The sequence below is a fragment of the Hipposideros armiger genome, unplaced genomic scaffold (assembly GCF_001890085.2).
Source record: "Hipposideros armiger isolate ML-2016 unplaced genomic scaffold, ASM189008v1 scaffold_577, whole genome shotgun sequence".
Lineage (NCBI taxonomy): Eukaryota > Metazoa > Chordata > Mammalia > Chiroptera > Hipposideridae > Hipposideros > Hipposideros armiger.
In genome coordinates, this window is record NW_017731927.1 from 440,284 (window position 1) to 512,372 (window position 72,089).

At 40.7% G+C, this 72,089-nt stretch overlaps 1 pseudogene; it reads right to left on the reverse strand.

Annotated features, from left to right (window-relative positions):
- Nucleotides 1–15,795: 15,795 nt before the first annotated feature.
- LOC109371519 (60S ribosomal protein L31 pseudogene) lies at nt 15,796–43,069 on the reverse strand (annotated as a pseudogene).
- Between the last annotated feature and the right edge of the window lie 29,020 nt (nt 43,070–72,089).

Sequence of the window (72,089 nt, forward strand, 5' to 3'; positions counted from 1 at the left end):
GAATGAGATGAAAAGTGGGCTTGATGTGACAATGCCTTTGGAAGTAGGACAGGATTTCTAAGACAAAAGAGGTCAGAGGATCGGGGAGGAGAAAAAGGAGAATAAGGGAGGGGGTGCCTAGGAGAATGGGGCTGATCTGAGAGAAGTTGCCCAAGGGATAAGGATTCTCACCCTGGGAAGATGTGCATAGAATATACACTTAGCCAAAGATCATCATGAATGATGGAGTATATTGTCACTTGTGACCCTCAATGAACCACACATGCCTGCCAGTATTCACACACTTGTACTGTTACCTCCTCTTGAATCCGATCCGTGCCTGTGAGTTGCTTTAATCAGTAGAATGATGCAGGGGTGCCACGGCGCCAGTTGTGGACTTTAGTTTTAAGGTCTGGTAGTTACAATTGTGTTCTTGGGAGTCTCAAGCCGCCATGTAATAAATCTGAATATCTTGCTGGAGAGACCACATGAAGAGGCCATGTGGAGAGGCTGTGTCTCCGGAGAGGGAGAAGCCCTGAGATTACATGGAGGAGACCAAAGAACCCAGCTGACAGTGAGAGTTGAGGCCACAAACTTATGACCGCAGTCCAGTGGCTCAGTCAACTTCCAGCTGCTTGAGCCATTCTAGTGGAGGCACCAAAGTGTGAGAGTAGAAATCCCAGCAGACATCACATGGGACAGAAAGAAGCCATTCTTCCACTCCTTCTCCACTCCCCTGCCAACCCTGTTCCCTGCCTGAATTCCTGACCACAGAATCATGAGAAATAGTACAAAGGCCAGCCACTGAATTTTGAGTAGTTAGGTTCACAGCAATTGATAACCCAAATAAGCCGTACTGCTTGCATGCCCAGGAGCTACAGAGAAACTGAGGTTTCCTCTGCTGTAAGCCTATCCCTCTTTACTTGATCCCAGCTCCGTGGATCCTGGTGACAACTTTACTTTATCTGCATCTAGCATCTCACCTAGCAGGAGTGTTGCTATGGAATTTGCGTAAATTCTTTCTGGTTACCCCATATGGACACCCCTCCCCCCGCTCCTCCTACAATGTTTTGGGGTCTTCGTAAGCCCAAACAAATGGAAGGGATGGAGATTTGGACATCTGGTTAGGATAGTGTGATGGTTAATGTCATGTGTCAACTTGGCTGGGGCCATAGTGCCCAGATATTTGGTCAAATAGCATTCTGGATGTTTCTGTACAGGTGTTCTTTGGATGAGATTCATGCTGAAATCAGTGGTGTTTGGGTAAAGCAAATTACCCTCCATAATGTGGGTGGGCTTCATCCCGTTAATTGAAGGACATAACAGAACAAAGACTGACCTCCACAGAGCAAGAAGAAATTCTGCCAGCAGATGGCTTTTAGACTCAAACAGCACCTCTTCCTTGAGTCTCCAGTCTGGTGGTCTCCCCCATTAGATTTGGGACTCACCAAATCTCCACAAATGTGTAAGCCAATTCTTTAAATTCTCTCTCTCTCTCTTCATATCTATCTATCTATCTATCTATCTATCTATCTATCTATCTATCTATCTAATTTGTGTTTATGAGCCTGTTGGTTCTGTTTCTCTGGAGAATCTAGACCATTACAGATGGTAAGTTTTGCTATATATTGGGTTGTCAGACAAGTCATGACGCATTTTTGCAATGAAAAGCATAGAAAAAATACGTCATGACTTTTCCGACAACCCCATGTATTCTTCATGTTGCTGAATAGAATAAGCTCAGAAACTTCTGAGCTGGAACAGTAGTGAATGACCCCTTGTTACGTGTATGAAAGCAATTATTGGATTGAGAATTTGGAGCCGTGTGTTAGGCTTCTGGCTTTGCCCCTCTGTGACCTTGGGAAAACCAATCAACCTTCCTGGGCCCCAGTTTCATTATGGCTACAGCTCTAAAAAATTTCTGTAATTTAAATATGGTTATTAGGATAAAAAAAGAAACAATGGAGCCATTGTTACTGCAATAATGAGTGCTTAATCATGGACCAGGTGGGGACCATATAATAAGCCTTTTTTAAAAAAGAGCTTTAAAAAGTGGGCATATTTTGCATTTCCTACTTTCTGCAGTTCAAATTGTATGAGCTGAATAGAGGCAACTTCTTGGGGGTTAACATACTTAATCAATTACCCAGAGACATTAACTGGCACACCTGTTCACATTTACCTTTTTATTACTTGGCCTCAGAGCCAATAAAATTATAGTTTGCCCAATCCGCTTTCATAACGCATTGATTGCTTTTAATCATACATATTCTCCCGAGTGTCTGAGGAGATTGGGGAGAATGCCATGTAAGCGTCAGGGTCCATTACTTAAAGCAAAACCCAAACAGATTCTCCTTGACTTCAGAGGCCTGATCTAGGAGGTGTGCCCACTGGGCCTGAGCCATTTGCTGTCTGGTTTTAGTGTGTGTTTGCTAGAATGATTGCAGGCCTATGTAACCAGCATAGCCCCAGACTCTGGCAGACTGTTAAGAAGGATTGGGATGGTTCTGTGCTTTCCCAGAGCAGTGTCTCATATCATTAAGTGCCCACTGACCAGGGTTGGCTCAGGCACTTTTATGATAAAATAACTGTGATCCAGGTCCTGCAAACAGAGCAATCCTTCGACATGCCATGGACACAGATCACGGAGGTGCAATGATTACAGTTAACTGCTCTTAAGTGCTTTCTGACGCCTGAGAAGACCCTCTTTGTCTCGCTGGCTGGGACCCAGTCTCTGGATGAATAGTGACTATGGGTTGGTTGCTGCTGGTCCATGTGGGGTTCTGGAACCACAGAGATTTACTAGAAGGGTGAGACCTTAGAAATGGTTGGTTTAGTGGTTTTCAAACTTAATTTTATCTATGGAGCCTTTTGTTTAAAGCAAATGTAGTGCAGAAGTGCAATATGAAAAGCTGGTGGGAGGGGGCATTTCAGGTTAAAGTGGTGAAGGTAGGGTGTGAAGGCTAATACCTCCCGGGGCTGCTTCCTCAGCCCTCACAAAGGCCCCAAGGGAGGGGCCTCTGAGAGCCAGCAAGGTGGTCCAACTTTTCCCTCTTACATAGGAGGAAAGTGAGGCCCAGGGGCATGAAGATCCTTCCAAGAGTATCTGCAAATGGGTGCAGCAGCCGGGGCAGCTTCTTCCAGAAGCTTCTCCCCCAAGTCATTCCCCACACCACCACCCTACTTTTACCCATGAATTACAACGATGAAGTATTTTGTTTTTCCTGTTATAAATCGTGGTGGGCTGCTTCCCATGATCTGCTGTCATATATATCCTCCTTGGAGATGCTTTGGTGAAGGGGCAGAGCCCCACCCTAGGAGCTGGCAGCCCCATTTTCCAGTCCTGACCCCCTTACCATCTAGCTTACTGATGATGGGGAAGTTGTGTTCTTACCCGGGGCCACAGTCTCCTCATCTGGAAAACGAAAACCATAACATGTGGGATCCTAATCGTATTAGCTTCCTGTGTCTGCGGCAACAAATCATCACAAACTTGGTGGCTTCATAGAGCAGACATCTATTCTCTCACAGATGTGGAGGCCAGAAGTCCAAAATTTGTGTCACTGGGCTAAAATCCAGGTGTTGGCAGGGCCATGCTCCCTCCGGAGGCTGCATAGGAGAATCCGTTCCTTGCCTGTTCCAGCTCCTGGAGACTGCCTCCATTCCTTGTCTTGTGACCCCATCACTCCAGTCTCTGCCTCCGTGGTCATATTACCTTCTTCCCTCCTGTGTGTGTCAAATCTTCCTCTGCTTCCCTCTTATAAGGATACTAGCGATGACATATAGGGCTCACCTAACAATCCAGGATAAACTCCCTATCTCAAGATCCTTAACTTACATTTGCGTTTTTTGCCATATAAGCTAATATTTACAGGCTCTGGAGATTAGGATTTGATTATCTTTTAGGGCCATTATTCAGCCTAGTCAACCCCAGGGACTCATTGTGGTGCCCAGGGGAGGTAATATATGCAAACATGCTTTCTTAATAAGCAAATCTATCAAGTATCACTTTCTTAAGTGATAGCAAATGTAGTAAATTATTTTTCTTGTAATAATGGTAATATCTTTCTCAAAAGAAGGAAGTATATTAAAGCAACATAACAGAGTGAGATGTTAACAGTAATAGAGATGTGGGGTAAATTGGGGACAGTCATTCATTGTACAATTATTGATTGAGCACCTACTGTGTGCCAGGACTCTTTTAAGCACTTGAGATCCATTAGTAAATAAAGTAGATAAAGACCCCTGGTTTCATGGAAATTATATTCTAGCAGTGGGGAATGGAAGAAGCAGAGAATAAACAAGAGATGGAATGCCTGATGTTTACTTAAATGGAATCAGGTCTTGGTTATATATTATTTTTAGGTCACAATTTCTTTCCTTAATTCTTTGAAGATTTTAGACTTTCTTCTATCAGTCAGTTCTGCTTATTTTCTTCCTGAAACCATAAAGAACCTTTTCTTTCTTTATTTAAATAAGATTACACATTTTTTTTTCTTTTTCAGCTGAGCCATCCTGCCACCTGTTGGCAGCTCTGCGGCAGCTCGGCTCAGGCTGGGCATCGAACCGCTGTTGCTCAGAGCTCGCACTCTTGAGTGAGCCACATGTATATGTTTTTAAAAAACCAAATAGTTGTGCTATGCTTCCGGTGAAGGCACAGTACCTCCTAATACAATTTTTAAAAATTGAGAGGTATGGGAGGGGAGGTGGGAGAATATATAAGTGTTAAATGTCATTTAGTGCCCCTCTAAAATTCAAATATGTTTCAGGAAATAAAAAACAATGACTCTAGGGCTGGCGAGTGGCGCGGTGGTTAGGAGCTGGCTTGGGATGCCAGAGGGCCCCTGTTCGGATCTTACATATGAGGGCCAGTGACACTGCCCTCTACAGCTAAGATGCTGAACAACAGCTCAACCTGGAGCTGGGCTGCCGGGAGTCGCCGGTGATGGTGAAGGCTGTAGCCCCTGCTGCAGTGGGTTGCCATGGGCTACCATGTGTAGATAGCAGCCAGTGTGAGCAGCCAGCAGCTGCCGTGAGTGGCTGTCCAGAAGCCGGTGACTGATCTGCCTCTCCAGGGAAGAGCACAATGATGGTGCCAACTTGGGCCAGTGAAGCAACGCCTCCACAACTAGACTGAAGAACAAAAGGACAGCAACTTGTCTGTTCCCATTCCCCAATTCCCCAATAAAAATATTTAAAAAAACAAAACAAAACAATGACTCTAAAACATAATTTTCATGGAAATTCATTTACTAAAATGGTGGGCCAAACTAAATCTACCCATGGACCAGATTCAGCTCAGACGCCATCTCTTTCCAACTTCTAGTTTATGGAATACATTTACCAAACTTCAGAACGTCTGCCAGCCAAGGGTGGGTGACAGTTTCCTCAGGGTCAGCACGAGGAGTGCAGAGTGGAGAAAACTGATGCCCATACTCTATCCTTGAGGTGACTGGGGGCTGCCCTGGCATCGAATTGCCCTCCTGTGAAATTCTCTGTGATGTTGGGCCCACACTGACCACTCTGCCCTTAAATCCTTTTATACTGAGATTCAGCACTTGGTCTAGCCCTTGCTGTTTATTTCATGGCATGCTGTGAGAATCTGAAGAAAAGGAACACTTGACAACTTTTTGGGAGGCTTCTTATATTCCTTGATAGAGCTAATGTATAGGAAAATGTGTATATTGTAAAGCACTCTATAAATGGTAGTTTTCATTGTGGTTGCCAGTAGATGTCTTGATATTATTGCCTGAATAAATGGTGGGTTAAGCCTAGAGGCCTAGAGACCAGTTGTAATCTTTTTTTTTTTTTCTGGTATTTTATTAATGAAAGACAAAGGGAGTAGAACTAGCAAGTTATCACCTCCCTTTTTGAGTCACTGTACTACCCTAGCTATTGTTGGTGAGCAATGCAGAGGTTGCTGCTCTTCATCAGGATCTGGTTTCCCTCTGCTTCCAGGCATGTCCTATGAAGTTAGACATGACATACTTCAACCAATGAAATATGAATAGAAGTGACATGTATCATTTTCTCCAGGGGAACTTGAATCGATGGTGCTCTTCTCCAACCTCTTTCCCTTCCGTCAACAAATGTGAAAGCAGTTATTGATATAGGGAGCTGATGCCAAGTCATCACTGGAGGACAGTTGCCCTACAGAGTGGCCCTGACCTCTAAGATATATTTCATGCCACCAAGATTTGGACACTTGTGTTTGTAGATTAATATTAGCTTATCCTGACTGATATACTGATATGTATTTTTATATACATATATTATATACATATATATTAGGTCATTATATATTTATTTAACAGGCCATTATATATTTAATAGGCTCTTTGATAAGCCATTAAACATTAGATATATAGAATCTTATATATACTGTTTACATGTGCATTATGCCATTGTTTAACAAAAAGTCACACTATGTTATGGAAGAGCACAAGCTTTAAAGTTAGACCTGGATTTCTTGCAATCATGGCTTCTTTGCTTGTTTGCTGAGTTACCTCCAAGACCCAGTTTCCGCATTTTTGCGATGGAGAACAGTGACTAGGACCAACTTCTTTTGACTGAAAATAAGAAACTGTGCAAGTTATGCATTTATCACCTTGAGTTTTTCAGTGTGTGTATAAAGTATAAAGTATGCATCCATTTAGTAAGGTGAGGCAAGCAAGGTGCCTAGGGTACAAAAGGTAAAGAGGTGCCTACCATCAGGCCCATGCCAGAGGGGACACATGCCTGTGTAATTATATGCCACTGCCCTGGAGGAGATCATCATCTTCTTGCTGGTCAGAGTTGTGTCAGCTTCATCTCCCTCCGGAGCCTCATCCCTCGAGTACAACACAACTTGATTTTCATTTATAGAAAGACAGGCTACCACTTTTTTTTTTTCTTCTTGTAATCAGAGTGAGAACGGATACTTCAATGGAAATTCCACTGTTAACCCTGGACCACCAGCTTCTTGGGACATGAATGGAGCTCTTGCCTTTCAGTTTGTGTTAGCTGTGATGCTTTGAAATAAAGGGGGTCTTGGGGGTCAGGGGTCAGGCTGTGTTATCTGGGGTGCTTGGTGATGTCCTTTCAGTTCAGATCCACTGTTGTTGGCAGGCTCCCAATCCCCTTGGGACTGTTGTCAATGAAAAAGCTGGAGGCAACCTTTACCCCAACCAGGCACAATTCCAAATTATTGGCTAAGCTAGACTAAACTGGGACTCATGGAAAAAACTTTCCAGTGCCTTTTAATAGCTGAGTCAGTTGAGAGGTTTGGATGCAAAACTATCAGTGTTCTAGACATGGCACTTAGAAATACTCCAAATTTATTAAGATAACTTGCAGCATAGAACACTGGTTTTGTTCTCTCTCTGTCCTTCCTCTCCTAGTTCTTTATCAATTCTCTCGGTAAAAAAAGGGAGAGAGAACATCCTATCTATTTGTTTTGCCTTCTTTCACCTGATCAAATGTGTACTATGGAATAAACTCGGGGAAAGGCACTAGTCTGGTTAGTTAAGGGAGAAGCTCTGTGTGTCGAGCTAAACAACCCAACCAATGTTATGGATTCTCTATACCAAGAATATTACCATCTGGATAAATGGGCAAATACCATTCCATTTCATAGGCACAGGTGTTTCTGCTGTCATGTGATACACGTGTTGCAAAGAATGCTGAGTTCCGCCAAACTGAGCAAATTAAAGAACAGAGCTTATTTCCATATTTGCACCTTTATAACTAGACAACACAAACAATCATCAGAAAAATACTTACACATTTTAAAAGACATTAAGGTTCTAAAACATAAATACTACTAAAATATAGGACTTTACCTTTAAGATAAAGATGAAGGTACTTTGATTGAAGGTGATCTAAGGGAAGGCGGGCCTGCAGAGCTCTGAAGACAAGGGACAATGCACAAAGTTTGGGGACAACTGAGTAATATGCCTTTGCTATATATAGCACATGGCTGAACTGAGCAAAGAAAAATGTGGAGTGAGCTGGCATCTCGTACAGTATTGTATTCCTTCGTGGTTTGCAGTTTTCAGCCCTGTTAGTGTACTTGGCATTCAGTTGTGTTCGACTTTAACACACTGGGACAAATCACGTATGAATCCATGTAACTCCTACTTACATTATTCCATTATTTATTAATCATGTATGAAATAGTTTATGTTCTAGAAATATGCATTATGGCAGAACTGACTGAATTGTGTTTATATTCAGGCATGAACTGTTATGATTGAGATCAAGGGAATTTTCAAGGAGCACAAGCAAGTTGAATATTGACCAAAGAGAATCATGTGGTCTCTATTCAACTTTTTCCACATAATTTTCTTGTCTCTTATCCAGAAAGGAAACTTATACCATCTTTTTGTGTTGACTTATATATAGCTTTATTTCATAAAATAAACTTCTCTCTTTCTTTTTTAAAGCATTAAATTTATAAACAAGTGAATTAAAATAGTTTAAATAAGGTTAGTGAAAAATTTCAGAGTAAATGAATCCAGATTTGGGTAAGGAGGGAGGTTTGGCTTCCCAGTTTCTCTTGTTTTAGTCACCATTGGTAGGAAAAACTGTTATCCTGAAGGCATCTAGATATTTTAGGAAAAATAAAATCTTAAGCTTTTTTTTTTTTAAAGTTCTTTTGATTCCTGGCAGAATACCATATATGTTTGCCATTTTGGTTTGTTTTTTGTTGAAAATTTTGTCTATTAACTTCAAAATCAAAGTGTAGGTCAAGAGAAATTTAATTGGCACAATATGTTTCTGATTATTTGTATATAACTCAGCAGAATGATGTTTGGTCAGAGTTATTTATTTATTTTTTTCATCTCTTTAATTTTCATTGAACCTCATGAATTTTTCCCCCCATTTCCTTTCTTTGGCTCTCATTTAACAAATGTCCTTTTCATGAACAATAAAATATTAGCATTTTGAGAGGCTCAAATTTTGTCAGAACATCAATATTCCCAAAGTGGGACAGGATGAATTTCCCATAAGGAATGTTGGGGTTGTTAACAAGCTGGAGGTGGGGCTTAGAAATGTTTTACTACTTCTTCTCTTATTGCTTGACTTGCTATTTTCCTGGTGGTTCTTAAAGCTAATAAGGTTGCTTTGGTATTACCCATAATGGCTTTAGTCACAAGGACAACAAAAAAAAGCAACGCTCCCATTCTTAGCCCCCTCTCCCATTCTTAACCCCCTCTCCCCTGTACAAACACGGAAACTAGTCATCACTTTTAAAAAAAGAGCAGCTCCAAAGTAACACATTTAAAGAATCTGAAGTATTTTTTATGGGCTAAAAAAATAAAAGGAGTATTTACGATCTGTCAAGTGTGAGATAGTATTAAGGTCTGTTGGGCAGTTTAACTTATTTTCGCCCCTTAATTCTTCCAAATGTCTTCTTTTATCTAGTTTTCCAGTCATCCTGTCTTCCTAAGTGAACTTACTCAGCTTTTCCAGATTTCACAACTTTGACAAGTGTCAGAGAGTGCTTCGTTCCCAGACTGCTGGATTGGAGTGGCCTCAGCAGGAACCCATGGGAGGACAGCTGGTATCCGAGAGACCGTGGAGTGTCCATGGCTCTTCAGTGGGTCCCAGGCCCCTTGTTAACGGCCTTCATCTGCAGAAGGCAGGACTCTGGAGCTTGCTTTTGGGCATCAGCTGTCTCCAAAATCTTTCCCAGGAGCGTACAGAGTGTTGGTGAATTCAGGTGGAAACTGGAATCTGAGAAGAGCAACAACAACAACAACAACAACAAACCAAGAGAGCAAAAGCAGGGGACGTAGTGGCATTTATTCTTTGCTTAAAATGATGCAGCCTTGCCCGTGAAAAGCAGGCCCATTTTTTCCCACCCATGAAACATGTTTTCTCTGGATACCACCTATACTCACTAGCTGAAATCTTGAGTCATCACTGGTTTTATTTACGTGTACTTTCTAGCTTTAATTTATGATATGGTTTGCTTGGGTTTAAACTGTATTTCCTTCATGCAGCCTTTAGCAATACAGATCACTTCAACTAAATAAAATTAGTAACTTGTTTGGTTTCAGGATTCACTGCCTGGGGTGGGTTGGAAGGTCAAAAAAACCAGAAGGAATGCAATTATATAAAACCAAATTTAAGAATAGGATTTAATATTTTTAAAATAATAGCTTTAGTGAGATATATTTCACATGCCTTAACAATACAGTAGTTTTTAGAATATTCACAAAATTGTGCAACAATTACCACTGTTTAATTTCAGAATATTTTCATTACCTCAAAAATAAACCTGGGACACTTTAACAGTCACTCCCCATTCATCTCTCCCCTTGGACTCTGTCAACCACTCACTCTATTCTTGTCCCTATGGATTTGCCTATTATAGACTTATTATATAAATGAAGTTATACAATACGTGGTCTTTTGTGACTGGGATTTTTCACTTAACATACTGTTTTCAAGTTTCATCCATGTTGTAGCATGAATCAATACTTACTCCTTTTTTAACTACTGAATCATGTTACATTGTGTGTGTGTGTGTGTGTGTGTGCACGCGTGCATGCGTGTGTGTATGTAACTTATATTTGTCAGTTGATGGATATTATTTGGGAACATTTTTGGATATTATGAATAATGCTGCTGTAAACATTTATGTACAATTTCTTGTGGGAACAAATGTTTTCAGTTTGTTTGGGTATATACCTAGGAGTAAAATTGCTGGGTACGAGATAACTCTATAAACTTTTGGGGAACTGTCTGATTGTTTTTCAAAGTAGCTGCACCAATTTATATTCCTACCAGCAGTTCCTGAGGGTTTTAATTTCTCTACATCTTCACTAACATTTGTTATTATCTTTTTTTTTTTAATTTTAGCCATTCTAATGGGTATGAACTTGTATCGCATTGTGATTTTGATGTGTGTTTCCCTAATGGCTAATGGTGATGAGCGTCTTTTCATGTACTTGTTAATTATTTGTATATCTTCTTTGGAGAACTGTCTATTCAAACCTCTTACACATTTTTAAATTGAGTCATCTATCTTTTTATTGTTGAGTTGTGAGAGTTCTTTATAATATATTCTGGATACGAGTCCCTTACATATGCTTTGCAAATATTTTCTCCCATCCTGTGGAATGTCTTTTTACTTTCTTAGTAGTTTCCTTTAAAGCACAAAAGTTTTAAATTCTGATTAAGTCCAATTTATCTATGTTTCCTTTTGTCACGTGTGCTTTTTGTGTCCTAAGAAACCATTGCCTAATCCAAGGTCATGAATATTTACCCTGTTTTCTTCTAAGGGTTTATAGTTTTAGCTTTCACATTTAAATCTTTGATCCATTTTGAGTTAATTTTTGTATATGGTGTGAAGTTGGGCTCTACCTTCTTTCTTTTGCAGCAAATATCCAGTTGTCCCAGCACCACTTGTTGAGTAGATTATTCTTTCCCATTAAACTGTCTTGGCAGCTTTATTGAAAATCAAGGTTATATCTGGCCTCTCAATTCTATCCCATTAACCTATGTGTCTATCATTATGTCAGCACCACACTGTCTTGATTATTATAATTTTGTTTTTAAGTTTTTAAGTTGAGAAGTATAAAGTCTTTCACCTTCTTTTCAATATAGTTTTGGTTATTCTGAATTTGTTGCATTTCCATATGAATTTCAGGTCAGCTTGTCAATTTTTGCAAAAACGACAGCTGAGATTTTGATAGTGAAATAGGATTTGTTTGAAAAAGAAGAAGAGGTCATGACTCAACTACTGCCATTATGTTTATCTTAAAATATAAGAAAACAAAATGATTGTGAAGTGTGTGTGTAGTGAGCTAGAGAGGAAGAATAGATTGTAGAGCATGTTTGTAATCAGGGAGGTCTGGGCTCCTGCTGGGTACACCAATTACTAATATGATTTTGCATAAGTTATTTAACTTTTCTGCTTCCTGAGAAAAATTATAAAGTTGGGGCAACAATGGGTACATTGTAGGGTGATTGTAAGGATCAAGTCAGGTAACTTGTTTTTTATGTTTCTGGCATAGTGCCCAGTATATAGTAGCAATGATTGTTATTGGACATTTCTCACTTCTGTTCTGGAGAGAATTAGAAGACATGAGACAAATTGTAGACCTAATTACACAGATTATAATATAAAGGAGAACTCTTGGCACTAACTTGTGAATAGCTTATTAAAATAAGACTTGGCTTCTTTACTTGATAGAATCTAAGTAAGTAGGACAGCCCACACTGTGGGGCATTTAAAAGTATACTGTTGCCTGAAAAAAGAAGAATATAATACACCCATGGTTTTCAAGGTATAACCTGAGACCTGTGCAGGTCAAAGCTATAAAACTAACTAAACTTGTTGTTTGCCTTTTCCACTGTCATTCTCTTAGAGTATACAGGGGAGTGTTCCAAAAGTGAAATGATATGTGATGATGTAATTGCTCTGATGGCTAATAGAATGTGGGCTTCTGTATTCTTGTGTTTTAGAATTTTGGGGTGGGTGGGCGTTAATATTAAGTACTGTAAATATCAAAAGACATAACTCTTATAAAACAAATTTATTTGGGGTACTTCATAATTTTTTAAAGTGTAAAGGGATTCTGACACCAAAAAGTTTGAGAACTGCTATAATAGACAAACCCTTGGATAACAATAACAACATATTTTTTGAGCACCTTCTATATGCCAAATATGGTGCTAAGTGGTTTCCTTGCATCATCTCATTGAAGCCTGATGTTGAGCCATTGTTGGATCTCATTTTAGTGATGAGGAAACTGACCCTGAGAGGGATTAAGTAAATTGTTGAGGGTCACATGGCTGGTAATCGGCAGAAGTAGGACCTGTATTCTTTGCATCATGTTTCCTGGGCTTTGACTTAAGATTTTATTGCCTTGGAGATTCAAAGGACATTTAACTTCACAGTGAACCCCTGCTCTGTGGTCTAAGGAGCTGAAAGTTTGAGGTATGCACTAAGCACACTTTTAGACTCCAATTTTGGATTATGAACCTTCAGCTAGTTGATTGGAACAAAAAGCTGAGGCCAGGATTGTGTTCATAATATTCCCAGAGATCTTGCCTCGACACTCCCTGCTCTTTCAAAGAGGGGTTTGTTGGCTGTCCTCTGTATTTACCTCATTAGATTGATGAGCTCTCGACTGCAGCAGAGGAGGACTGGTAAGCACTGCAAGCTCTGATGTAAGGGCTGATTAATCATGAGCTTCTAAGTGAAACTTGGGCGAGAGAGTAGGACAGCCAGGAAGGTTAGGTACAGGGATGCGACTAAGCATGTAGGCTGCTTTTAATGCCAATGTCTCTACTTTTGGCATTTAGGAAACAAAAGGGGACTAGGGTGGGGGGCTTTCACAATTACTGTTGAAAGAAAGAAAAAGAAAGAAAGAAAGAAAGAAAGAAAGAAAGAAAGAAAGAAAGAAAGAAAGAAAAAGAAAAAAATTCTAACATTTTTATGTTGTGCAAAATTCTTAATCTAGACTTATGCAATGTTATGGATATCTGAAATTTACCTAATTAATTTCCATCAGTAAATTAAAAAAAATTACTGTTTGTTATGTGTGTGATCCCCAGGAGACCCCAAGGCTTGACTTTGTCCACGCCACCAAGCCATGCACAAGCCCACTTTCGTCGGGTGCATTGGCCCCACTCTCCCCCAATTTCCTGATGAAGAAGCTAAAGACCAAAGAATCTGAGTGGGTTGCTTGAGATCCCACAGCTGGTTTACAGCACAGATGTCATGCCATTTTTCTTTTTTCAGATGTTCCACATTTCTGGAATTTAAGGGTCAACAAAAATTTTAAAAAAGAATGGTAAAAGGGGAAGAGGAATATAACACAGGATTGCCAAGCTTTTCTTTTAACAAGTAAAGACATTAAGAAGCCATTACCACTATCTAATGTCAGCACTTCTCATAAAGGACATTATGTGTATTTTAACATCCTTTGAAGAGACTAAATTTAGCTCTATGCACAACTCTGTATTTTCCTACCTTTCCTTATTTGAAGGCAGACTAGAGTGAACTTTGCCAAAGAGCACTCTTTGCTCTCAAGCTGATATCTGACCACTACTGAGCTATACTTTAATTCAAGACGAAGGGGAGCATAACACTCCCATGGTCTCTTCTTTGGGGATGAGAGTGAACCCTGATTTCTGATCATTTGAACAGCAGGTGGGAATGCTAATGTTTGTAAGCTGAGCCTCCAGGGCTGGACTGCAACCAGTTTTCTGAGAACCAGAAGCGATGCCTAAATTCCCATGGGGGCAGTGTCCACCTGGCCTGGGCTCCTGGCTACCTACTGAGGCCATTAAAGTGACTGATGAGAATCTGTGGGATAGCTTTCCAACTCATTTACTCTTGGATTCCAAACGTATACAATGGAACAGAAAGGTTAATGCAGACATTAAATGTCTCTAATTATCTAACCTTCCATGATTAGGGCTCTGCAAGGATCAAGGCTCTAGTTTTCATGTAAACTGAATTCAGCTGACCACAACAAGATTAAGAGACACAAGTGACCTTACTTGGATTTCTCCATAGCAATAATCTTTGGCTTTTTGCAATGATGACTTTATAAACATATTAAATTGGAATGAGTGAATTCAAATGTCTGCTATTATAGGTCAGAATATGAAAAAATGCCTTCCCCAAGCAGGTGCATTTACTTCCAAGTCTCAGCAAAAAGGGGACCCTGAATGTTAAGACATCCAGCACACTAGTAGGGTGACCATGGTGAGTGGCTGATCAATGGGATATTCAAGTTTCACTTCTAAATCCTTGGATAATTTTAGAAACTCTTAGGCCTTCTAGAAGGTTCTGAGAAGTCTGAATTAAAGTGGGTTATTGGGGATTTCCTAGAGCAGTGACTAACACCCAGTATGGTGCTAACCCTTATTCACGTGCCCAGGACATAATTACCAGACATTACTCCAGACCTGAAGAGTGGTTATCTTGCTGTACTGCCCTGTTCCTGACCCCTGTGCCCTAACTTCCCATCTCTGGATTAGTTTTGGAAGCTCTAGGATCAATCTGGTCTTTCAGGGGTTGGAGAGTCTGTTGTGCCTTGGAGTGATAATGGGAGTTTAATCAGGGTTGAGGATACAGTTAAATTAAACCAAGCTAATAAGTATTTCCTGAGCACCTACTGTGTACAAGACTATATGCAAGTCCCTGACCCTTGTTACCTTGTTGTAGGTAATGGCACAGGAAAAAGTGGTGAGAAATTTGGAGTTCTTGGAAATTTGAATGTTTGAAAAGGGTCAAATTGTCAACACAAGAGTATTGATTTATTTAGCACATGATTTGTTTACTGTATTTCCCCATGTATAAGACACACCCTTTTTTGAAAAATTCAGGGTCTAAAAACTGGGTGCGTCTTATATAGTGGTTGTAGATTTTTTTTTACTTGTATTTCCTGCTTTTTTCATGCTTGTTTTTTTTTTGCACTCGTACAACCACTGTATAAGATGCACCCAGTTTTTAGACCCCAAATTTTTGAAAAAGGGTGCGTCTAATACATGGGGAAAGGCAGTAGTACTTCCATTGTGATCTCATTGAACAATCTGGCAAGATAAGTGCTGCTATCTCCATTTTACTGAAGCTCAGGGAGGTGAGGTGTTTCACCTGAGGCCAAATGGCTAGTAAGTGGCAAAACTGAAGTATACACTGCTCTAACTCCAAAGCTGATGATGCCATGTTATAATGATTCTCAACCCTCCTGTCCAGATTCTTCTGTCCAGGAAATAAACTACAAGACTACACCCGAAACCACCAACTCATCTCACACCCAATCTTTTTTTGTTTTTTGCAGTTTTATAACTTTATTCCACAATCAGCAGTTAGTCCTTATTCACATTAACTGTTTGTAGATGTTTGAAAGTGGTGACAGGTACATAGATATCCAATGTGTAGAGCTTATTTGGTGATTCTTCGTCCTCACTATGTTTTCTGGACAACCGCACCCGGATGCGGTACGGGTCATTCCTTATTCGTTTGGCCCAGACAGCTTTGTTGAGTCTGGTGTCAGTGCACACATGTGGGGTTCCCATCTCCTTCATGGCAAATTTCCAGATCTCTTTGAGTGCCTGAGGGGCACGCTTCTTGAAACCCACTCCATGGATGCGCTTGTGAATGTTGATGGTGTGTTCTCTGGTCACTACCTCGTTGATGGCAGAATGGCCCTTCTTTTTCTCGCCACCCTTCTTTGTGAGAGCCTTTCTGCTGGGTCCAAGTTGGAAAACAAGAGTGCGAGGTATTGTGTGTCTCCATCATCTTTTTAATTTAGCCACTTTTTGTAGCCTTTCAACAGTCACGCTGATCACACCAGCCTTGTCCCATCTGCTTGATAGATAGCAGAGCTGGAGAAGAATGTTCTGGCATGCTTCTCTGTGGAGACTCAACTGACCAAAGCCCAGTGCCATGAACCTAAGGGTTGTAGGAGCCGTCTGTCTGACTCTGTCCAGTTTGCTCAGAAGACCGATCCGCCTTCGGCTGAGGGATGACTAATCATTTTCCCTCCTTGCTGCTAAAATTGTCCACTGGGCATGGGGCCTGACTTCCTGAACCATGAATTACAAATGCAGGTTCAAAAAGGCCTTCGGCTGAATTGGAGGTTCTCAGTCCAATTAGATCCTTGGAGTTGGCTGTACAACACTGACCATCACTAAATTTGAAAAATAGGCTTTGCCACTTTCCAGGCCTGGGCTACAGAAATGCCTGAACTTTAAATAATCTTCTATGTCCATTAAGAGATCTGATAGACATGAAGTTTTATAAAGCAGGGATCAGAAACGGATCAGGTTTTCAATGCCAAAATTCCATTAAGACTGCAATAAAGGGTGCAGTTGATCTATTTAGCAGATATATTTTGAGGTAGTGAAACCAAGTAAAATAATAAGACCTCTTAAATTTAATGTTTATTCTAGGGACTGATCATTTAAAAGAGAAATGTTCTTAGTGTGACTGGGTAATAAGTTTTTCTGCTCTATTTTTCTCCAGAGGTCTAGTTACTTTTCTCTTTTCCCTGGGGCGATAAGTGCACTTTTTCCTATTATAGTATGTTGGCTCAGGCGAATAGATACCAGGCCCTTGCCAGTTCTTTCTGTACATTGACTTCTCTTGGATTCTGTTACCAAAGGGCCACAGGGGATGAAGCAAACCCCCTGGCCAGCCCTCATTATCTGGTTCAGCCCTGCTACTTAGTATTTGTCCTATCCTCTTTAACGAAAATGAAAAAGCATTTGGTATTTTCTGTATGTGTCACTAACAATCACATGACTTAATAGGAGATTGGTTAAGAGAGTGAGTTGAATGTATCCATCTACCGCCTTTCTAGATCTTGAAGAGACAGGAAAAGGTGCTAAAAAGAACATGGCTTTGAAATGACAAAAGATTCCATCACCAGGGAGCCAGAAATTTTGTTCCTAGACTATGACAGGAACAAATATATGAACAAATATATGGTTATATTTTCAGAGACACTGGAGGGTAGAAACCATAGGTGCAAAGCAACCTTAGGAGAAAAATCACTGTAGAGGTAAAGACCATTTCAGCGATGCTCCAAGTCCTGAGTTTTGGTGCTTGAGTGCAGGTGAAGAATAAGCAGAGCTGGGTTCAACCGGGATTGGATTTGCCAAGTGCCTATGATGGTGAGAGATAGGAAAAGAAAGTAAGGCCATGTGTGCACAGAGAGTTGGGAATCTGAGTACAGAATGACAGGCTATGGAGCCTAGTTTGGGAAGGTGGGGAAGTGTAAGAGGGGTGTTCAACAGTCTGAGGGTCCTAGAGGGGGCGAGAAACTGTTGAAGATTGATACTAGGAGTGGTGGTGGTGGTCAGAGACAGAGAGTAAAATGCCTGAACATGGAGGTAGTGCAGCTACACGTCATGACAAGGTCCAGGATGGGGTCACGGGAGTTGCTATTTATATGGATCGGGTGGAGGAAGATGTCACTGTTAAGTGTGGAGGGCCAGGAACCCTGTCCTCCCAAACCAAACAAAAAGCCTCAGAGAAGCCAGACCAAACCCAAATCACAGCAAAAGCCCATCAGCACCGCTGCCACTAAAATACAGCCATATACTGTTGAACAGAAATGCGCCTAAAACAAAACAATCCAAGAACATGAAAAATAAAAAGAACAGGCAAATTCTGGCCAAAGGAAAGCCAAGCATAGAAATATGGATGGCTGATAATGTCTCAGGGAAAAGCATTAAATGAGAAAAAGAGTTATCATTTCTATTGGGTAAGATTAACAGTCCACAAAGGAAGTATAATCGTGATAAATCTTTATGTTCCTAACAATGTAAACCTGAAATATATAAAACATCAAATCATTAAGAGAAACAGAAAACATTGGCAAAATTGGTAAGTCAGATACTGTAATAGGCACAATTCATAAACAGCCATGCTACGCATACATTTTAATTTATACACAGACATTATGCACATGTGCATAATTTGTTCTTATTTTAGAATCTACAAACATTTCTTAAAAAGTAGCTACTGAGCATTTGATTGTACAAATGGCTAACAACATTCAAATCCCATTAGCTATTAGAAGGAAATTCAAAGTTTATTAACAGGCAGCTGACTGTTTCTATCACACCAAAGGTTAAGTCTTAAGACCTCAACGTGAAGGAATAAAATCTGCTCCAGTAATTTCATAGGATCCTGCCTCCAACTTTGCTTCAATTCCTGTTCATGTATAAGACATAAGCCTTCAGAGTCATTAAATTCCCATTTTAACTGGTTGCCGGCTGTAAGTTAATACGCAGGCTTATTTGGCTTCTCCCCCTCCATGATTATGCACAATGCTTTGAATGTTCTGTGTTTTCCTTGCCTTTGATTGCCATTCCATCCCATGACTCCCATTTCCTCCTCTCCTGAGTTTTGGCTGGTATAATTTTGGAGCTGAAACAATATATGCATCTTCTGTCTTTTTCTCATAGCTTTCATTTGCATTGTAGTCTATTTTGGATTTTTTTCCCCTGCGATGTCTTCAATGTGCTGTATTTCCTGTTTTCATAAGCTTTATGTAACTTAAGAAAAATGTGACCCAAGACATGTCTGGGTTAGAGGTTATTATTGTTTTTTACAGTAATACGGAATATATTGACCTGTAGAGTATATACTGGGCATGACTATTTACAGAGTTGTCTTTAGATGATATTGACTTGAAAGAGGTAATTTTCCAGGGCTCTGCATTTTGGTGACTTAGGAAGGCAGCTGGTGGGATGCTCATGCAGGCAATTAGCATATATGCACCACACACCCTGACATTTCCAAGACAAAAACCATGAAATAGTTTCTGCTCTCCTTCTATTAGCACCGTTTCCTTATTTTTCACATTAACAGTGTTTTGTTGTATTCAGTAAAATGCATAAGTCTTAAATGCTCAGCACAATGAATTTTGACAAATGTGTATATATGCCCTGATTAAAGTATAAAATAACTCCAACATCCTAGAAAATTACCTTATACTTTTTCCCAGTCAATTCCTATCCCACAGCCCCCACCTCCAGGTAACCACTGACCTGCTTTTTGTCATTATCAATTACTTTTCTATATTTAATAGCTTCACATAAATGGAATCATACATATGTGTAATTTTGTTTATGTGTCATTTCACTTAGCATATTTTTTAAGACTCATCTATGTTATGTAATCAGTAGTTCATTCTTTTTTTTTCTCATTGTATGGGCATACCACAATTTGTTTATCCTTTTTCCTATTGATGAACACCTGGACTGTTTCCAATTATTGCTTCTTATACATAAAGCTGCTACTTAAGGACAAGTCTTTTTATGAACATATGCATTTGTTTCTCTTGGTAAATATTTAGGAGTGTTATTGCTAGGTTATAGGGTAGGTGAATATTTAAGTTTATCAGATGGTGTAAATTTGTTTTCAAAGTTATTGTACAATTTCAAACTCCTACCAGCAATGTATGAAAGTTCTAGCTGTCCCACATCCTTGTCAACACTTAGTAGAGTTGGTTTTAATTTTAACCATTCTGGGAGTGTGTGAGGTATCTCATTGTGGTTTTGCTTTGCATTTCCCTGGTGACTAATGATGTTGAGCACCTTTTCATGGTCTTATTGGTTGTCTTAGTCCATTACAGTTGCTATAACAAGAATACCATAGACTGGGTGGCTTAACCACAAACATTTATTTCTCACAGTCCTGGAGGCTGAGAAGACAATGCTTGGTGAGGGCAAGTCCCTGGCTTACAGATATACATTTTCTTGCTCTATCCCTATGTCAGGGAGAGAGGGACGGAGGCAGAGGGGGAGAAAAAATAGGAAACTGAGTCTCAAAGAGAGATTGAAAACCTCCCTTAAAGTTGAAGCTTTCTTACTTGAAGTATAAGGCCTCTCATATTCAGTTTCACCAGATTTCACCTGAGAATAAGGTAAAAAGAAAGATATTACAGGAAAAAAATCACTATTCTTGAAATTGGTCATGGCTTTTTATGTTTTAATAGCTTAAAACCTCTTTATTTTAGAATACTTATGTATTTATGGAAAAATTACAAAGATAATACAGAGAATTCTTATATATCCAGCTGGTCCTTCTTTTTTTAAACAGCTTTATTGAAATATAATTAATACACTATACAAGTCACCTTTTACAATTAAATAGTTTTTAGTATATTCACATATATGTGATGTGCAACCATCACCACAGTCAATTCTGAAACATCTTCGTCATCTCAAAAAGAAACACTATACACTTTAGTTATCAACCCTCTACTCCCCTTTAGCCCCTCCCATCACGAATCTACTTCTGTTTTTATAGATCAGCCTGTCCTGGATACTTCATATGAATTGATTCATGTAATACGTGGTCTTTTGTTTCTGGCTTCTTTCTGTCCTGGCTATTTTAAGGCTGCTGTGGTCACCACCACTCCTGTCTTGTTGTCCTGGGCACTCTGAAAACTCATTTCCAGTCCCTTTGTAGTCAGGTGTGGTACATGGCTGAGTTCTGGCCAAAGGGGTACAAGCAGAAGTGATGCGTGAGCCATTTCTAGGCCTGGTTCTTTGAAAGCAAAACCAAACCAAACATCCTAGCTTCCAATCCTCACACTCACTTTCCACACTTAGGCTGAACGAGGAGAACGCTGAAGACCTGGAAGAAGGTGAAAGCGTGAGATAGGAGAAGCCTGGGACCCTGAATGAGGAGCAAAGCCCTCTCTGATCTCTACTGGACTGTGCCCGGGGCTCTAACCAAATGTTTATTGTGTAAAATTAGCTACTGCAATTTAGAAGTTGTCTACTACAACAGTGTCTTGTCTCCCTTTCCTACTAAAACACCCTTTGAAAGCCCATAATTGCATCTACTTCTAATGTAACACGAACTCTGATCAAGTGTTTTCTTTTGTAAAAAAAGGTTTTTTTATGTTGGCCACTCACCCAAAGAATAATGATTCCTTTAAGATGGTGCCCCTGCTTGGGGCACTGGCATACATTTTTGTCACTTCCCAGCAGTCTTAAAAACAGATCTTTCCTTAACTTATATATCTTATTTAGTTAGAAAGAGTCAGAGAAGGCAGTCTTATGGAATAAATCACATTTATCCAAAAACATTTACAACAAATTCTTCAAGCTCAGTATTTATTGCACTGTCTTTGCTCCATAACCTCCCAGTGCATAGGAGGCTGCATAGGAAACATGAGAAACAGAGCTCTGTGCATGGCAGGGCCTTACATGAAGTATAAAAATCTGTTCAGGTCTCAAGATCAAAACTTCCCCCCATATGGGGCATATAAATCCTGTGCACAGAATTTATGGAGGGGGGAGGGGGGTTATCTTGAATTATGTGTTGGGTGTTGGGTTTGACACATAATAAATATAAATGATCCTCACAGGACAGTAGATTAACATCCAGGGAGAAAAAAAAAACAGGCATCTGTGGAATTTCAATGGGAAGATACCCTGCTCTTCTCAGAGAGAAAGGGGCTTCTAATTTCCAGACGATGGAACTATGATCCTTGTTCTTAAGCCCCTTGCTAACTCCACCCTATGGGGGAAGGAGAGAGTTATCTGCTCAGTGATATTTGAAAAGGGCTATGCAAATTTGGTTTCCTCCTCAGGATCTTCTTATTTTCAGAAGGGTGCCCCTGGCCATTCTCTGGGTGGCTAAAGGACTTTGGATGGCCTGCTGCAGCAGTGATGATGGGTGTTCCAAGGGGAGGTGTCAGGAAGCCAACTGAGGCTGGTCATCTAAACCACACCCTCCAAAACAGCTTTGATTTGTGATAAAGCTCACATTTCCATCTTCATTTGTATGACCCTGTGTCTCTCAACTGGTTCTGAACTTGGAGTTGTGGGAGCATGGACAATGGAAATATTTATTGATTTCTTGGGTTCTGACAGATGCACAGCTAATATCTGCATGTGACACACAAATCAGTGAATGCCTATAGCATCACTGCTATGGGCAAAACTGCACTGAGGCTGTGTGTAACTTCAAAAGAACAAAACATTTTTGAGTCTTCTTAAATCAATTGAAACTTCTTGAAAGAAGGGACAAACTTGCAGGAAAGGCAAAACCAGTCAAAGACGGCATATAAGTAAGGCTTATATGATGTGGAAAAAGACTGAAATTTTAATGGGAGTTCAGCAATATGGGATGCTGTTGTAGATTGGAATATTCCTGAAGATCGGTGCTGGAGATGTCTGTAACACTTGGATGTGTGTAAATTTATACACAAAAAGACAAAAACATTTTAAATTTATCTCAGTTTCTGAGATTTCAGTGTTCCAGAAGTTATTTCCCGTCGCTTCTGCCTTTTTTCCCTTCTAGCTGTGGTTTTTCCATGGCATATAAGAAACAATATGGTCAAAGACACAAAGCAAACCTAAGGACTTCAAGTTGATGGCCATTTCTGCGTTTAGAAATAATGGTCTGTATGTTTTGAAATATTCATAGCACATCATTGTCAAGGACATGTGAACAGGAACAATGTAAGAGTTGATGTGATCTTCAGCCTACCTTGTCTTTACACTCTTCATTATATGGTTTTCTCTATATACTCTTCCACCTATTCTCGCTCTGTAATGTGTCACTCTTTAAAAGAGTGGACAAGTCAACACTTTCTAGGACATTGCCACAAATCAGGAAAGAATGAACATAGCCTGAAGAAAGCAAGGGGTAAGAATGGATGTGAACATTGGACAGGTGAGCACAAGGATGGAATTGTGAAATTTCTTGTTCCTGAGGTGGCCATTGCCCTTTGGTTCACTGACATCTGAGTGACTTTATGGGTGGACCACACCACTCCTGTTTCTAATTTCCATCGATCAACTGAGCGTTGGCCAACATCTGCTCAGCCAACCCTATGGCCTTAATACATCTTAAAGAAGCTCATTGAACTAACCCAATGCTACAACAGTGGAGCAGTATCTTTGAGAACAGCTCCCCAGGGATTGGAAGTGAGTCTCCTGTGGGAAGTCCGGGGAGTCAAACCCTGCTTTCTGCTGACTAGCCTGTTTCCATCATCCATATAGTCACTCTTTCTTTGTCTTCTTGTGCAGTCCATCATTCTACAGAGATAGAGTTGGGTTGGGAGGCACTGACCCTGAGCACCTTTTAGAGTGATTCTGACGTAGAGAGCCCAGGATTCCTGCAATCATGTGGGTGCTCAGTTCTAAAACATTCTTCCGGCAGAAGGTCATTCTCAGCAGCTCCCTGAGATGGGCCCTGGGGAAGGAGAAGGGGAATCTTTGGTTTTCCTGAGTGTCATAGTGTCTCCCTCTAGTTAGGCATCCTTTACCTTTCCTTAGCTGTAAGACCAGGTACATGTGACTCTAGGTTTCTTGGGGAATATGGAATGAAAATGCAAACCTCATAGATCAACACTTCAGAGACTTTGAAGCCAAGGGCATTTAATGGCTCAGTGATATCCTTGATAAGAATCATGCTTTCTTTTCATTTAGGTTGATTTTTTACATAAGCTGGATACTTCTTAACCTCTTTGTTATCCAACATTTGAGGTCATGGGTTATAATGTGGCTTTGTTATACCCCAAAGAAGGAAGGATTCAGCCTTTACCACTCAGTCCCTTTGAGTGTCCAGTTTCATGGAACCAAAAGACACTCACTAAGTGCCAGATGTTTAAATGATGTTTCAGGCATTTGTGTCATACATGGTTGTTGCTTATCTAATATTATCTTCATTTTGTTGCTAAGATAATCACATTTTGTTAGGTTGGTGGTGTACCTACCTTACATTTATACGTTTTCTAACTCCTGTTATATGTGATATAGTTCTAGCCAAAGAGATGTTAACACAAGTCATTGGATGGGGCTTCTGGGAAAGGCAGTTTAAAGGGGATTGTATCAACCGACATACCCCGTTTTGCTCTTGGCCCTTCCATCTACATTTTGCCTGCAATGGCTATTGTAATTGTTGGTGCTACAGCAGCCATCTGGGAACTATGAAGACACTATAAGATTGAAATCTGTGTGCTAAGGTTAGAAGGAGTCTGCATCCTAGTAACATTGTAGACATTTCATGCCAGCCATCAATTTCTCATCTGTACACTTAAGTTGCTGCTCCTTGTGTTTTCTGTTATAGTACAGCAAACTCAATCCCTAACTGAAAAAATACTCAATTTCAGACTGCATTACTTAGGGATGAAACAGAAAAATAAATGTTTGGCACGAAAACATTTCTTACACAAAATAGTTTTGGTGAAATTCTAACATTAAACATTGAGGATGGGGCATGTCCTACCTCTGTATAAATCTTATATAGCATCGAGGAGGCTTGGCTTAAAAAAAGCAACAGCATCCTTTCAAGTTTAATTTAGCCTGAGAAAAATCCCCTTTGCTTTGACTTAGTTGTCACTGCATGCATGTAAACCTATGTTAGTAGAAGCTTCATAGATGGGGACGTGTAGTGTAGTGGAAAGAGTAGGGGCTTCGGCAGCTGGAAGATTTGGGTTTGAATCTTGAAGCTGCTATAGACAAGCTGCGCAATTTAAAACCCAGTATTGTATCTTTCCCAGCCTTAGTTTTCTGATCTATCAAATGAGAAGGCCTCAGGTTAAAAAGGAAGAATCTGCAAAAGAGCATATCAAAGGGCCCCAGGGGAGTGCCTAGTACCACACATGATTGTTTCCCTTTGTTTGTGTCTTGTTTCCCTTTCTTTCACTCAAAAGATGTTTGTTGAACATCTACTATGTGTCAGGAGCATGTTGGGCATTGAGTTCTTTGATTCTCTGAGTTTGCGCCAGATGGAATTACAGCTTCGGGGCTGAACCTCTGAAGGACTAGTGTTTGATCCATTCAGCTCACTGGCACTGATCAGGGAAGAGTGGGTTTCATTGCTTCACCACAAGGTTTTAGTTAAGAAACCAAATTGAAATCTTAGTGACATGGCGAGGTTCGGTGATTACCATCCAAAACCAGATGTAAGGGCTAGAGATGGGTCTGGCAGACACATTCAGTATTTGGAAGCTGGAGCCAAATTTTGAAACTCCATCTGGAAAAAGTTGTGCCTCTCCAGGAAACAGAATGGATTTGGGTATGCAGACACCCTAAAAACTGAAGCAAAATGGGGCTCATTTCCTTGGGACTCCAGCCCCCATCACTAATTTCATATGTCCTACAGATGTGAGACCAAGTACTTGAAAATATTTAAAGTCAATAAATTATTTACAACAAGAAAGCATGTATTTCATCCAAGCCAAACCCTGAGCCTTTTCAGTATATCTTTCCTTAGTTACCTCTTGATGAACTTGGTCAACTGTGTGAACTCTCAAATGGTCAGCATATTTGAGGTTGTTCAATATATATTATTTGTGGATCATGACATGAAATAAATATTTAGAAGAAAGACTGGGTAGAGAGAGGTGATAAAGTACAGAAAATTAATCTTGTGAGAAATTAAGTTATGATTCAGGTTTCTTCCTTTATTCGTTAAGACCCTAGGCTCAAGGGACTTGCAATTATAAATCGCAACTATAATATAATAGTGGTTCCTATTTGCTGCATATTTTTGAAGTGCCAGGGCTTTATGTAGCTTATTATTACCTGTAGTCCTGATTACTAATAGCTGTCTTTCATGAATACAAAACTTGATGTTGTTTCATTGGAAAGCAATGTGCCATAGTGGAAAGAATAGGGTCATTGTGATCAGTCAGACTTGAGCCTGTATCCTGACTTTATAGCTTTGAGCACATTATTGGACATCTCTTAGCCAGAGTTAATTATTCTCCATCGCTTCCCCCATTTTTCAAATAAGTAAACTGGATCTGAATAGAGTTGGGCCACCTGCCCAAGGTCACACAGCTAGTTGATAGAAGAGCCATAGATATAGTTATCTTCCGTCACTGAAAACATGTGCTTTCCCACACGCTCTTATGCTGTCCAGATGGTAGGGACCTCATGGATCATGGAGGGACAGGACACACCCTCTCTTCACACTTGAGAAAGTGGGACCCAAAGGGGTGAACTGGCTGCTCCAGTTACAGCAGGCATCAGAACCACAGCCCAACCGTCTGCCTCCACAGAGGGCACAAGAGGGTCATATTTGGAAGAAAATGGACAGTTCACCAATATTTCACCTTCATTTTTTCATTTTCTGGCTGTGGAACAGAACGTAAAGTCAGGATAAGGTCTGGATTAGATCCATTCTCTGGGTTTCCAATATATCACATTTCTACGAGATTTATGGATGTTTTCTCCTGGGCTGGAACAAATGCTGGTGGATTATTCGGTCGTGTTTACATTTTTCTCTTATCTCAGCAGCATCTTTTGGGTCTCTAGCTAGCTCCCTGGCCTGCTCTCCTGGATAAGCTTTTGCCATTTGACTCTTTTCATTGTCAGCAACTTTCCCCTCACCTTCTCTATGCCTTTATCATTTTCTTTGTTATCAGTTACCTGGTTTCTGCAGAACAGCTATTTGTGTAATTTTCCACCTTTTGTTTCTGCTTAGCATAGAGATTATCTCCTAAATAGTTGTGCACACTGGGGATCAGCATTTGTGATTCTTATCTCTCCCTTGAGGGAAATACTTCTTTCTCCAGGCTCTCAATCTGTATCTCAGTTAGTCTTTTCTCTCCCATTGGCAAATGTTTTCCTGGAGTTTTGAATTTTCAGCAGTTTTGAGGAACATTTCCGGTAGATCATCTATAACGCAGAAAACATTTTTGCCCTGAGCCCCAGAACTGTATTTTGTGGAATTTTCTTTTTAAAAACAGAACAAAGAGCAGTTGCAACTGCCAGTTCCTTGGCTCTAGTTGTTTCCTTTTAGGCCCTAAATGGTAACCAGACACTGACTCAAATTCCGTGGCCCCCATGGCCACCCTCCCCTTTTCCCTTTTCCTCTTGAGGTTCATTATTTTCTCCAAATTAAAACGTTCTGGTTGGAATGAGTGAGAATAAAAAGACAGGGCAGCAGCGAGCTCCAGTTGTGCAGAGAGATTATGTCTTGGGAAGGCCTTTCTCACTGGTCTCTGATATGATTAATTGGTCGAAAGCAACATGGCTTGGAGCTGGAGGAGATCAGTTTTGAAAGAAAGTCTGCTGTTGTTACCCATGACAGTTAGGTTTTAAAAACAATTTTTTAGACTATTTAAGACAATACAGAGGTTTTGGCTTTATCCAAGTACGAAGCTGTTAGTCATTTGTTGGTTCATGTGCTCATTCTTTCATTCATTCTGCAGATGTTGATTGCATGGCTCCTATGCATCAGGCACTGTACCAGGCTTTAAGGATGCCAAAGTAAGTGAAAGCAGATGGGCCCTGCTTTCTCAGGTCTTCAACGGAGTGAGGGTGACAGATATTAAGTAAATAGTCACATGTATAAGTGAACATCTACAAACTGAGATAGGTGTGCTGAAGGAAAGGAGGGTCTTTCCAAGGCAGATAACAGATGGGTCCCACCTAGGCTAGGCCCAGGTGTGTACAAGATCTGACAATTAAGTTCGGTAACTCATCCTACAAAGAGTGCTACATACCCCATTGCTGAATATCACTAGGGTCACCTTCGAAGTACTCCCTTTGGAAAGGAAGCTATGCACAGATGCCAGCACCTAGTCTACCCTTCAAAGCAATTTTGGAATTTTTTCTGGAATGGCCATCAGAGCTGTCGTCATATTACCCTTGATGTCCAGAATGTCATCAAAATGTCTTCCTTTTAATATTTCCTTTATCTTCGGGGGAAGAAAGAAGTTGTTGGGGGCCAGATCAGGTGATTAGGGAGGATGTTCCAATATAGTTATTTGTTTACTGGCTAAAAACTCCCTCACAGACAGTGAGTGCCATGTGAGCTGATGTGTTGTTGTGATGCAAGAGCCATGAATTGTTGGAGAAAAGTTCAGGTTGTCTAACTTTTTCAAGCAGGCTTCTCAGCACTTCCAAATAGTAAACTTGGTCAACTGTTTGTCCAGTTGGTGCAAATTCATAACGAATAACCCCTCTGATATCAAAAAAGGTTAGCAGCATTGTTGCAACAAGTTTGCAGACTCAATTGTTCAACCTTGCATGCTTGCGTGTGCGTCAGGGTAGGCTCTGTCCTGAGGAGGAGACTTGTGAGCTCAGATGTGAGAGGTGAGCCAAGTTTGGACATGCTCTCAGCGGCGCATATTCCCATTCCCGACAGAGGGAATGACATGTGCAAAGGCCAGATGGAGGAATTAGGAGGGTATATAAGAAGAAATAAACCTAGGCCAGAGAGGCCAGGTTTCTGAATGTGAGAGAGAGAGAGTGGAACAACAGGGACCTGAAAGGTAGCTGGAACCCAATTACAGGCCAGGTTGAGGGATTTAGTGTGTAGCCTTATCACCACTGATGGATTCTACAATGGGAAATGACATGATTAAATTTGCATTTTGAGAAGATCACTCCTGTTCAGATGGTCAGAGTGGATCCATTCAGTCATTCATTTGTTAAATATTACCTGCCTTCCAACCAAGGTCAGGACTGGGGTTACAATGGTGAGAAAGAAATGGTCCCTGTTCTGTCAGAAATTATAGTTTAATGGGTGAGGAAAGATAAACAAACACATGGATTAAGAGAAAAAGATAACATTCAATGGTAGTAAGTGCAATGGAAAAAACACCAAGGGCAATCTGGATCACAGCACCAGGGCACCAGCGGCAGGGGATGCTACCATCACCAGTCTACTGAGAGTTCAGGGAAGACCTCTTGGAGGAGGTGAGATTTCTACTCCTGAGGTGCAGCATTCCTCCCTTTCTTTGAGTCTCATTTTGCCCATAGCAGATCTGATCACCTTACTAGCCCTTTGAGACCTTGTCCTTAGGTGCCAACTCTGTAAATGGACCCCTGGGTCCCCTTCCCCTCCCCAGTTTTCCTTGGCCTTGATGCAATCATGGAATATGTGAGCTTGAGGGAAGTTTCAAGATCATCTGACTCAACTCTGTCATTTTACAGGCAACAAGGCAGAAGCTCAGAGAGGTACTGTTAGGAGGTTAGCGAGTACCCTATCCGAGTATCCAGGCTGTCCAGCCTTGGGGCCAGAGCCCTCCGCCCCACTGTCTGTTCTTCTTGATAAAGGAGGGCCACAACTGTGCTCTCTGAGGCCATGCACCCTGTTCCCAAAGCACTTTTCATCCCTGGGCGCGTAGGAGACTCCAAATATCTACAGAAAGTGATTAATGGTCCTTTTTGTCCCCTGGCATCTCCTCATGCAAAAACTCTTGGACAGGAACCAATTTAATTTAGACTCCAGAAAGTGCTACTTTATTTTCAACCTGGCTTATATTAATGATATTTTTAAAATGCCCCAAAGCTCTGAAGCATATTTAAGACCATGAAATAGCATTATAACAAAGCTCTTGCCATTTGCAGAGTTGCATGGAATGCAAAGTCCACTAAGAAAAAAAAATTTTTTGTCTTTCCCTTTGGTTTCCTTAAGATTTCGAACTCAATAAGACATTTCTTACTTACAATTTATAAAAATAAATATATTTTTTCCATATTGAGTCTTATTGGTTAAGATTTAATCTAGAATATATAATAGTTTTCATGGGTGAGTTGAAAAACCCTTTGGGAATCATGGAATAATATATTCTGAAATAACACGTCCTGAGCTGGTTATAATTAAAGTTCTTTTATATTAGGTCAGTTACTTAGGAAACTCCTTTTTTTTTTTTTTAAAGATATTGTTTGAGGAGAAAAATACCACTCTTTCTGAACCAACTAGATTCAGCCAAAGCCACGGGCATGGAATAAAGAATTAAGTGGTAATATTTATTTTGGTAGAAAACATCGTATTGATGAATTTCAGATATATCCTACTGCCAGGGAGATTTCTTTTCTCTTTTGGACAAGGTAGGTGTGTTGCGATCTCCATTTTCAGATGTAGAAACTGAAATCCAGAGAAACTAAATAACCAAATTCACACAGCTAAACCAAAGTCATTATGACCATCAAGTGCCGAGAAAACATTTTGGGTGGCATTTCAGCTAAGATGAGAGAGGAGCTCAGTGGAGGGGACACTTCATTGGGACCCACTAATGGAGCTTGGAAATTCATGTTTGAATATTTTTGGGGGGCTTTTGATTCCCGTGTTCTCAAGGGATCAGAATGGCACAGGAGATTTCAAGTTACAGGAGTCAGTTGAGGGGAGAAAAAAGTCAGATCTTCCTAAGAAAAGTCATAGAAATTAGTGTGCTGGAACGCACTTGGATGCACAAGTCACAACAGTGACTTGCATAAAGCTGCAGGGGCTGAAGGTCCAACCCAGGTAACTAAGTGTATTAGTTTCCTGTGGCAGCTGCAACAACAGAAATGGCTTAAAATAACAGATATTTATTCTCTCACGTTCTGGAAGCCAGAAGTCTGAAATTAATTTCACTGAACTAAAATGAAACTGTAGGCAGAGCCCTGCTCCCACCAAAGGGGAGAATCTATTCCTTGCATCATCCAGCTCCTAGTGGCCACCAGGAGCCCTTGGCTTGTGGCTGCATCACTCCAGTCTCTGCTTCCACAGCCACGTTGCCTTCTCCTTTTTTGTCTGTGTCAAATTTCCCTCCACCTCCCTCTTCTAAAGAAGGATGCATGTGATTGCATTTGGGGCCCACCCAGGTAACCCAGGATAATTTTCCCAGTTATAATCTTTAATTTAATCACATCTGCAAAGACCCTTTTTCCTTACAAGGTGACATTTGCACATGCGAGAGATTAGGACCTGAAATCTTTGAGGCCATTATTGAGCCTACCACACTGAGCTTGGATCCATTATATTAACATCATATATTTATGGCCAACAACGGAAAAGTTTATAGGCTTGAGGCTGGCAGAAGAGAGCCTTCCTGATCTCCAGACTTGGGGTGAAATGTCATAATCAGTGTCTGGCACAACAAAAGACCAAGGGAAAAAGCTTAAGCAACATGAAGCTCCGGAGTGGCTGCACTAGCATGATTACTGCTGAGTTTGTTTATGAGAGGAAAGAAAGCAGCCATGTTGGAAGCCTCGGGTGGTTTTCATATCCTGGAAGTTATGTAGAAATAGTTGGAGAGGAATGCATTATTCAGGAGTGTAAAACGATTTCTTGTTCAAACAGACCACAAGGCTTGCGTGGTTAAAAAATCCTCCCAGAGAGTAGAAATGTAAAATGCCCTTCAAAAGTTATTAATGGGGCTCTCAGGGGACAAAGGAACACATCATCCCCAGTCTCTTGTTGATTTTACCCCATAGAGATTGGTTGTTGAGGAGGAGCCCTGAAATCGAAGCATCCGGCTGTGGTCACCGAACATTGTGGTGAGAAGAACTTCTTCTCTCTGGCTTCATTCATAAGTCAGGGGGGAGGGGGCTGAAGATGGCCCTGTAGTGGGAACTACACATTCTTGTTCATTTACTGGCATTAGATGAGAGAACGTGTACTGCATGATACTGCTCCCGCCATAAATGAATGAATGAATGAATGAATAAATAAATGTTAGCCAAACTGGATCATCTCTCGTAAATTGCTGAAGCAGCTGTAGGCATGGGCAGCAGAAAACCTTCCATGTGATCAACTTCACTGTCTTTATCCAACCCCTGAGACACAGGGATGAAGTTTTGTTCATTGAGATTTTCCACATGCCAGTCGAGAGCATTTCTGAGCTTCCCTTGGGCCTTGGTGGTAATTTTTCAGATAGAAAAACACTTTTTTTACATAATGACCATCTATCATCTCAAAGTTCTGGGACTCCCCAAAGGCTCAAATGCTTTACCTCATTTGTCTTTTTTCCTTCTTCCTCCCTGACTATCAAAAAGAATTCATATGATCAAATAAGTTCCAGAAACGGTGTTCAGGTAAATATTCTTACCCAGCCCCAGTTATTCAACCCAGCCCCCAAAGCTACTGATTCTAGACTAGAGGTACTCAAATTTAGATTGATCATTTCCTTGACAATATTGTGACTAAAGGTAAATGGCTGGACTGGAAGATGTTTACAAGTTTTCTTCAGGCACCTTAGCCCTTCCATCCTGTGTTCTGTCGGACATCAGGCACTCTCCACCCCCTGCTGATTCTTTTCAGGTAAATGAATAATAACCTTGGTGCTTACTGCCCAAGGCCTATGCAGTAGGGTGACTGTCTTATCAAACTGTTTGAGCAGAGCAAAGCAGAAGGCATTTTTTTTCCTTTGTCAAAGGGAGTTCTGTCTAGGACAATGCGATTCCAGGGCACAGCACAAAGCAAAACTGAGCAGTTCTGTGGCTTCCTGCCCTGTCAGTTGCAGTTTCTGACAAGACCAATTTCAAGGAGCTAGTGGGTTTGCACCCTTTGTCTTTCTCAAGGCTTCATTGTGGGAATATTTTCCTGTCCCATAAGTGTCTTTTCCTCTCTGCCCTTTCAAAGCCCAGTTTTCCACAAATCACCAAGATATTGAAGTATAGTGTCTCCCACCTTGTGGAGGACATTTTTACTCTCCCTGATTATATTTCTATTAGACTTGGTGTAGCTGATTCAGTAACCAGGCCTAGGGCATTGCAATTGGATTTGTCTAATGGTCAGTCATTGACAGTGAAATCGTTGAAACCGTCCAAATATTTCCCATTTTTCTAGACCCCACTCAGATCCTACATTTGGAATTGAGTTGTCCCTTAAACTCCTGGCCATAAAGTGACCTTATGCTCCCTGAGCTCCTCTTGCTCATTGGTGTCCAGGTGCCCCATGGCCTTGTCTCTCTGCTGCAGTTCACTGACCTGTTGGCACTCCGAGAACTAGAGGATGTTTGTCACAGTTTTCAGCATACAGAGAGATTTTCAACTGAACCAGTTCAGGAGGGACAGATATACCCCACTTGAGAGAAATATTGGTATCTCTGGAGGGGGTGTTTGCAGAGTTAAAAATATATTCAATATAATTATTTTTCCGCAATACAAGGTTTAAGAAAGACATGCTAGGCTTTCCTAGCACGATGAGCTAGGCAGTCTTCTAGATTGATGGGGAATTGTGGATAAACAGAAAACAGAGAGGCAAGATAGCATACGGTCATAAGTTAAACACAGGATGACTGTATGTCCAGTTTTCTCAGTTCTATCCCAGTTCATACTTATTGTTCAGAAATAAATTTATTATTAAGAAATAATTATGTTTAGCACCCCTTTTTTGCTTCCCATGTGTCTTGGCATTAAATTATATGATCATACATTAAATTATATGATGACCCTAGTTAAACAAAAATTGAGTAGCATGTGTCTGATGAGACCTCAAAAACAGTTCCCAAAGTTGTTATCACAGTCAAAGTGTAATACCTGGATGGAGAATTTGGGTAGGAGAATGGTGTCCCAGCAAAATCAATTCCACTTTCGATCATGTATTTTTTTTACAAGAAAGAGATAAAACATGGTTAGCTGCTTGGTACTTATGAGTCTATTGTTTCCTGTAATTCTAACAGATACAGAGGAAAAAGGTTGACTAGAACCAAATATAGGTTTGCAACTGAAATATTTACATATCATTATGAAGGGGAGTGATGGAAGCCTTGTAATAAACAGAAGTAGGAGCAGGGAAGTTTATTAAAAATCAATTAGGAGCCATTTCCTTTGGAAAACCTGGGTATCTACTCTTTGGTGACTCTGTTTCTTGGTGATCTTAACTTTGTCTCAATGCAATATGAGTTAGACAACTGGGTTCTAACATCCTTCTCCTGCAAGGAGAGAGGAGCATGGCTGAAGACAAAGCCTTGTTTGGATTCTGCCTTCAGCTGGGTCACACAATGGTTCCTAGATTGGTGATGTGGAGGACTTGGCCCTGTCTATGCTAGAAAAATCATGTCTGAGTCGCTTTGCCTCACATCCAGTCACCTGGGTAACAATATATTGTAACGTGTATTATAGTTAGTCATTAGTTTGTCAATTCATGCATGAGAAACTATGATTTAAACAACTAAAACAACAAGAGCACCAAAACAGGATCAATGCTTGCTGTCAAGTTTATATAACCATTGCCAGTATATTTTTCTCTTGCTAAAATCTCATTTCTGGATTTTAATGTGTTAATTTCCTCCCTCCACCATTTAGCTCATAAGCAAAGAAATAAGGTGACAACCCTTTTCAGCAGCTGCCCAGAAACCACTACAGCTAGTGTGAGTCCTGATGGACACAGTTGCCTGATGGTGAGTCTTCCTGGTATGTTCAGAAAAACCTGTACTTTTTTTTTGGTTTCAATTAGTTTTATAGGTGTTTCAAGCCGGGGCCTACATTTTTCTGTGGTAAGTTCACTTCTCAATATTCCCCTGAAGGCTCACTAACCTTGGCCACATTCATTTTTTATGGGAGCTGAGCTGCACAAACTTGAGACTGCCATTTGCTTTTTTTCTGCACTGAAATAATTTGCTTTTCAGGGGCCCTGGGTTTCAACCACTTGAAACTGGACTACAGTTTCAAAGAAGAGAAAATTTGCTCTGTGGTTATCCTATCAGAGAGATATGCAATCTAAAAATGGAAGAGATTAGCATTGTTTTGTTTGAGTCAACACAAGTCAAATGATCTGTCCTCTAACAACATGGTTCATAGGCTTCCTTGCTTTCCCAGGAAATTGAGTCTTACTGATAATGCGTGGAATTAAGTGCTATGTGTTATTAAAGTGAATCTTTAAAAAGATGGCCAACTCCATTTCTATTTTATGTAGTTTTCAATATTTATCTTCATTATTCCTCTAATATATGTAGGCATTCTGTACATATTTGACCATTTTTGTGGTCTGACTCAGCACAGGAAATATGGACAAACAGTAAAAGAAAATCTCTTTGAAAGTTTCTCTTTTGCTTGTTCCCTACTCTTTTGGCGTATAAATACCTGAAAAGAGAAACTAAAGAGTTATCTATATAGTTTGCTTCATGGTAACAGAAAAGTTGCCCTGAATTAAACATTTCTGTCCTATTACCCTGGCGAGGCACTTAAAAATCCCAACCTTTAGACCACACACTCTTAATTGTGGCATGTGGGTTTCTAGGAGTTGAAATTAAAAAAGCCCACAAAAGGTTATTTAACAGTTCCAACTTTTAAGTGTGTCCTTTTCTCCTCTAGAATCAGACCTTTTGGCCAAGAATGTTGAAAATTGGGTTATGGCTTTAAAGGCCTTTGTCTACATACTAATCTTGGTTGGGAAGGGGGCAAGGGATGGAACCAACAGAGCACGATGCCACCAGCAACCATGATGGCCTTAGTGGGAATTCACTCATTGATTAACCCAGTCACTTAGGAAGGCCATGGGTAACAAGATAATAAAGGAAGAGGGAAAGGGGTAAGGAAAAGGACCCCGATTGGTCCATCACATGATTTCCCTTATGTTGTCCTAAAGGAACATGGCCAGGGTCCATGAAAACATGCATCTGAAATATCATGAGTGACTTTATTATTTGCAATTTATTTTTAATTTTTAACAGCCTTATTGAGATGTAATTCACATGTCATATCATTTATCCATTTAAAGCAGGTCATTTAATAGTTTTTAGTGTATTCACAGAGTTGTGCAGCCATCATTTAGGACTTTGCTCATCATTCCATCTGGCCCTTTTCTCCCTCTGCAATGTTGTTAACTCAGACATTGGCTTACTCCCTTTTCATCATTTAAGTCTTTGCTTGAAGGTCACCTCTAAGGAGGTAAGAGCTTTTACCTTACCTAAAATACCAACCTGTTTACTGTTCCCTCTCCTCCTGGCTTTAATGTCTCTATAGCCCTAAAGCTTTTTTACATTTTCTTGTTGGTTTACAGTGTGCAGTTCTTGGCTCTCCTAGGGAAGGACGTTGGTCTTGTCCATGCTGCTTCCTCAGTTCCTGGCTCAGGCCATGTTAGAAGTAGGGACTGGAAGGAGGAACAAGGGAAGATGGCTGCCCTCTCCTCACCCTGCCATTGGTTAAGGGAAAGTGACTGGAGTAGCATCTAAAGGGAAGGGCTGGCTCACCACTAGTTACTGGGCCAAACATCTCCCTGATGGCTGGTCCTGGAAACAGATGCTGCTATGGTCACCAGGTGCAAGGGCAAGAAAGCTGGGCCTGGGGTTCTGGGAACTTGAGTTCTAGCTTTCTGTATGATCTCAAGAAATTATCTGGCCTCTCTGGGCCTCTGTAAGATGAGGACATTGGACTCTGGCTCCTAGTTTTGACGTTCTGAAAATCTGACAGAAATCTCTGATCAGGAGTAACTGAACAAACACAGGTAAGGTATACCTGGGAGCACTCTGTCACTAATAAATCCTGTCTCTATGGCTACCGTGGCCATGTTAAGCTGCATTTGTCTCTTTCTTCCCCTCCATCACCAACACACATCCTTTTGTATGGATTAAATTTTCTAATGCTTGGGGTCTTAGACCCATATGGCAGAAGAAAGGGTGAAATAAAAATTGTGCTTTGGATGTGTGCTATTTGAGCTAGACCTAAAGTTGAGTAAAAGCTTTGTCTGAGTTTACAAACATACAATTAAGGCTCTTATAGTTATCTAAATCCACTTTCTTGCCTTATAATTTTATGGTTAGAAGCATTACAGTTGTTTTTAGATTTTCATTATAACTGCAGTAGCCACAGACGGAACCAAATAGTGTTTGTTTATTTGTGTAACAAATTATGCCCCTCAGCTAACTTTACTGTGTAATTTGCATTGGGTGTGCATTTTGCAAAAAAAGTATACATTGGTCTGAGGGTCTTATTATCTTCTATCTTCTTCACAAAACAGCACTGACAATAGAATATTGAGAAATAAAATGCACGTATGGGCATTCTATTTGTGAGTGCACTACACATAATTTTATGCATGCTCTACACAGAAGCCTACAGATAGGTGGAATAGTAGAAAGAGAATTGTACAAAGATAACTGAATTCTAATTCAACACTCCATCATTGTAGCTGGGTAAACTTGGGGAAGTCAACTTACTTCATTGAGATTTTATTCATGTTTAGCTCTCACCACAAAGCACACCCAAAACAAACTTTTGATAAATTACAGATATTTTGTGTATAACCAGAACAATGGTTCTCCTGAGTTGCTATTGAGTTCAAGAAAGATTATTTCTGAAATCCCACTGAAAATTATGAAGTGCTTTTAAAATACATGCAAGAGTTGACCAGAATGATAGGAAATGAGTTCCATTCTTCACAACAGGCTAAAATTTGTTCCAAGGTAACTTTTAAAAAAATCTGCATGTGTGAAATTAGGGTCTCAGAATAAATAGGGATAAACTGCTTTATATTTGTCCATTTGAGATATTCTGTATGAACAAGGACAGCTGTTAACCTGGCTGACCATTTAGGGGCCCAGGTAACAAAACTGTGAAGACTATTCAAGGTTGGGGTGTATTCCTTTCTGTATTCTTATCTGGTTCTTCTCAGGAATTGACAAATTTTCACTGAGACTTCATTGCCTGTGGGTGTGTGGTGATTTTATCTGTAAATGAATAGATGATTTTATTCTTAAATATTACTTTGTCTTTGGCCGCATGGAACCACTTGTAATCAATGACAAAGAAATGTCTGAGGCAGTGGGAGAGCTGGCTTTATTAAAAAGGGATGGAAAATATGTGTAATATATTTAAATAATTTGAATTGATTAGCAACTTGGGAAGAGATAATGTTTTAGTGCAAAACTGACATAGGAGTTCTAGATAAATAATCAGTTCCTTATATTAAGCACAGTGTATTATGTATGCCTGCTGAGATAAAATAATCACAAACTTATAACTAAAGAATAATGTAAATACCTTACATCAAAATATTACTTTATAGTTCATATATGTGGATAAAAATGGAGCTCTGTAATAAATGTAACAGGAAATAACCTTAGAGGGTGATCTAATCACAAATTCCTTACTGGGCAGGTCATTGTTGGTAGGCTTATAACTTCCCTGGTAAAAGCGTTTATCTTTGCCAGAAATGAGCCCTGTCCATTGCTTTTGTGCATCTAGGTTAACACACCTTTGAAACGCCTCCTTTTCAGACCCCTCAAAAGCATAACCACCCTCAAAAGAGTACATAATCTTGTTACTTTAATTCCTGTAATCCAATTCCCACCTTTCTTTCTCCCACCTCCATGTCATCTTCTTTATGTTCCTTCTTTAATTCCAAGTGTATAAAAGAAACTGCAAATTTATTCTGGGAAGCATTTTTCTCGGTCTGTTGTGATCTTGCTTCTATGTGTGTCCTCTGTTTGGCTCAAATAAACTCATAAATATTTTCTAGGTTTAGACATTCTCACATCAGCATCTAACACTTTCAGATAAATCATACCCCGAGAGATCTTGTCTCTGTTGTAGACCTGCTGATGGCCTTGGCCATGACCTCTCAGTTTTGGGTCCTTAATTTCTCCTGTCTCTTCCCCAACAAAGGTGGGAGGAGTGGCCTGGGGTCATCCTTCCAGCATAGCTCCTTCTAGCTCAAAAAATCTCCTGCACTGGTAACTCCTACTTTTATTCTCTCTGCTTTGCAGATTAGAAATGAGACGAATCATGAGTCTTTTGTGATTGGTTAGAATGACTTATTTGCAATTTTTAAGAGAAAAATATTCATTCTTTCCTTTCTTCATTCCTTAGATGTTCCTTGGGATACTGTTACGTGTCAGGCATTTTCCTAATGCTGAAGCTAGAGAAGCAAATGAAGCCACCATCTTCACCTTCTAGTAGTTTATAGAGTGACCCACAATCCTGGGTTTCCTGCTAAAACAGGGAAGGTCCTGGGGAAACTGGGACCAGTTGGTCACACTAAATGGGAGAGGCTGAGCATAAAAGAGGTAAAAAAATAAGGTGGTTTCAGATAGTGACAAGTATTATCTAGCAATTCTCAGTATAATGCTATGGAAAACATTTGTAGGTGGAAGTGTGTTGGGACTACAGCATGGGTCGTCTCAAGGCAGTCTCTGAGGAGATCATGTTTACACTCAGGTGGGGATGGATGAGAAGGATTTAGACATGTGGAGAGCTGGGGAATTGTGTTCCAGGTAGCAGGAACAATAAGTTCAGGGGCAGAACCGAGAGAAAAGATCTCGACCTGTTTGAGAAATAGAATGGTGGCCAAGACGTAATGTTCTGAAGGGTGAGGGGAGGGGTAAGGGTTTTCAGGGCCTAGGTAAGGAAGTCAGACAATAATAATAATAGCTGCTATTATATTCTGGGCAGTCATTCATTTCATTACATCACTCTTCACAGTCACCCATTTCACAGATAAGGCTACTGAGGCAAAGAGACACATAAGAAAAATGTCTCAAGTCATGCAGCTTGCCAATGGTGGAGCCAAGATTCAAACCTTAATGGATGATGGAGAACCCACACTTGTAACTACACTTAGCTGAGGGAGACCCTTTGGTCAGCATGAAGGTGTGTCCATCCTTCTGAACTCTCCATGCCCACTGGTACCCACAAGCACCCAGGAATAAGGACAATCTCTGTCATGTAAACACCCCCCCCCCCAGGCAGTTACAGTTTTTGCTTAGCCAGTCAGAGGAGGCCTCTGCTGCTTTTATGGATTTGCTCCAGCACTGGATGGGGTAGTTATGAGATGGCTTAGAAATTGCCACTCTGTATAATCAGGTCACTTCACTGAGAAAACATTTTTGTTTCAACTTCCTTCCTTCCCTGGGTCTTATCCAGGGACAGTGTCTCTGACCTTCTAAGCCACAAAGGCCAGAGATAATGGGGCACAGCAGGTCGACTGTAGTCCACACACACACACACACACACACACACACACACACACACACACACACACACACGAGAAACTATTTATTCATCACTAGCCAGGCTATTACATTGTAAATAAGCTTAGAAAAATACGACTAAGAGATAGATGAAAATTTCCCTAGTCTGTAATTCTTTTTGTTTGTTTGAGATCTCCCTTCTGCTCAGAGCAGAGTGAAGAACAGGCTCTGCTCTGAGCAAATGCAAAGACTTAACATGAGCGGCTCCTTTCCTTTTCGTCCTTGGGCCTAGCAGCCAGAGTTTAGCGCCAGGGTTGCCTTTGTTGTTTGAGTTTGCTCTGATTGCCGCACCAGATGTGTAGACAAAACCAAGAGATGGGACTTCAGACTTTCTTCTAAGACTGCGTAAGAACGAGAGAAACATTTTACTAAAGGGGCAAAATAATGCCTTGTCATTAATCATAGCCAGAGATGAAAAATAAAAGCTACATGGAAAATTAATAAAATTGGGGGTTTTATGGTAACATTTTAAATTAATATGGAAGAGACTTAATGAATTACTTAGGCCTCCCCAAGGGTATTTTTCAGAATAATTTTTTTGTTTTTTTAAATTTTGTCACAATACATATAATGGTGGCTTAAGATCTGGGAATCAGGAGAAAAATGCGGAAAGACCGTTATATGTTTTGTTTTAAAACTTTCTCTACTATTGTTTGGTTTGGACATTCAAATCTCTTATTTCTTTGCAAATTCCTGACTTTCCCCTTGCCTAACCGTACTTCTTTGACTTTTACAAACCTATAGCATGGCTCACGTGTCCTAAAGAGTTATGTGAATAACGAAAATTATGTTGATGAGGAACAACAAAGATAGATTTTGTGAAGAAAGAAAGAGAGGTGAGGGAAGATTTGGGGTTCAGGCAGGAAAACCAGACTTTTTCCTTGTCTTTCTCCTCACTGCCACAGCTGCAGGTTTCTCTGTTATCGTGGCCAGGGACGGGTCCCTGTGAATGCAGAGCATGTCAGGGCAAGTGTATGCTCTCTCCTTCTTCTGGTAACATCTTTGCTTCCCTCGTGTCCCCTGGACACACATGTTAGTATCTCAGTTAGCCCTGAGGTATTGGTGTGCCATTTTGAAGAGCACTAACTTGAAGATGATCTTGTATGCTGGTTCCCTCTCTTATCAGCTGTGTGACCTTAGGCAAGTTACTTAACCCTTCTGAGCCCCAGTGTTATGAAAAAAAAAAAAAGAATATAACAACAGCCTTATAGGGTTGTTAGGATTCGCTCAGATATTGTACGTAAAAGGAAAGCACCCAACGTTTTTGATTATTATTACCATTTTTCAATCTTCCATGTTGGGTCAAAGTCAGAAGTAGAGGAAGTCCAGCACCAGGGGCATTGTATTTGGAATTTACTGAGGGTTGGTGTGGTGCTGGGTGTGGCAGGAAGCTGGGGTGAGTGTGAGCCTGGCTGCACCCTGCCCTTCCTCCTTTGCCCGGTGTTGGCATGTGTCAGCTGGGCTCCCAATCGGGCACCATTAGGCTTTTTGTTCCTCTGTCAAAGGGCACGTCTGCTTCTGGTATATGTTCAGCCTGAGGCAAATCTTGAAGGAAGTCTAAGTGTTCCTGGGAAAAGAGCACTAGACTCTGAAGTAGCAGAAAAGGATTCTGGTCCCGTTCGCTGGGTCACCTTGGGTGAGCTATTTCAGAAGCGGGGTCCCGCCAGCATAGAGTTTACATCTATGTAATGCCCCATGTGGTTTCAGAGGGGAAATTGAATAAGATAATGTGTGTGTGCAGCACTTTGCCTACTCTAATAATAATCTCAATAATAATAATAATGATAGAGTTTGTTTTTATCTCCCCAAGGCCCAGAGTTCTGCTGTCCTTCCTAGAGTCCTCTTTTAAAATGCTCTGCTTAAACCTATTACATATTTAAGTTTTTGGTTTTTTTCAGCTTTCTATTTCCCAGGCTCCTTTCTAATATATGCATGCAAACTGACACACACACACACACACACACACACACACACACACACACACACACTCAACTTGTCCCATAATCTCTAGGATCTCGCTCCCTACTAGTTACACAGAAAATTATCCTGATGTTATTTGCAGAGCTGTTGATGGGTAAATGTAATATAAAACGGCTTTTGGTAGGCAATACTAGACCAGGGAGCAGCCAACTTTTTCTGTAACAGGCTGGTTAGTAAATATTTTCAGCTTTATGGGCCACACCATCTCTGTTGCCACAACTGAACTCTGCTGTAACAGGAAAGCAACTGTAGGCAATACAGAAATGAATGGGCGTGGCTGTGTTCCAATAAAGCTTTATTTGTAAAACTGGATCATGGGCTTGATTTGGTCTGTGAGCTGTAGTTTGCAGACCTCTAAAAGAATGGTAGTGATGGTGGCAATCCCAGACGTTGTGGCAGGTTATAAGGAAGGTGCTTTAGAGCAGAAGGGAGGCTCCTCCCTTCCACCCTTTGCCGGCTGAAAGTTCCAACCTGAGATTCAGGCAGGGCTGTGCAGAGGCTCTCAGCCCCAAACCCTGGAGCTGGCTGAGCCATTGACTGACCTGGATAGTTTGGTGGATGGAAATTTACAAGGAGGCTGAGAGCTCTCTCTGCCAAGGACTGATTCAGAGTTCAGGGATTAAGCCTCTGGCGTGGGGATTAAACTGGAATTTCACATGCACAGACCCCACTGGCACCAAACGCTAGGCTGGGTCTGGTACACCACGTGCTGTTGGCTCCGGGAAGGTCCTCAGCCCTGTTGTGGTATAAAAGTAAAGAAAGAAATTAGGGGGTCTGGTTTTCTGCTTTCAGCCTCGATTTTATTTTTTTTCATTTTACTGAATCTGAGATGAGAACATACTTTGGAAACAACCAAGGGGCATGAAGGAATTTATTCTCAAGGCCAAGAGTGACTAAACTGCTGAGTGTTAAGTTCTCAGTAGGGATGCAGAGAAGCGTGGGCACAGAACTCACATTTCATCCCGGCGGCTTTGTTCTGCTGGCTCCATCGGACCGCTTCCTGTTGGTCTGGAAAATGACCCCCACTTTCCAGGAGCTCAACGTGCATGTGCCAGCAGACAGGATCTATTTCAAAAGGAGCTTTTTGTTACCCATGGCCATTTTTGCACCTCCTGTTGTTGTCAGTCATCCAGTAAACAGTGTTCTCAGGAAAGCTCATGAAGGGTAAAGGCTGAAGAAAGTGCCTCTAGGCCAGTGCATCCTTTTGTTTTTCACATGGGGACCGTGAAACCCAGAGAGGGACGTGAGTGGTTCAGTCATACAACTAATTTCAGGTGAACTGAAGACTAGAATCTAGTTCTCTGGGTTTCTAGTCCAGTGGTCCATTCATGAGACAGAACTACAGTGCTGCTCTGTGATGTTAAGGGTAATGGGGTTATAGGTACCAGTGGTTCATTTGAAGTCATATCACAGAAATAAAGACTCTTTGACCTTGAGATGTAAAGAAGTCTTTGCTTCACTCCATAGATCCAACCTCACCAAATCTTATAAAATCAACTTTTGTTTACTCACATGGAGGTGACCTTTGTCTACTTACGTATCAGCTAGGATAGGCTGAGTTATGTTGTGGTAACAAATGACCCCCAAAGCTAAGCAGCTTACAAAAATAAAGTTGTATTTCCCACTCATGTTACATGGCTGCTGTAAGTTGCTGTGTTTCTGCCCCTCATCTCCTTATTTTAGGACTGGGGCTGACAGAGCTGCTTCTATATCAAGACTGGGAAACTATGGGTCATGGGCTACATCCGGCGTAGCATCTGTTTTCGTAAATAAACTTTTATGGAAACCTAGACATGGTAATTCATTTGCATATTATTATAATTGCTTTTGTACTGCAACAGAATCGAGCAGTTGGAATAGGTACAGTATGGCTCACAATGTCAAAAATCTTTACTTTCTGGTCTTTTACAGAACATGTCTGGTCCCTGGTCTAGCTGAGACATTGATGATCTGTCCCCTCTGGCAGAAGGAAAAGAGACAGAGAGAACTGTGGGCAGGTTCTTAAAACTTTTTCCCAGAAGTGACACGTGGTCATGTCTGCTCACATTTCCTTCACTCAAGCAAGACATGTGGCCACTCTTGAGTTCAACAAAGAGAGCTAGAAAAATCAATCTCTTCCAACATGGTCTGCATTTTGTGCAGAAGCGGACTCTCTTTAACTGAAACAGGAGAAAGATTTATGTGAAGGTTATTGGGTAATCACACAATTGAGAGGAAGGCTGAAGAACACGGCTCCAGAGGGAGAGGGGGCGCATAACCGCAGTCCCACCACAGGCATGGCCTCTGTGAGCTGTGCCCTCCAGCCTCGCCAGCGCTCCCGTTCCCCATGCCACGGCCCACTTCCCTGAAGCCGCTGTGAGTAACTTTAATTGGACCTTAGCCTGCATGTCACTCCCTCAAGATTTAAAATAATGGGTGGGTGCCACTTATTGACCACATTTAAGTCGTGTGGCCATGTCTTAGCTGCTGAGAGGGCTGGGAAAAATGAATATCAAGGTTTTTTAATCTTTAGATGGGGGCAAAGTGGCCCTTACTCACAAAACTTACAAAAGAAGGAATTTCATCAACATAGGAAACTGGCTGGGAATCCTGGAAAGCCCAAGCTCTGTCCTCTCTAATATTCAAGTGCTGGTAGTTGGAGGCTGGCTGGAAAGCCTGGCAAAGTTCGGCATTACTTTGGGTTCAACTTCTTAATTGCCATTTTTGTAGCCTCATTCTTCAGGATGCTTTCAGCAGTCAGCTTAGAAGGATCAGAAAAATGTGGGAGAGCTTCCTCCTCCTGGATATTCAGAAGCCAGGATGACCTTTATTCTCTTCCTCATCACCCACTGTCCCATTCCCACAAAAGACCTCCATTATTTTGGAGAAAATAAGTCAGAAATCTAGTCATGGTCAGAAGGAGAGAGGGAGGGGAATGCATATGGAAATTAAATTGAATACATTTTGTATTATTGCTCCTATTAGGTACTTCTGCTGGCATGAACCATTGGGATTGGAGTGCGTCTAAGCACCTTCAGCATCACAGGGTGTAAGACAGGGGAAGTTTGACAAGTGGAGGTAGGGTTTGGTTTTTGAAGGGGTGAGGTCAAAAGGTACAGTATCCGCCTGCCTTTGGGGAGGGGCCAGGAAGGTCACTCCAACCAGGGCCCATTTTCACCAAGGGCCTCCAATTTGAACCTTTGTGTTCACATTCAGATGAATTTACGTACAGTCTAAACTATTGAGTGAGAATAATTTAAAACTTTGGATCCCATTACCAGACCATGTTCTCTGTAAACTAATATTATTAACTAATCTTCTTTGTTGTGAGTAGCACAATTATATTGCATCATACTTTCTGCATTAAAACAATATTAACGTGTTTGGTGCAAATGTTTAACCTCAGTTTTTAACTCTATTTTGGTATTCCTTTATGTTTTTGGTGAATATAAAGCCTCAGAGCATGGATGTGGTCCAGAAAATTCTCGACCTTTAATGCTTCCTTGTCTGAGATGACTAACACAGGATGATCTAGATTCCCTAAAAGAAATGAAACCCCAAAGTAGGAAGAGCTGGTGTGAAAACCCAGAATGTCCAGGATGGGTTAGAATTTGGAGTCACTGATCTAAGGACTTGGAACTCTAGTTGTCTGGATCGAGTGTGGCTGTGGGTATGCCTTGAATGATTACCTTTGGAATGATTAATGATCAACAGCTTCCTAGTAGTGTGAGATATACGGGGGATGGTTTGTCACTGCACTCATTGGGAAATACCTAATGGAAACTGTCTATGAAGTAGGTTTAAGTCTCTGTTGGCAATGTCAAATATGTTTTAAAATATGACTAAAAATATAGTACACCTGGAGCTGGGATTTGTCAGTAGATCCCTATCCTGTCTGGGTCACGTAGGCATTGGTAAGGTGTTGGCTGGGTTCTGGAGCAGAACAATATCCAAGGGTCAACAGGGATGCAGTAGCCTTCCCATGGCTCTGTAGTGTGTGATGAGCCAGGGATAGGTGACAGCTTAGGTCCCCAGGTAGGCGTAGGGCAGTAAATAGGTAAGAAAGGCAAGTGTCCAAACTAGAAGACTGGAGGTTAGGAGGAGGGGAAAGAGGCAGAGCCAGCTTTGTTTTTCCTTATTAAGGTCTGATGCCACCACTGGGTTCTGGAGCCCACCCTTCCCAGGAAGCTTTGCTTCCGCAGGCCCTGCCCCATCTGCACTGGAGAGTAGACTGGGTTTCAACATTGGCAATCCAGTTTTTTTCTAGGACTAGCACCCTGAAGCCATAACTAGACTCCTTGAATCCTGGACCCTACCCCCATATCTTCAGCCCCCAAGTGGCATCCTGGGCCTGAGAGTTGCTTTTCTGGAACCTTACTGCTGCCAATCAATCTGACCTCTTTTACTTCTATGTCATCTTCTCTAGCTTCACCTTCAAAAGCAGCCCTCCTCAGGGGCACCAGTTAAACTCAGATATAGGTTCCGGTAACTGGGTGTCCGTATTGAGCCGCCCTTTCGTTTCTCTTTCTTTTCTCTTCAGGGCAGCTTGACCAGGGTAGGAAGCTGAGGGCTACTTCTATTACCAATGACTTCCCCCAGGTGCTCTGTGTCTACCAGAAGCCTCTCTTGAAACTATCAGGAGATAGTGTGGGCCATGAGGGAGGTTGGCCATGCTTCTGATCACAAATGATGATTTTGTTCTTTATTTTCATATCTGCTGCTGCTTGTTGCTGGGAATGGTTTCAAGCCTCTGGAGTCAGAAAAGAAGGTGAGTTTACAGCTAACCTGTTTGCCTTTTAAGAAAAAAGAAAATATGTTTAAAAAATACTTTCTCCTTAGTGATCTTGTCCATTTCTTTCTATGTACTGCTTTTAGCTAAAGAATTATTAAACTATATATATATATTTTTTAATTTTTTAAATTTTTTTATTTTTTTATTTTTAGCTGAGCCATCCTGCCACCTGTTGGCAGCTCAGCGGCAGCTCAGCTTGGGCTGGACTCGAACCGCTGTTGCTCAGAGCTCAAACCTTTGAGCGAGCTCTTAACCAACTGAGCCACTCAGCCGGCCCTAAACAATATATTTTTAAAAAGCTAAATAACCATGTCCCAATTGCACAAGTTGAATCATGAGCTAGAGAGTGATATCATGGTGTGGACACCAGAAAGTCTGATAACTCTTCCGGCCTGCACGTCTCGTATGCTTTTGCTGCCTTAGCGACAGAGAATCCAGGGCAGGGCTGGGGAGCTGTTGAGAGATCCAAAGAACGTGATAGGGTAAGCGATGACTTGGACGTGTTGAATAGGAGGGTGATGAAGCCGCGTGGGGCCTGGGCAGGCATCAGGCTGGGGGAGTGCCCAAGATACATTTGAAATAAATCGTGCTTTTCCAATTGGTGTTTACCAGTTCATGGTTGTGGTTGTTTGGGGGGAGGCTCAAAAAAATGTTTTCACAGCCCTTGGGGATCTTGTAATGAGAATCATGTGTACACTACATGTCAGGGGAGCCACACCTGGGACACATTTGACCCATGGCAGAGGTTCATGTTGGTAGAGAGCCAATGTTTTTGGACCTGGCCCATTTTATGAAAAGATGCCTATCAAAACAAACATAAATACACAAACAAAGCAACAACAACACCAAATACCACAGAGTCTAAGATTTAGGCAGAGTTTTCTGAGTTGTCTGAGCAAAAGACTCAGCAACACTTAGGCTCAGACGGGGAACCAGTGAAAGAAAACGCCGCAGTCTGAAGGAAAAGCCTGTTTCACTTCTGCCTCATACGAATCCCCCGCAGGGGCTATCGTGTTACCTTTCTAATGAAAAGCAGGCACTTTAAAAATGACTTCATACCAAATGAAAAACGATTCTAAGCTGAGCGCGGCTTGTTGGCGGGGGAGCATGGGACTTGCATGAGAATATTTGTGGCTCCTCTTATCTCTTGGGCCCGGTGTTGCCTGGAAAGCAGAGGTAAGGGAAGGGCTACAGATGATTTGAACAAAACTGCCCTATCAGGGAGTGTCTTCAGACTCTGCCATATATTTTGTTCTCTTTGCTGCTAGAATGTGAAAAAGCAAAACCATGTCTTGCTGGTCTTGATTCAAGGACCCTAGAGTTCTGGATGTTACTTTGTTAGTCACTGAAAGCTTCCCCCGTCCAATGCTGTCCTTGACTTGGCAGAACGAGCCCTTTATAATGATGTGTTTGCTTCTTCTTGCACTGGTTTCCACTCTTGAGCCTGAGTTCAGTTTACCAAACCCACTTTACTAAATGTGCCAACGTTTCTAATACCACTGTTCATTTGCCAATGCTATTCTCTCTTCTTGTAATGCCACCCCCTCCCCATTTGCTTGGCTTATGCCTGTTCCCAAATCACTTGTTCCTGAGCGCCTTCCTGCATCTCCTAGCCTGGGGCAGGTGCCCTTGTCATTGTCACATGCATGTAAAGGCATCGGCCATACCTGTTATAGTTGTGGAGGTAATTGTCTGTGTTACTCATGGACTCTAGGCCCCTTGGGTGAAGGAAATGTGCTAATTTATTTTTGAATCTCCAGTGCCCAGTAACTTGTACAACATCTGGTATATAGTAGGTGCTCAAGAAATAGCATTGATTGAGTGAATCAAAGAATCTCAGGCTCATGGGCTCTTAGAGCTTCACTTACATGCTAACCTTGGATAAAGACATTGGAAAACTGGCTCACAGGCAATCTCGCTGAGGTAACTGAATCCAAGGAAGAGAATTCTGGGTTCTCCTTCTATGGTCCATGTTGCTTCTGTAAGTTGCTGGAAACAAAAGACTTGCCAAACAAAAAAACCCACTTTTTCCCTTTACCTCTGCCTCCACAATCCTATCCATTCATACTTCATTGTAAGCTGCACACATTTAAGAAGTTTTAACTACCTTCCAGGGTCCGAGTTATTACTCTCCTCAGCATTCCAAGGGAAATCACATACAAGGAGTGACTTAGACTAAGAAACTTCATGGTGGACTTTTCTGCTTTTGTTCAGTGTGGTTTTGGGTTCTATCCTTAGGGTGCTTACAGTCTAATTGTGATTATTACCATGTAAACGAAAATGATAGTCATCAAACTATAAAGACCTCTTGGGCTGATGGCTGATAACACATTTGCAATTTTACGGCTTTATTTCCTGCATTAATGCAAAGGAATAAGTAATGTGAAACTTTAGGCACTTTGACAAGATCTGTGGGTAACATAGGACTTTTTTTGGTTGTAAATAAAAACTGAACCTTGACAGGCTTAAAGCAAGGACAAGGGAACTCATTTATTCACAGAGTTGAAAAATCCAAAGGAATATGGCTTCCAGCATGCATTGATTTAGAGCTCGAGTGAAATCATGAAGGCAATCTTTCCTGGGGCTCAGATTTATCTTTCTCTGTGTTTGCTTCATTCCCCAGGTGCCATCTTGTGGCCCTCATAATTCCAGGGTCAATCGCCCTCTGTCCATATTAAATGTAAAAGAAGAGAGAGTCTCCCCTGGAATCACTTGTTCTAGTCCTGGGATTCAGCCTGATTCGACCAACTTGAGTTGCCACCCTCCCTCACCCATCCCTGTGGCTCTATGGGTTGGGTGCCCTGATGGTCTGGGTTGTGACACTTGCTCCATTGTGGAGACTGGGTGCAGTGTAAGGCCCCACCCAAGTCACACTTCCAGAAGAGGGTACATACCTCAAATCACCAAAATAAGGGAAGATAGATATTAGTGGCCCCAAATCAATAAATGTCCACTCCATGGAGATAAAGATGGAAGTGCAGCTAGATGATTCCCAGAGCCTATCAAAGCACAGATGCCATGTGCTGAGCACAGTTCAGGCTAGCTCTGTACAAAGCATTTTTTTTCTCACTTGGTACTTAAAGTTTGGGATGTGGCCCTGTTAAACAGGGCAAAATAAAAATAAGTCCTTCGCTGGAGTACAGGGTGAAGATACTTTCCATATGCATGTGAGATGCATTCTTTTTGAGCATCCTTTATAACCCCTGACTATAGTAATACAAAAAGGATGTGTTCTAATGACTGCTTCTTTGTCAGAACTTCTTGGTTGGAAGCCAAGCAAGGAAACAGGAGAAGAGCTGAAGCCAGGGGCAGAAGTGGGAGCACCCAGGTCTGGAAGGAGCTGGGATGAAGGGACAGACAAGCCTCTCTGCCCTGGTGGCCTCTGCAATTGCATCCATGAGGTGCATCTGTGAGAGGGTCATTCATTCATTCACTCATTCATTCATTCATTCATTCATTCATTAATCAACATTTCCTTAGCACCCCCTATGTACTGGAAATATTTTATAGCACCCAGCATATTTTATGTTCTCAGTAAATGTTTATTGAATAACTGAAACCTGGGGAAACAGTCTATCACTTCACAATTAGAGATGTAAAATTGAAGATGAAAATACATCATCACTGGGCCGGCTGAGTGGCGCACTGGTTAAAAGCTGGCTTGGGATGCCAGAGGGCCCCGGTTCGGATCCCACATATGAGGGCCAGTGACACTGCCCTCTACAGCTAAGATGCTGAACAACAGCTCAACCTGAAGTTGGGCTGCCACGAGTCGCTGGCAATGGCGTAGGCTGCAGCCCCTGCTGCAGTGGGTTGCCATGGGCTACCGTATGTAGCTAGCAGCCACCATGAGTGGCCATTCAGAAGCCGGCGACTGATCTGCCTTGCCAGGGAAGAGCGCAATGATGGTGCCAACTTGGGCCAGTGAAGCAACGTCCTCCACAACTAGACCAAAGAACAAAAGGACAGCAACTTGTCTGTTCCCCTTCCCCCAATTCCCCAGCACTGTTCCCATCACCCCAATTCCCCAGTAAAAATCTTAAAAAAAAAGAAAAAGAAAATACATCATCAGTGTGCACATCAGTGTCAATGAGCTTCCGTCCTGGTGGAAGTACTGGTTAACAGATCCTTTTCAATTTGAATTGTGAGATGAGGGTGATCAATAAAAAGAATAACATTCCTCATGGTTAAAATTGGAATTTCCTAGATGCTTCCTATGCAGATTTTCTTTGCACCATGAACCCATTTAATCCCTTGTAACAGCTGCATGGCTTTTCACAATTCACTGCCCTTACTTTACGGAAGAGGGAATAAAGGCAATGAGAAGTTAGCCAAGCTGCCCATGATCACACAGGTCATAGTTGATGAGTCAGGGTCTTCCTAGAGGCCAGTCTACTTTCAGAGCTTGAGCCTCAGCGCCAAGGGGGCTGGGTGTGCAAGGAAAGCTTGGAACAGAAGGACAAAGTTCCAGATTTATTAATGTTGTCTACCAGATAAACTGTTTATATTCAACAGAATCAGGCAGTTTCCAACAAGTGCTTTTGTGGTCTTTCTCTCTCTCTTTTTTTGTTATGCAGTAAAGCTGAACACATGAGGGTGTCACTGTAGTCTAAACTTTTAGTGTTGACTTTTAGTGATTCCAAGTGGATCAATGTCAGGTGGACACCGAGCAGAAGGGACTTGAGATGGGAAGGATGGGAGGAGAAGAGAAATGGAAAATGAGTTTTCCTCTAACCCTAGAGTCTCCCTGCTTCTTCCCTCTTGTGGGTCTGAAGTTTCCTTTGCCCTCAAGTTGAGACTGGAAATCTCAGTACAGATATTTATTTTTAAATTTTGCTTTCACTGAAGCAAGATAGTGAGTGGGGCCACTCAAGGTTTGTTGTGTGCTTCCCTAATGTGGTCAAAGAACTAAAGAATCAAGCAGAGACTTTGGAGAACACTTCTTATCAGAAAGTTTTGACATTTGCCAATATACAAACAGAGAGCTTTGTAATGGCAATTTCTCCTTCCTGCTATTTCTGTGCAGTTATACTAAAAGAGGTAGGGAGATATTGACATCTGCCAGAACGTTGTTAAGAGAGACTTCACACTGAACACAGTATGATCATTATGGTTCTTTCTCTGTTTATTAAAAACAAATCATGTGAGAGAGTTCAGGCATGTTTTTAGTTCTCATAGGTATAGTGTTGCTAATACAAGGCCTGATGCCCATGAAGACTTGACTTGGTTTAACTGTTTTGAAGACCGCAAGCTTCTGCCTCACATACTTGGTCATCGTTTGGAAATACATTGAGGAGCTATCATGTGCTATTAGAATTGGCTTTCCTGGGACTGTTAGGTTTCCATGTGAATTACAAAATAATCTGTAGGATTTTGTTGCTGGGAAGGAGCTTGGAGTTCTTGTTATAGATGGGCGTGACCGTACATGTCCCCAGCGCTTGGTTGATGACAGAGCTGGACCTAGAATTGGTGCTTCCTCTCAACATGTGCTTGGCCCTGCCCACCAGGTCTCACCCTTTCAAGAGGAAGGGCATTTCTTTGGAAGGACCCCTTGCCACATCACTGTGATCCTAAGACAGCTCATCCAGAAGATCCCTTACTTGCTATGCTAAACACTCAATGGCTGTTGTCTTGCCTGGACTTCTTCCCAGCCAGAAGCACACTCTGGGTCTGATTTTAGTTCTTGTAGGCTGCAGAGGAAACACAACAAGTCCTCAACACTGACCTAGCTGGAACTGGGCAAAAACCCTCATAGGGAAAAGTGGCCGTGTCTTGTCACTTGAGTATCCTGTTGCTCTTTGTATTCTTATTTATTTATTTAATGTTAGGAATCTCATTAAGAGAAGCATTACTGTGCTGTATAAAGAGAAGTCTCTGTGGAGTCCAGTTGCCTGGCTCAGCCACTCACTAGCTGTGTGACCTTACTGAATCTCTTTGCACCTCAGATGTCCTCATCTGTAAGTCAGGATAATAATAGGAACTGCCTTAAAGAAATCCCCTGTGTGTAACATGAAGTAAATGTATGGAAGTACTTAGAGCAGTGTCTGGCATAGAGGAAGCATTCAACTTATGTTAATTATTATTATGGAAGTTATATAGAATATATATAGAATACAGATGTTTGGACCTCTTTACTGACATGAATTTGGCTATTTATTTGGCTGTGGTATAAATATCTAGATATGTTATTAATGAATAAATACCAGGCATCTGAGATCATGTCTTATCATTGGAATTCATTCATTCATTCATTCATTCATTCATTCATTCATTGCATCAGCAAGGCGGATTTGGGGTTATTGTGATAATTTGATGGCATTATTTGCAGAAAATACTTTCTTGAAGACTGTCTCGCATATAGTAATGCATAGTTCACACGACACGCACACTCTTGTGACAGGCACTACTAGGCTTTGAGAGTCTGGGAAGGAGCAGGGTAGATGCTTCCATGCACTCTGAGTTTACAGTCCAAAGGGGAAGAACTTATTAAGTACTTGGATAATTCCTATAAATGGAGGGCACAAGGAGTCATGACAGTGGTAAGGTCTTTGGACTTACTTCAGCCTGGGGGTCTGGGAAGACTCTGGGGACTAGTTTGTCACTATATCCTTTTGTGGGTGGGGCAGGAAATATATGGCTTTTATCCACTGTCCTATATCAGTAGTGGCCAATTCTGGGACTGTTTAGCTTTGAAAGAGTTTGGGACAGAGTTTAAACTAGAGGAACTACAAGTTTCTTTTCAAGGATCAGATTCAATGAATCAATCAATTTCTGTATATTTACTGAGTATTTACTAAGGCAAAGTGATGCTAGGGTGTGGGACTTGGGGGTAGAAACTAGGACAAAGTAAAGAGAATGTCTGCTCTCAAGGAATTTAAACAATCTTCTGTTGGGAAGACAAAGTACATACATATGATAAGACAATGGCAGACCACCTCTGACTTAAATAAAATTTATACCTGTCCCTTTCGTTAGGATGGCTCAACTATTGGGTTGTCAGAAAAATCATGATGCATTTTTGCAATGAAAAACATAGAAAAAATACGTCATGACTTTTCCGACAACCCAATAGATAGCATAGAAAAATGCAGCCTCCTCCTCCCCCAGGTGTCTAGGCCTGCCAGCTCCCCCTACCTGGGTTGTGGAATGCCCTTCTTGCAGAGCTGGAATGCCCTTCAATTTTTCAAATGGCTGTGCCTACTTAGGTAACTTTGATGGTCCTCTCCAACATCCCAAGTCTTCCCGTTCTCAACTCTTTGGCTCTGGCAGGATGAATCATTGTCTTTCTGTGCCCCCAGTAGGTGGCATAGACTTAGCATCTCTGTCATAGTATTTTCCATATGACCTGAGATTGCTTTATGGGTCTCTGCTGGCTTCCACTCCAGAGTGGGTTGTGCCTTATGTTTCAGTTACCTATTGCTACATCACAAACCACCCCAGAACTTAATGCCTTAAAACATCAACCATATAATTCCCCATGATTCTGAGGTTGTGAATTTGGGTGAGGTGGTGCAGCTGGGGTTGTGTATCTACCATGGCTTCTGTCACATGTCTGAGGCCTTGGTCCTGGCTGTAGGCTGGGGTATCTCAGTTGTCCTCCCTATAGGTTCTTTTTCTCCAGAGGTCTGTCATCATTCAATAGTTTAGCTGGAGCCTTCTTACATGGCAGCTGGCTTCCAAGGGAGCAAATTGGAAGGTGCAGCATCTCTTAAGTCCAAGTCCAGAAGTTACATAGCAACACTTCAGCCAAAGCAAGACACAGGGATGCCCATACTCAAGGGGGCGAGGGAAATAGACTCTCATGGCAGGAGCAGCAAAGTCATGCTGCAGAAGGGCATGGGGGATGCGGGGATTGCAGTGGCTATTTTGGGTAACAACCTATTTATTCTCAACACTTAGCATATGCTTGGAGCGTTGTAGTTGCTCAAGAGTAATAAGACCTGGCATTTAATACGCTTCGTTTATCTGAACATTTACCTGTCTCATCTTGTTTAAACATCACAACTCTTTGAAGTATTATTATCCCCATTTTGCTGAGCAAATTGAGGCGTGGAGATGTTAGAAAAATTGCCCAAGATTATTAAGTTAGTAAAACATGGAACTGAAATTCAGAGTCAGCAGCCTGGTTCTCGAGGTTAAGCACAGAACACTACTGAAAGACTGATCAGGTTTTTGTGGTTTATTATTCTGTGGAATCATTGTCACCATTACAGCCCTGGATACTTCTGTTGTTCTCTTGTTCAGACTCAAAAGAGGTAGACAGCACCTGCTAGACGAATCCCTTAGAAACCAGAGGGGACATGGGCATGCCACTAGGGCTGGGCCTTGGCCTTGAACCTTCTCCTGTTCCCCTTGCTCTCTTCTGGAAGGGAAACACTTCTAGTGACTGAAGCCCCACAACAGTTGGTTTCCAAGACCTTCTCTGTGAGGTGATGCCAGTTGGTAGTGGAATTTTCACATTTTGGTGAAATTTTCATAAAATTTATATTCACTTTTAAAGTTATGAGATTTGTGTCCTTCCTACTTTTTTGGAATTAATATTTCTTTTTATGAAATAGGTTGTTGATATTTTCAAGTGAAGATCCCTGGCAGGCCTATGTTCATTACCAAAATATGCCAATTTTAACATTCTTCCTGTTCTTTGCAATCCCAAGCCTGGGAACCTCTACTCCAGCAGAAGGAACAAAAGCCTATGGGTTGCACTGACTCCCATTACTGACCTTAGAACACTGAGATTTTTCACATTGACTTTTTTCTTACCATTCCTTAGCCTTGCTATTGCATCAGCAAGGTAGATTTGGGATTATTGTGATAATTTGATGGCGTTATTTGCAGAAAATACTTTCTTCAAAGAATGTCTGGCATACAGTAATGCACAATAAATGTGAGAGAGCATTATTGTTATCAGCCCCTATGAAATTCCTGTACACAATGATGATTGGCACTCTTGGAACTATTTCTCCCTAACTGGCCCTGGCCAAGCAATAACGTGTCCCAACTGGCTCTATGAGGACAGAGATGTGGAGATACAGAAACATTAGTGACTAGCTGAGAGCCCTGTAGACTCCTGAGACAGAATCAACTATCAGAATAAAAGCTCTTTTGTCCCCAAATCCTCAAGCCAACTGAAGAATTATCTCTTGGTTCTCAAGAGTTCTGGCTGAAAGATTTGAGTTGCAGCCAAATGTCACTCTTTAAAGGAGATAAGCGAACAATGAAATTTTATTAGAAAGAATTTTAAGATTCTTAAAATTGCATCTGAAAAAGGAGATTCTCTGGGAAGTTGGCAGTGAGCGAGGACTTCTGATGCCCTCTTTGTTTAACTCCTTTTGGTTAGCTAGCAGCTGTCCCGGACGCACAGCTGCTGGGCTTGCAAGTGGGCAGGATAGGAAGGCTGTGACCCTCAGACCCTGCCAGGGGTCAGAGGTGGCTGAGCAGGTGCAGGACTATGTAGCCCTGGGAAGGAGCCTGGGTTTCTGAATGAGAGTGGTAAAACTCCATGGCCCCCAGAGACCTGTGGCTCCCAGAGCGTGTGTATGTAATACTAAAACAACCTCTGGGCTTCCCAGGTTTTGGAACTGTGGGAGAAGATGTCTTGTGTGCTAACTTCCTGCCTCTCCCTGAGGCTGGGTGAAGGCAGATGTCTCTGCTGAATATTCCCATGGGAAGAGATGCTCTCTTCTGGGGCCTCACACAAGCTGGCCACCTTGCCAGCAGGGACTTGTGCCTCCAGTGACTCATAAGGTCTCTACTGCTCAAGGTTCTCTGTTAAACTGAATTGAGCCCTCAGGATGAAGAGAAATAAGACTAGGCAAAGAAAATCTCCAAGTTAACCCCAGTGAGGGAGCACAAGCTGAACTCAGAAAACAGGCAGCTGGAGGAGACAAATACATCACAATTTGCACAGTAAAAATAATACAAAACTGATATTTTGAAATAAGAAAGATCATTTTTTAAAATTAGTAATTCAGTAACTGAATGAAAGAAGGACACTGCTTGTTAAAAATAACAAGTGTTAGCTTGGAAGATCAAATGGAAGAAAGGCTACAAAAAAAAGAGCAAAGGACAGAAAGTAATTAAAACAATTTTTTGAGTTTTTAATTACAGCTGATATTCAATATTATATTAGTTTCAGGTGTACAGTATAGTGATTAGACATTTATATAACTTACAAAGTGATCCCCTTTGATAAGTCTAGTATCCACCTGGGACTATACATAGTTATTAAAATATTATTGACTATATTCCCTATGTTGTATTTTACATACTTGTGACTATTTTGTAACTGCCAATTTGTATTTCTTAATCCCTTCACCTTTTTCACCCAGTCCCCCCAACGCCCCTCCCATCTGGCAACCATCAGCTTTTTCTCTGTATCTATGAGTCTGTTTCTGTTTTGTTTGTTCATTTATTTTGTTCTTCAGATTCCACATATAAGTGAGATCATATGGTATTTGTCTTTCTCTGTCTGACTTATTTCACTTAGTATAATATCCTCTGGATCCATCCATGTTGTTGCAAATGGTAAGATTTCATTCTTTTTTATGGTGGAAGGAAAAAAATAATCTTCATAAAAGAGAGGTTGTTGATAAATTAGCATAAAAAATGTAATTGATCATTAATGTAGAGAAAATAATGCCTTATTAGGCCTGATTTGATGGGGTTGGATAAGTGGTAGTTTGCTCAGCAGCCTTCCCAAGAACGCTGAAGATACTGTAGTCCTAGACGTGTAGCTCAGATGTCACAGAGCAAGAATGTGTCAATCACTCTGTACCCGAAAAGGCAGGAGACAGGTATGCAAAGGTATTAGCTCTTCCTCATGTTTGATCTTGCTGTTCTTTTTATTGGCATGGCAGACTGTGCCCACTGACAGACATGAGCAAAATGTTTTGGCCTGATGCCAAGAAGAGGGAACCATTGGCTAGGTATTAAAGAACCTTTTAAACAATAAGAGTGGTTGAAAACTAGAATATATCATGTCAGGTGGTGGTTGAAATACCATACCTTTCAATGTTCAAAGGATAAATTGAAAATGGTATTTAGTGTAGCCATTGGCTTCAGAATGCCAGCTGAGAGAGCCATGATCTCCCTTGCTTGGAAAATAAACTCCTGCAATGTGACTTTGGTGATTTTCTCAATGTTTTATTGAGCTCACTGCAAAGCTTATTAGCATATCATTAGCCACTTGATTTGGTGATGCATTTTCAAAAAGTTTAATGTTTGAAATGGGTGCTGTAACAGACGGTGCTATGGGAAGGATTGAGTGTGATCTATGTGTAGGAAGAAGGGTGTACATATGTAAATATAACAGAGGAGACTACTAGCTGTCCACCAAAATTATTGATAATAGCTCCCAGCATCCTTTGCAGTTAAGTGTGAATGAAAGTTCTCCCTACAATGTTAACAGAATAAATGTGTGCCATGTTTAAGCCTGGACCATAAAATCTTTGCATTCATGCCCTTTCAAGGCCTTTTCCTTAAAAACAACTCTGGAGTCGTAAGGAAAGGCAGAACTTTAAGATGGAAGGAGTGTGGGTATCTTAATCTCCAGGTAGGGCAGAGTTACCTATTCATCAGGACTACTTGCATTGCCTTAAGGTCTGCAAGAATAAACTTTCATCATATCAAGTCATTGAAATGTTAGTGCTTATTTGTTACAGCAGCTGGCAATACCCTAAGATAGAGGCCATGGAACTGGCCACTGTTTGTGCTCTATGGAAATTTTGCCTTGACGTATTTGAAAGTATTTTCCAAAGACATGTATCAGTTATGTATTGTCTAAAAGCATGCTGTGCTCTCCCCTGCCCGCAGTGTATCTTTGCACTCCCAGTTTCCTGTCCCCTCCCAAGACTTCATAGAATCAAATAATTAGGTGGAAAGTTAACTTGGGCATGCTTTATTTAACCAATGGTGCTTAGATGCCTGCCCCATGCTGGGATCTGGGCTAAGCTGTGGGATACAGAGGCAGTCTCTGTTCTGTCTCTGTTCTCTGATTGCTTGTCATTGGACGCTAACTCAGGTAAGTATCAGTGTTGAACAACTTCAATGATAGAAGACTCTGTCCCTTCAGGAGTCATCCATTTTATTGTAAAATAACTACAATAATTAGGAATATCTTCCTAATATTGAGTTTCAATTTATCTGTAATATCTGCTAATAAGATCTAGCCCTAACAGCTATCTAAAAGTTGAAGACATTTTTCTTCCTATTAGGATTTCTTTTTTTCAGGCCAAACATACTGAGATCCTTCTCTCATTCCTAACTGTCTTGGCTCTGAGGGCCTTGCTCATCTCCTGTAGAAGCACTCCAATATGTCCCTGCAGATTATTAGTTTAGTTTAATTAGTCACTTTGGTGGACAAGTGCCCTAGAATGCTAGGCGTTTCCTCTGCCTCAGCCCAGGCCTTCACCCCTCTGTTCTGGCTTATTACCATAATCACCTGGCTGTTTCAAGTTTTTAAACTTTTCTTCCCTATCCCCATAGTTTTGTATTCTCGGATCATCCATCCTCTACCCCAACAAGCTAAATTTCCATAAATGGTTTAACTCCTATGAATTATTGGGTTGTTGGAAAAGTTATGACGTATTTTTTCTATGTTTTTCATTGCAAAATTGCATCACAACTTTTCTGACAACCCAATACTTACCTAAGTACTGATTTCAACATGTATTATAACTTCCATACATAAAATCTTTTGCGGCCTTTCAGTCTCAGCAATTTTAAGTCTGGATTCTGCTCTCTGGTTTTCCAGTGGCTCTGGAACACCAGGAGGAGTGGCTTGGTCCCAAAGATTGAGTTAAGCCTGCAAAGGAGCTTGGACTTTGTCCCACACTGGCCTGTTTTTCCTACAGACAAAGAGAGTTCTGGGAGTACAAGCTGAGTTCCAGGAAGAGAGTCTACAGGGTCAGCACTACACAACTTTTCAGAGCATCAGTTTTTACTTGGAAATATAGGAAAGGAATTTTCCTTTAAAATTATAATACATAGATTACTTAAGATAGTATCTCATAACATTCACACAAATATTTAATTTGACACAGGAGACTTTAGGTAAAATATACATTTGAGGAGAGTTGATTTAAACTTTATATCTAGTTATATATTTACTCTTTTATGTTTTTGGACCTTTGAAAGCTGTGGTCCAGTGGTTCAAACTGTAGGTCATGACCTAATGTGGATTATGAAATCAATTAGTAGGTTTCAATCAGATTTTTTTAAAAGAAAAAAGTAGTAGAATAGAATAAAAAAAATGAAATGAAATTGAATAGAATGGAATAGAACATAATGGAGTATAGAACAGAGCAGAACAGAACAGAATAGTTCAGATAACCAGAAATCAAGAAGTATCTGGGGTTCAGAGTTGTTGGACTTAGTCATTCAGCAACGTTGTCAGGGACCCAGTTTCCATCTGTCATCCAAACTTTTGGCACTATCCTAAGGTTAGTTCCCTCTAGTTTTCTTAACGTGCTGCATAGTCATTTATTCTGTCCAACAAGTGAGAAATTTTGGCTTCTTTATTTTATTTTAAGGGTAAGGAGAATCCTCTTGGGTTTTATTTTCTAGAATTGGGTCTCAGTGCTACCCTTGACCTGAGATAAATTCCCTCAATAGGGGATGGAAGTAATGGATATTGGGGAGTCACACCCAATGTCTGTTACAGCCAGTATGACTGTGATGTGCAGTATAGATGGTGGTGGGCAAGGCTGGAGAGAAGGAAACCATTAAAAAGGGCATGAGTGTCTCCCTACCAGGCATGTTCCTACTCTCTACCATATGTCTGCATCCTTTCCATCTTATAAAACATGCTTTCTCAGTCAAATCTTGTCATATTACTTCAGCTTGCACTTCTTCTACCTTCTCTGAATTCTTGCTATTTGTTATCTGAGCCACACCATTTTAGCATGCCTAAGTCCTAGCCATTTAAGGTGTACAGTTCTGTTTTGTTATAAGATATGTGATGGCAGCAATCATGCTATCAACTTCCCTGTACCTCCTACAGGATTGGATCAGCCTTTCTCAATTGGATTGATTCATTCTGGTGAATTATTTCTTTTGATATGGGCAGAATGTCTGAAACTTGACATTTTTGAAATGCGCCCTTTGAGGACTGGGGAAGACCAGGAAAACTTAGCTCCTGTAGGTAGTTCACTATAAGAGTTGGCATTGTTGTGAATAAGTTAATCCTTGTGTTTTAGCAACATAAAATCTCCCTTCTTATCCTGGGAGATGAGTGTTCCATCCAATCCATTTGACAGGGATAAGGGTTGGAGAACATTGCAATATTAGTTTAGGATGTACAATTATAGATACTTACTAACTAAAGGGTTTTGAAGGAATTGTAGCAACCACGAACATATTGAATCCTATTTCCTATGGGATGAGAAAATCGGTCTGTGCAATAGTGTTTAGCTGGACTTGAAATCTCAACACAAACACTACTTAAAGAAAGACCTACATTGACTCTACCAGGAAAAATTTCTACTAAGACATATTTTGGATTTTGTGGCCACCCAAGTTGAGTTAGAATAGATGTGTAGGAATGTTATCAATCTGTCACTGGGTCTTCTACTTCAATCTTAAGAAATTCCAAATTCTAACTGAATGAACAAACTTGGTATTCAGAGAATTGATTTCTCCCCTGAAGAGTTATAATCAAGAGATCTTGTGTTTGCACTCATGTGTGAACCTAAAGTCCAACTTTTCCCCTCTCTAATCCTTTACACCATTTGCTTTGATCAAAATAAGCTTAGATGAATTCTAAAGATGAGTTCTGTAGAAAGGAAAAAGTGCCTTAATTGCTTATGATTTACAAGGGACTATCTATTAATTCTTAGGGTTCATTGGCTTGCAGCTTCCTAACTCCATTCTCTGCATCCATATTCACATGGCTTTTTTTTCTTATATTTTCCCATCCTCTTCTTATATGCACACTAGTTATATTGGATTAAGATTCTCATCTTAACTAATTACAGCTGCAACAACCTTATTTCCAAATAAGGTTACATTCTGAGGTACTGGGGGTTAGAACTTCAACATAGCTTTTTGTGGAACACAAGTCAACCCATAACAAGTCATACCATGTTTATGGATGGATAAACATATCATGTTATATTTATGGGCATCTATCACAAATATATGAATTGTGCTCAATTTTGACAATGAAATTCCAATAAAAATTTCAACAAGGCTGATTTTAGAATTTCATTTATATGAAAGAGAAAATAGCTAAGAATAGTCAAGACAATCTATATGGAGAAGAACTTGGTAGAAGGACTCATAATATCAAGACTTATTATGAAGCTATGGAAACTAAGACAATGGGATATTGGGACAGAATTAGATGAATGAAATAAATTACCCAGAATCAGACCCGCACAAATATGGAAATCTTATTTTTGACAGGGGGGTCATGCAAATCAATGGAGAAAAATTGAAATATTAAAAAAATGGTCCTAGGAAAATATATGCATATAGAAGAAAATTAAAAATGGATCCCTACCTCATACCATATCAAAAATCAATTCCATATAAATTAAAGGTTTAAAAGTGAAATACAAATTGTTAAAATTTTTAGAAGAAACTAGAAAAGAATGCCTTTATTACCCTAGGGGTGGGAAAGAAAACTATTAAGTGAGTTATAAAGAACACAAAACATAGAAAGATTAATACATTTTACTATATAAACATTCCTAATATTAACCATCAAGTTTACTATTTCTTTCTATTTCCTTCTTTTAACTACCTAATGAACTCTAGGCCCATGGTAGGCACTGGGGATTTAACAGTGAAGAACACAGCATGGGGAGAAAAATATGTATTGGGAAATAATTTTGAACTTTGCAGTGTTATACAGGAGGACTGCAGGGGGTCTTAACTTGCCCGGAGCACCAGGAAAGGCTTGTGTGATAGAAAAGATTGAGTAGGAGTAATCTAAGGTGTGGAGTTGGGAAGAGTAGGGTGCTCCTGCCTTAGGGAAGAGCAGACTCAAAGGTTCTAAAAGCCTACAATATGGCCAATGAGTTTGAAGTGAAGAGAGCTAAGAGGAGGATGGCACAAGATGAAACAGGAGAATTGGCAAGGCCAGATCATGCAGGGTCTTGGGTCCATGTTTAACATTTTGAATTTTACCTAAGAGCCATGGGAGACATTTTTTTTTTAATCAGGAAAATGAGATGATCAGAATGGCATTTTCCAATAGCAAATCAGATAACATCTGGAGAACAGAGAAAGTATTAGGGGATATGTGAAGAGCACACATTCTTTTCCCTTTTCCTTTCCCCTAGATACTGTTTACCAACTGTGTTTTATGACTTGGGAAGTAAGGAAGCTTTAAAAGGAACAACATATTACATAAATGACATAAGAATGGTATTATTAATAATAATTGATAACAATTAGTAATAACAATGACAGTTAATATTTCCAGAACACTTAACACATGTCAGGAATCATTCTAAAGGCTTTACATATATGATTTCTTTTAACTATCTTATGAGGTGGATACTATTGTGATGCTCATTTTACAGAAGGATGTTCATTGGTTTGTTCAAGGTTGTCCAAGAGCTGAGACTTGAACCTGGGCAGTTTCGCTCTAGAGTCCATGCTCTTAACCACTACACTAATTGGCCAGAATTAGGAGAAATAATAGAGCAACTGTTTGTGTTCACTCTATTGGAAACCATTCTCAAACTCGACTAAGATGTAATGGACATAATATGCTGTTTTAGGCATAACCACAGAGATCAGTTGTGGGCATGACCCAGGCCCAGTGCTGGCTTAACTGGAATGGCTGACTAGTACTAAGATATTGCCCAAATCAACAGTCTCTCTAATATACTCAAAATCTGACGTGGACTTGGGCAGAAGTTCTCTTCATGAGTCTAGTTACAGCTAGGAAAACCAGGGTTGTCATCTGGGCTTGGCTGTACCAAAAGTTGATCTGGCCTAGAACATTGCCCACCCACTTCCTTCAGCAACTGAGGCAGTGCTGGGACTGCATGGATGATTTTCCAGGACAGCATGGTTAGGCACAAACCAGATTACATACCTGAAAATGCACTAGCAACCAGGTGTGCCCATGTTTACTCACAGACGTGCTCGCACTCCTTGTGTAAACAAGGCTTTGGGAGACCTTTCCCTTTCAGAGGAGTTGTCTCAAGCTACTTCCCAGGAACAGATAAGGTCTGTGTTTACAGACACTGCTGTAGTCTACACATTCGCTGGGCATATCTCTACAGGATCTGTGAGGTTTCCTAAGGCTAGGAAGGTTCATTGAGAGAAATTTTAGGGTAGTGTGGCCACAAGAAGGGAAAGCGCATTGTAAACGTGGAAGCTGGGGCACTTCTTGTGGTGGCTGTTGTTTTAACATGTTTCGTTTTTTGTTAGCATAGCTCCTTTTTATTCACTATTATTTTTTATTTCTCTCTACCATTGTCAGCAGGGGTCCTTTCATGAACTGCCTCTGATTAACATTGGCTCAGCTGTGCTTCATCTGTTGTGATTCCAACTACATGTGATCACCGATGGGAGGCCAATAGCTTAGAAATGGATGGCCAGGGAAAACAATTACAAAACACAGCGATGTTGGTTCATTTCCTTTGTGTGGATCTGTGAGTACACAGGTGCCTCTGCCTGCTTCTGAATGTTCTATGATATGTACCATAGAACTGTGATCATGGCTTCTATTTTGCCGGGACTTTCCATTTAGTATTTCATTCAGTCCAATAATCAATCAGTTCAGCTGCTGACCAACCGAAGCCCCCACATTACCTTCCAAAGAAGTCACTCTAAATGTAAACAGAAATAGTCTCAGAGACACAGAGGAAAAACTGAGGGTTGCTAGTTGGGAGGGGGTGGGGATGAAGGAGAAGGGGGAGAGACGAGACAATATAAATTGGTAACTACAATATGGCCTCCGGGATAGAAAAGACAGTCTGGGGAATATAATCAATAATGTTGTTAAGTATTTTTTAGGGGGCCAGGTGAACTCATGTCTTGTTAGGGAGACCACTTCATAGACGGTGTAGAGGCCTGACCACTGCACTGTACATCTGAAGCTGCCACTGAATAATATTATATGTCAGCTATAATTTAATACATATATAGTCATGGGATGAGGAGTATAGTGTGGGAATGGAGTCAATGGAATTGTAATAGATAAGCATGATATTGGGGGTTGGGGAGCAGTGGATGGAGTAAGGGGGGTTGTCACTTTGCGAGAGGTGAAAGGAAAACTATTGCATTGTTTTGTACACCTGAAACTACTACTACTACTACTACTACTACTACTACTACTACTAATAATAATAATAATAATAAAAGAAGTCGCTACATAAAGGAGAGATATAGATTATGAGATCATTGTTAGTTCAGCTGCAAGAAGAAACTAGAATTTATTGGTTTTTTTTATAGTAACTCATATTTGTATATGCACATTACAATTTGCAAAGCATTTTAACATAGATTATTTCATTTGCTCCTCTGAAAAACTCTATGAAAAGTAATCAAGAATATGTTAATAATGATTTTCTCAAGTGAGGCAGAAAATTACACTTATTTAAATAATCACACTTATATAAATAGTTTTATTTTTCAAATACACATGGAATATGTTTGTATTTTAAAAAGAAAAAAGATTGAAGGAATACATATAGAGAAAGAATGATAAAGGAAATGGGAAAAATGTAAGCAATTCATGAATCTGCTTAATGGCATTTGGAATTCTTTGTACTATCCTTGCAGCTTTTCCGTAAGTTTGAAATTATGTGGGAATAAAAGTTACAATGATGGCATAAAAAGATAAAAACATGTAATTCTTGCATAATGTTTAAAATGGGTAATTCCAATAAATTTGCTTGGAATTTCCCAAGGAATCCCAACAACGCCTAGATTACAGGTTTTGCTTAAAATCATAGATTGAAAATATAATAAACTACAGGCTGAGGGAGAAGTTATTGGACAGTTGAAGCATGACATGGCTGCATATCTTGTTCATAGCTTTTACTGAAATACAATAGAAACTGACCAAATTCTTTGAATTTTCTTTGTATGCAGTTGTGAGATTACAGGTGAATGCTTTTTTCTGAACATGGTATATTCCATATGTTAGAAAAGGTGATAATTACCCTGTTAGATATCCATTCTACTTTTTACATACCATAAAATCTATCTGTTTTAAGTGTATAATTCAACTACTTTTACTAAGTTTATGGAGTTTTTCAACCATCACCACAATCCAGTTTTAAAATGTTTCCATCAGCCCAAAGGGATCCCTTGGGCCCATTTACAGTAAGTCCCTGTTCCCACCCCCAGATCCAGGCAAATACACTCTCTGTCTTTATAGATTTGCCTGTTCTGGACATTTTATATGAGTGGGATCATACAATATGTGGTCTTTACTCTCTGGCTTCTTTCACTTAGCAGAATGTTTTTGAGGTCTGTCACCCCTGTCTTTTCTGGGAATTTTTCCTTGGCATAAAAAGTTATTTAGAGAATAAGCAAATACCTTACATTTACTCCTAGGAATGAAGGAAGCAAGCCACTAACACATACTAACAGGTTTCTCACAGATGAATCTGTGTCGACAAGAACTCAGCCTGAGAAATTTTTCTTGTCCAGAAGTCATGCTCTCTGGGAAAAAAAAAAGAAAAAGTTGGTTGACTCTCTACAGTATCTGCCAGAACCTGGAGGTTGTCATTGCCCTAGTTTCTTCCTGACATGGCAAAGACCTTAAGTGGTACAATTGCGGAGACTCGGGTACTACGGAGAGAATGCAAAACTGTCAGGGCATCTCATGCTTTCTGGAAATTACATTTCTTAGTCTTAAAAAGAATTCTAACTTCTCGTTCAAATGTGAGCGCTTGTGGGCAGAAACATATTAGCATTCTTATTTTCATAAGCAGTAGAAGGTAATAAATGTCTCTGCAGTAAAAAAAATAATGCAGTATCTGGGACCTGACCTCGGTATCTAAAGGCCTCTAAATACTTTTATTTCAAGAACAACACATATCCCAAAAGAGATATTGGGTTGTCAGAAAAGTCATGATGTATTTTGTCTATGTTTTTTCAAAGGTCATTTATTTATATCAAGAACAAAGATCAATCAATGATATAGTGACCATTTTGTTCGATAACCTTTTGCCATCTTTCAGTGAGCTTCATAATTCCTCGTTCATAGAAGGACCTGTCTTTATTTGCGAAAAACTGAACAAGGTGCTGATTTACAGCCTCATCTGAATTGAACATTATACCACGCAAGGAGTTTTGAAGAGAGCAAGACAAGTGGAAATCTGACGGCACAAGGTCAGGCAAGTATGGTGGGTGTGGCAACACATCCCATCCAAGCTCCAATAATTTTTGACGGGTGATCAGACTTGTGTGTGGTCTCGCATTGTCGCGATGGAACAAAACTCCTTTACAATTAACAAGCTCTGGATGTTTCTGGATGATGGATTCGTTCAAACTGTCCAGTTGCCAACCGTACACATTTGAATTGATTGGTTCCTTGGCAGGAGCTCAAAAAACATGACCGACACCTTTAAAATCCCACCACACTGACAGCATAACCTTCCTTTGATGAATGCTTTCAATGTCGTTTGAGGCGAATCATCACGTTGGGACCAAGACTGTTTGCATACCACTTCTCATTACCAGTTATCAGTCACTTCAAAAAAGGATCGTTTTCCTCACTTTTAATGAGCATATTACAGATGTTTATATGTGCCATCAAATGAACTTCTTTGAGTTCATGCGGAACCCAAATATCGAGCTTGCTTACGTATCCCAGCTTCTTCAGGTGGTTGTGAACACTTGAATGATGGATGTTCAATGTTTCTGCAATCTCTCGAGTCGTGCCTTTATTTTGTCATTATCAACCTTGGAGGGCCTCCCTGACCAAGGAGTGTCGTTGAGATCAAAATCACTAGCACAGAATTTCATGAACCATCGTTGGCAGTGACGTTCTTGTAGAGCATTGTCACTGTAAACTTTATGCAACCTTTCACAAGCTTGATGCACATTCTTCCTTTTATGGAAGTAAAACTGTAAAATATGGCAAAAATGCACAGTTTGGTCTTCTATCTTCAACTTGTAAAGTCTCCAAAACTCAACCAAATCGCTCAATTTTTTTTTTTAGAATAAAGCTAAAACTGTCAGCTGTCAGATGACATAGCAATAACATAGATGCGAATGACTCTGGTACTTCCAAAAATGAACTAGTGCCATCTGTTGCAAACATGCGTCATGACTTTTCTGAAAACCCAATATATGCTTTGTGATAATATTGTACCAAATGTGACCGGTAAGAAAATGATAGGATGCGACTTGGTTTTAAGAGGCTATTAGTATCAGGAAATATTACATTTAATATAAACTGTGATGCAAAAATAAAAAAAAGTACTTGTTACCATGTGTATCACAAACAATCATAAATTAGTCATGTTGGTGTGATTTTTAAAATTAGCTATTTCAAATTAAAGGTCCTATATGGACTCTTGTCACCTGGGTGCTACAGGTTTTAGATATCTGAATAAAAGCTGTTTCACCAAATGTTAATTTTGTTTATTTGTTTTCCTGGGTCACCCTAATTTAGGATAGAAAAAGTTTTGATTAAAAATTTCTACAGTATTTTCCTCTATGATTAAGGAATTATATCATTTCAGGGATGGAAATATACTAGTCAGCAAGTCACAAGATTGGATTTCTGGGCTTAAGATCATAAGTTGTGATAAATTAATATCTGAAGTTACAAGTCAATGAGAATAACAGAGACATTTATGTTCAGCCCACCTTCAAGCCCAACGTGGAACATGATCATCTTCATTGGTTCATCTCGTGATAAAATTCATATGGTTAGAGACAAGGAGCAGACATGGCACTGATGGTGGTCTTCTGCTCAGCCCCAGTGACTGGTGCCCCAAGAGGGTGAAAAGACACCACATTGGACTGTTCTGTCATCACTATGAAAACTTGACTCCTTTCCCCAAAGAAACAGCCCAGTAAAACAACACAAACATGAACAAAGCTAGAGTTAATTGCTGCAGGGGAATGAGTGATCTAAGGGATCTTGGGGGTAGGCAAACTATTCCAGTCCCTGAAGGCATCACAGGGAAGGAGAAATAATGTTATAAAAGGTCTTTAATTGAGCCTAGATATTTGAGATATTAGAATGTCTGGCATTGAATCTAGAATCTTCCATATACTTGGAGTGTCTGGACGTGGTTCTGAGACTCACCATCCAACTTGGAAGGAGGCCCCAAAGGAATGGGGTGCAGCTCCTGGCCCCAATCTTGCAATAGGACTTAGAATCTCCCTTCTATCACTTTCATAATTTTTAATTTTAGAGTGTCCCTGCTTTACTCCCTTCCTCCCTGTTTATATTTAATTGTTTTTCTCTGCCAGCGATTCCTCTATATGAAAATTGTAGAGGGTTGTGCAGATATGTTGTACCATCATCAACATCATCACCAGCAGCACTACAGTCATCATTGTCATTGCCATTGCTACTACAGGGTGACAAGAAACAGCACATGGACAGCAATCACTGCAGAAGTATTTAAGGCGGGGAAGAGTAAACTTGCTAGCATCCTGAGTCAACAGATGACATCTAAGAACAGATGTTTCCACATGTGTTCCACACATTTTCCTCTCACCTGTCCTCTTGGGGAAACATCCAGACAGTCATACTATCTACACAAACAGCACCTCTAGCCTGTGTCCACTTCAAACAGGACCCAGCTTTTCCATGGGAATAAAGCTGTTATGGCGAGCTGAAACATCAGCCGCTCTGAAGATTCAGTGATGACATAATTTCCTCACATTTCTCTGGGGTCGATAAAATTGCAGCTCATTCTGAATTGGAGGATTGATGGCATTTATTATAAATCAGTATGTGCATGAAGAGAGAGGAACTATGATGTTTCACTTTGGGAAACAGCATAGTTTTCCTCAGCATGACAGTAAAACTCTGGCTTGACAGGAATATAAGTTCCCTGCCTTCATGAAATATAAAGTGAAGAAATGTAAAGTAACATTTTAGCAGCAGTTTGTTTAATGAATAATCTGATCTTCAACAATCTTCTGTTTTTTGTGATGAGTATTATACTAACAAATAATAATAGCTACCACTTACTGAATATTTACTATGATCTAGATCTTGCTTTCATGTATCAACTTGAATGAATTGACAGTGGCTGCCTGAAAGATGGTGTTGAGATGGATTCTGAGATCATGTCTGGGTTTAGTAGGAAGGAGTGTTGAGATTGATTAATGATGTCTGCTTTGGGCACAAGAAGGAAGGATTATGGTATACATAAACATATTCATGTCCCATGGTGTGGTATTATCAATAGAGACAGAATGTGACAAAGTACATTGAGAGAAGCCCAGAGTCATGTGATATTCAGAGCAGAGATTTAGGAAAATCATTAATAGGGAGGTAAAATTTGACCTTAGCTTTGACAGAGGGTCAGACTTCGTTGGGTGAAGTTGAGACAAGAGCATTTTAAGTCGAGGGAATAATTTGAACAAGACATTGAGGCAAGAAGGTGTAGAGTGGGTAAAGGACAGCCACTAGTTGGGCCCATCTGATACTTATAAAGGATAGTGGGAACTTAGCTGGGCAACAGTTTGGAAGAAAAGTAGAGAGGACTTTAATATTGACTAAAAATGGTTAGACATTGAGAACTATTTACGTTATTTTGTTGGATGTCTAGGTATGACATATTCCTTAAGAGGATTATTTTGAATAAAGCTCATAGAACAGATCCAAGAGAGACTGGAGAACACCAATGCTAATGCAATTGCAAGAGTCTGGATGAGATGTTCAGGGTCTGACTAAGGTGTGGGAAACAGCTATGAGTGACATCTGGAGGTATCTACCTCCAGCCTTGATAACCAACTAGGCACCTGGGTGAAGACAGAGAGGCATGCCTGCCATACATGTCTGTGAAGTTTATTTAACAGAAATAAGGAAGCAGGAGCTTTTATGATGATGAGCCTTATTTTGTTCATCTTGATTTTTTCTTTTTAAAAAAAAATTTAATTAAAAATATAGCTAACCTATACTATTATGTTAGTTTCAGGTGTACAACATAGTTATTCAACATTTATATACCTAAAGAAGTGATCACCATGATAAGCCCAGTAACCATCTGACACTGTACCATGTTCTCACAATATTATCGAATATATTCCCCATGCTGTACATTACATCCCCATGACTTATTTGTTTTATACCTAGAAACTTGAAACTCTTATTCCTCTTCACTTTCCCCACTTTAAAAAATTTTCAATTACATGTGACACTCAATGTTGTTTTGTATTAATTTCAGGTGTACAGCATAGTGGTTAGACATTTATATAATTTAAGAAGTGATCCCCTGACTAGTCTAGTACCCACCTGGCAGTATACATACACGTTGTAGTTATTATCATATCATTCACTATATTCCTTTTGCTTTACTTTACAACCGTAGGTCCCTGCTGAGTCAGCAGGGCAGAGCGTGGAGCTCACTAGACCAATCAGATTCAGATTTGGTCTGTGGGGGGCGGGCTCAACACAGGCAAGATGGCGCCACCTGACAGCTGCATGAAAGGAGGATTCCTCACCGGGAAAATGCGGACTGTCCTCCAGCCCTTCCCCACAAAGCCACATTCCTCAGTCTGTCCCCCAGTATGTCTCTGAGGCCCATCGAGTCACCATCCCTTCGAAAGACCCCAAGGTGAGTTCCTGTGAGTGACTCTGTACGTGACCTGTTTAAGAGGACATCTGGGTTTGCGGCAGCCTTCCCTTTCACCTGAATGGTTGGAATTCCCCACTGTTTTTCACAACCAGATGTTGGGGACTACTCTTCCTGGCATCAGCACCCCAGGCTAGGGAGCCTGGTGTGGGCAGCTGGTGTCCCTCGCTCCTCTGGGGGGAACCTCTGTAGCCGAGGTATCTCTCCTAATTCTCAACCACCACATGGAAGTTTAGGGTCCGTTCTAAGTCTCTACCCCTCCTACCAGTCTCAAAGTGGCTTCTTCTTTATATTTTTAGTCATGAGACTTCTGTTCAGCTAGACTTCAGGTGTTTATCCAGGTTGATTGTTATATAAAATTTAATAGAAATTTTAATGTGTTCAGGAAAGATGCAGGCACAGTGTTTGTCTACTCTGCCATCTTGGCTCTCTCCCCATTTTGATTTTAAAGTGTTGAAAGAAACTTTCTAGAATGCTCTAGAAAGATGATTCTTAATAAAA